The 72,089-nt window shown below is 43.3% G+C and overlaps 3 protein-coding genes across 3 annotated transcripts in view; 1 reads left to right on the top strand and 2 right to left on the bottom strand.

Moving 5' to 3' along the window:
* Window positions 1-37,415: 37,415 nt before the first annotated feature.
* On the bottom strand, window positions 37,416-40,836 carry LOC136539078 (calcium-transporting ATPase 7, plasma membrane-type-like). The gene has a single exon (XM_066531013.1). It carries the CDS (start codon window positions 40,578-40,580, stop codon window positions 37,509-37,511), a length of 3,072 nt encoding a protein of 1,023 aa, XP_066387110.1. The 5' UTR covers window positions 40,581-40,836; the 3' UTR covers window positions 37,416-37,508.
* A 2,403-nt stretch (window positions 40,837-43,239) lies between these two features.
* On the top strand, window positions 43,240-47,466 carry LOC136539077 (uncharacterized). The gene is made up of 5 exons (XM_066531012.1): window positions 43,240-43,667; window positions 43,757-43,858; window positions 44,104-45,792; window positions 45,946-46,179; window positions 46,456-47,466. Exons 1-5 carry the CDS (start codon window positions 43,497-43,499, stop codon window positions 47,464-47,466), a joined length of 3,207 nt encoding a protein of 1,068 aa, XP_066387109.1. The 5' UTR covers window positions 43,240-43,496.
* A 22,571-nt stretch (window positions 47,467-70,037) lies between these two features.
* The window catches only part of LOC136536692 (uncharacterized), a 2,838-nt gene continuing 786 nt past the window's right edge, over window positions 70,038-72,089 (bottom strand). The window contains exon 1 of the mRNA XM_066528899.1: window positions 70,038-72,089. This exon is cut by the window's right edge and continues 786 nt beyond it. Coding sequence (XP_066384996.1) covers window positions 70,038-72,089 — 2,052 coding nt within the window.

Genomic DNA, 72,089 nt, shown 5'->3' with positions numbered 1-72,089 from the left:
ATCTAGAATAAAACAACGGTAATAACCCGCCATTCCTAGAAAACTCTGAACCTAATGAACAGTGGATGGTGGTTTCCAATCTAGTACATCCTTAACTTTGCTTGGATCTACTGCAACTCCTTCAGCTGACAAGACATGTCCTAAAAACTGTACTTCCTTTAGCCAAAAGTCACACTTACTGAACTTGACATATAACTGATGTTCTCTTAGGTGGGTCAGAACAACTCTGAGATGTTCGCTTGTTCTTTCTTGTTCTTGGAATATACTAAGATGTCATCAATAAACACCACTACAAACTTGTCTAGCTCAGGCATGAACACTGAATTCATCAGATACATGAAATGAGCTAGGGCATTCGTCAAACCAAAAGACATTACCAGGTATTCATATAATCCATATCTGGTGGTAAATGCCGTTTTGGGAATATCTTTAGGCTTAATTTTGATTTGATGGTAACCTGACCTCAAATCAATCTTGGAGAAAACCTTAGCTCCAGCTAGTTGATCAAAAAGTAAATCTATCCGAGGTAAGGGATATTTATTTTTAATTATCACTTCATTTAATGGACAATAGTCAACACACAATCTCAGGGTCTCATCTTTCTTTTTCACAAAAATTGCAGGACATCCCCAAGGTGATGAACTAGGTTGGATAAACCCTTTATCAATCAACTCTTGCAATTGAGTCTTCAACTCAGCTAATTCCTTGGGAGGCATCCTATAAGCTCTCTGAGAGATCGGAGCTATTCTAGGTTTTAGATCTATTCCAAACTAGACATCCCTATCAGGTGGTAGACCGGGTAAATCTTCAGGAAAAACATCTAGAAATTCACAAACTATAGGGATATCTCTAATCTCCTTGATGGAAGTTGCACAAACCTTTTCCACTGATCTCTTTAAGATTGGAAGTTGGATAAGAAGCTGAGAATTACTATCTGGCAAACTCACCCTTATTGTCCTACTCAAAGTATCTATAACAGCTTTATGCTGATACATCTAATTCATTCCTAAGATCACATCTATATCCTGATCTTTTAGAATAATCATGGTGGTGGGAAAAATGTGCCCACCTAGGTTTATGGGTACCTGGTATACCATTTCCTTAGTACACAGACATCCCCCGGGCGATTGTATAAAGAAATTTTCCTTTGTTGCCCCAATTGGAATTTCATGCTTTATGACAAAGGTTCTATTGATGAATGTATGAGATGCACCAGAATCAAAAAGCATAACTGCAGGATGATCGGCGATAGGAAACATACCCAGCATCATGGGTTCCCCTTCTAGAATCTCCCCAGCTTGAGTATAGAAAACCCGCCCCGTCTTCTTTTCATTTTTGCCCTTCTGAGCATTTTGGTTATTGTTCTTGTCCTGAGCTTGACCCTATTGTTGATTTCTAGGAGCCTTCTGAAAATTCGGATTATACTACTTAGGATATGGGTATTCCCTAGAGAAATGACCTGACTTCCCACAATTGAAGCATGGGTAATTGTGGCCTTGGGGTGTTGGAGCACGAACACTAGGAGCATTTGTCTGTTGTGAGTTCAGGTAAGTTATAGCAGGATGGACATTTGGTTGTTGACCGGCTTGGAACTGCAGCGGGTGATAAGGAGGACGATAGTGATTCACTGGATGATAGATTATCTTCTGTCTCTTTTGATTGCCACTGAAAGACCCAGAGGGCACACTCTTCTTCTTCTTTATTTCCTTATGCTACCGATATTTCTCCTCTGAAGCAATAGCAATGTTAACTGCCTCATGATACATGACATTGGTGCAGGTAGTCATCATGGTCTAAAGTTTGGTATTAAGGCCACGCATGAACCACTTCTTCTTCTTGGCATCGGTGTTAACATGCTCAGGTGCGTACTATGAAAGGTGATTGAACTTGCCCACATACTGCATGACTGTTTGATCACCTTGCTTCAAAGCAAGAAACTCATCAAGCTTCATGGACATAACTCCATCTAGAATATAATGGGCACGGAAAGCAGTGCAGAACTTGGCCCAAGTTACCCGAGTACCGGCTGGTTGCATGGCCACAAGGTTCGCCCACCAAGCACCTGCTGCACCTCTAAGCTGTTGGACAGCAAAAACAGGCTTCTAAAACTCAGTGCATAGAATGAGGTCAAACTTCTGCTCCATGGTACGAAGTCAATCATCAGCTTCAAGTGGTTCGTCAGCCTTGGTAAATACTGGTGGTCGTGTATTCGTGAAGTCAACATACGTAGCTTCCTGCCTTTGATGATTACGACCACGATTCCCTTGCATCATATTTTGATTGCTTTGAGCTAACTCCCGAAGCAACCGAGCATTATCTATGGTCACATTGACCAGTGCCGCGATAGCATCAGCCAAATTTGGTGGAACTGGTGGGGGATCAGGAATACCATCCTCGTCTTGCGAAAAACCAGGAATAGTCAAACCCCGAGTATGACGCATCTGTTCATGACAAACCAAATTTTTACTCACAAGCATTTATTGAACTATTAAAAGAGCTTACTACAAACACATTACATTGGGTTCGCTTATTTATACACAAGTTCGCACTTAAGCAAGACTGCCCAACTAGACTAGAACTCACTATTTTATAACTCTACTCTTCTCCTCGATCACCTCAAACCTCATGATCGGTATCCATTCCAGAAACATTTCTGCCTTCATTATAACTTTCATTGACCATCACTACTTCTGGATCTTCTTCTTCCTCCTCTTTCGGTTCATCATCATCTGCTATGATGACACCTGGGTCCATTGCATCTGCCTGAGGCTCATGATTTGGATCCAAGAGATTGTTCAGCCTATGGACTTCTTCATGCAGATTAGTATAATATTCTTCTAAGTCTTCTACACAGAACTCTAACTCATGAGCTCGGGCTCTAGCTACATCTTCTCTATGCCAAGCCTCATTTCTTCCTTCCACCATACGAACTAACATATGCTTGCAGTTCTTATGAGCGGTTGTCGGACACCTCAATTGATCCTATAACTTGCCCACCTGGATGGCATCCAAGGCCCTATCTCTAGTAGCATGTGCTAATTCTACTAAAAGCCTCTGTATCTCAGCCTGGGGATCAGGCCTAAAGCTGCTACTGCTAGCACCATCACTCCTAGGGGCAAGCTGGTGATGAGGAATTCCTTTGGGTCCAATTGACTTATGGGGTGTTACCTTGGTACGAGCCATACTGTAGAAAGCAAGATTTCAAAACAGTAAGACGATCTGATAAAAGTCTAAAGAGCAGCAAGGATGGATTACACTACTCAACCCAAACTAAGAGGCAAAGTAAGTAACAAGTGGATTAATTATGATGCATGAATCGTCCGTACAAAACTTAAACATCAAAGCTCCTATGGTACATAAACAATAGTTCCTGTTATATAGGGCATAATAAGATTACTACTCCACCATACAAAGCCTTTTTAAGCAAATAAGGAATGGCAAGAATGAATTTAGATAAGTCAGAAGCAATTTGGACCAAATTAACATGTTAAATTTATTTGTCCCAAATCGTTTTGAAGTTTTGTAAAACAATACTACAAAAACCTTTGTAATGGCAACTCTGATACCATTCTGTGGCAGAACCTCCTAAATTATAGGGCCCACATGCACCTGTCACTGTCCAATGACCTCTGACGACTATGCATATGTTTCCGGTAACTTAAGAAGACTATCGGGTGTCCTCGGAGAACCCAAAACATCCACGATTTTCCGAGCAGGATCCATTACAGAGTCATTGTAGTATTACAATAGTTTATTCATTAATTTACATCAGAGTGAAATAGCAGAAGTCTTACAATAACTTAGTTTACAAAATAGTTGTTTCAAACCTTACAAACTAAGTATGATTATTATTACAAACCATAGTAGTGGAGTGACATTAGTAACATAAACATAACACACAAAGAAAGTACCCTGCCCAAAGGTCACACATTTACTTATCATCATCGATTTGAACAATAGTCATGCAACATGGTCCAAAGCAGACCTGCTCATGAGACTCACTTGCAACAAGGGTTAACGAACTCTGAGTACAAAAGTACTCAACAAGACTTAACCGAAATAAAAACTAATAAGACTTAGGAATGCAGGCTCAGGGATTCAAGGTAAGGCTTTAGCATTAAACAAGGTTCTTTTGCGTAAAAGCTCTTTAAAAAGATTCTTTCTTTCAACATTGAATCCTTATCAAAATCATATATGAATCTGCCATGATCCGTATTGAGATCATGACCTTCATATCAAACTTTTTCTCAAAACTTCCTCAAGTTTCATTTATTAACTATGATGATGAACAGTGAGTTGAGTCTCCATAATCGAGGAGCAACAACGATTCAAACCGATTATAACCCAGCTAGGGATTCCCAACCACACAACATATGCAGGTCCTTGACCTACATATACCAACCCACCCTCAGATCCTCTAAAACAAGAACGGGTCCACGCCACCTGAGAGCACAGTACTCCACCAATCCAGCCCATTGCCATGTGGGTACATGCTACTCCTGCCATCTCTCCACTCCCAGTGCATGAGTAGCCATTCTTGTAATAGAATAGCCGAGTTAAGGCTTACCGGAGCATGTGGTCAGTACTATAAGGTCTCACCTCATGCAATTCAACAATGGATGGTTCTTAATCGACATAGGCGGAAAGAACCCGCTCACAAGACATCCATGTCTTGTGGCTCTCATACACCGAGTCCGTCCGGTCTAGATTTATTACTCCACATGCTCATATCTCATGATAACATAAATAACCAATCGTATTAAAAAAACCATTTATATCTCGCAGGTGACTGGTAATCACCCGACTTTTATCGTTCTAAGCATGGCTAAGCATAATTAGGTATTCTCGGATTAAAACTGGTAACAAGGTTGATATGGAAAAACAAGGTTGGTAATGCATCAATTAGGTTTCCACTCAACTCCTAATCACTTAATGCAGTACTAAAAAGCAAAAGCGATATAAATTTTTAAAACACAAGGAAGGTTTAAATGCATCCGGGGCTTGCCTTGATTGTCGGAAAAGTTAGGTTCCAGAGATGTTCCACAGATATCAAACTTGACCTCAACAGGTAGGTTAACTTCCTCAACAACTTGGTTGAGTACCACGTTCTCACTTTTGTTCACTACATGTAGTAACAATGCCATGTTTAATATGATGCGCGATATAAAACATGATGCTTGATGATGGATGCAAAAGTTAGTAACTTGAATACAACTTTCCTTCGTGGTACAGTTGCAAACCAACAACTGAATAAACCTTTTCATAAACTCAAACACTTACTTTAATTACCAAGGATCATTATATGCTAATGACCCAAGGTCATCACTCAATCCCAAATTCAAACAAAACCTAAATCATTAGGGTTTACTATTTGTTTTTATTAATTAAAACTAATTAATAATTATGAAATAAATCAACTTTCTCCAAATGAGCTCAACATTTTTGTGAAGACTCATCACATGATAACTAAGTGGCAAAACAATTTTCATAATTTTTGGATAATTATTTAAGCCTAGAAAAATCATGGAAACCCATTTATTAATTAATTTAAGAAAATTTTATCACATTCAAAATATACTAAAAAAATAACATTTAATATTTTTCCTAAATAGTTTACATCTCAAAGAGGTCACACAAAAATTTTCATAATTTTTGGAGCTATATTTAATTCTATACAAAATAAACAAATCATAGCACTATTTAATCAATTCTACAAAATAGAAAAATCCATTTTCACTTCAACGGTCACTGACAGGGTGACCCCACTGTCAGCCCGCGCTAACCACGGCGGTGAGCCCTCTGACTGGCGATTTCTCGCCGATGGTGAGGTCTCCGGCCACGACCGAGGCACTACCATGTTCCCCATCTCACGACGGTTCAGTTAGTGGTACTAGCTAAGCCAATTACAGCTTGGTTCGAGCTCGACGCCGGCCATGGCGGCCACGGCGGTGCGACTGTGTTACGCCAGCGAAGTGAGGCTGGTAGCGGTTAAACAAAATGCTTGGGAAGACTCAGCAGCTCACCCCAAACACGCTCGAGCTGATGGCTGAACCGGAGGAGCAACAGAAAGGCTTGTCGTCGATCACCGCAGACACGGCGGCGCAAGCTATCATCGATTACAGCGTTCTGGTGTCTGTATTGGAGGAATGGATCAATCAAAGGGCCACAGAGCACCAGAGCAACATGGTAAAGATGAATCCAGGCTTGAGAGATCGTGAAAGCTACCGGAGCTCGATGGCCACGAAGAAACGAGCTCAGCGGAGTTGCGGCCGGCCGCGAGGAAGAACGATGGCGTGCAGCGTTTCTCGGCAAAAACAAATGCCTAGGACTGGTCGGCTGGGTTCGCAAGGAGTAGGTGGAGCTATGGTATGCTTTACTGAGACCAGGAGGGCGCTACGGTGATGGTGCGAGTTCGTTGGAGTTGGGCGGTGACAACAGGAAAAACAAAGGGAGAAAGCGGAGGAGAACGGCGACGGCGCAGGCTTTATAGCGCGACCATGAAGCATGGAGAAGCCACGCAGCAGCCTTCCCATGCCATCACGAAGCTAGAGATGGCCACGGGCACGCCTGGAAGATGTCAGAAGCTCACCGACGGTGAGGTGTCGGTCTACTGGCACTATTCCCAATATTTACCGAATTGCCACTCGATCCATTTCTCAAATTACTCCCAAATTTGTATGGTAACTAAAAATCTCCAAAAATAAAAGTTGTTCCAAAATAAAAGTTCTACAACTTTGCTTTAATAACCATACCCAAATTATGCCTACATTTTGACCTGCAAGTTTAAAATCAAAAGGGGACACTTTAAGAATTTATCCCTTTTCAAATTACTTCAAATTTTATATAACAACTTTGAAAACTCCAAAAATCAGCTTTGTACACATTGACAAGCTCTACACTTTTGCTTTTAGGCTCAACACCAAACTGTGCTTAGATTTTGAATTAGGTTTTCCAGGGTAGAATTAAATGCTAGAAATTAGGGTTTTTGAAAACCCAATTCAATACAAAGGTTTTGAACTTGATTCATTGTCGATGTTTCACCTCCGATAGCCTACCACGGGGGTACCCGAGGCAGTTTGTTCAGGCTTTAGCATATGCAGAACTCGACGGTAAACACAAGAGATAGTCGATTTATCCAGGTTCGGGCCCTCGACCGTGATCGAGTAATAGCCTTACGTCTAGTTTGGCGTTAGCCTTTGCGTTGGATTGATTGTAAAGTGTTGTGTTGTGTTGTGTGCTCGTATCCAGGAACTCCGCCCACCTTTATATAGTTAGGAGGCTAGAGTCCTAGTCGGTTTACAATGAGGTTCCTAGTAGGATTATAGAATAATACTACTACTAAGTTTATAGGGAAAGAAATCCTAGTTAGACTAGATCTTTTCCTTTCTTTGTGGGGTATCCCATGGGTCCCGTTTCAATAAGCCCCCGAGCACTTCATGGTTGAGCTCTAGAAGCCTCATCTTGTTCCTTCAGGTCTTGCCAAGCAGGAACAAGCGTCGTCCGAGTGCTTTCCTGAGTGAAAACATGTAGCGCTTTTTGGGATCTTCGAATGGTATGTGCTTTTTTGAAGAAAAAATATATCCGTCTAGGTGTAGCCCCCGAGACTCTTGCTATTTGGAACAAGGAGCTGGAGAGTCTTGTCTTGAAATTATTCTGATTCCTTGTCGAAGTGCTCCCAAGCATATACCCAGGTTTTTTATCAAAAAGAACTCAGATATTGCTCGGTCCGGGTTCTTTTTAACATGAATCCTTGAAGTGGTTTGTCTTGAAGAAATCTTCTTGGTGACATGCGCTTTTTTTCAAGGGAAAAAGTGCACTCACTAAGTGTAGCCCCCGAGCCTCTTGCTATTTGGAACAAGGAGCTGGAGGGTCTTGAATCTTATGTTGTTCAAAAGAGCTGACAAACCTCTCCTATTGCAGCCCCCGAGCGTATATCCGGGTTCTTTTACTAAAAAAGAACTCAGGTGTAGGGTCTTGGCATATTCTCTGGTAGTCTGCTATTGTCAGATGTGGTTGTATGGTAGTGGTTGAGTGTAAATGCTGTTTGCTCATGAGTTGTATAGTGTTGGTATATCCTTTTGAATATGCTCGTCCTTGAGTACTGTTCCTTCATGCCTGAGTCTTCTTTCATTGAATTATGTCTTTTCACTGTGTCCTTTGTTAGGTTTGCTCCGTTGGTGCTCCTGGTCCATGTGCACCGCTTCTTTGGTCTATAAATACCCTCCTGGTGTGCTGTTTTGATTCATCGAGTATTTTGTTACGTGGTCTGAAATCTCTGTAGTCATGAGTATGATAGTTTCTGAAGTAGAGTCGCCCTCGGGCGTATCTTGTAGTTCTTGTATATCTTATCGTAGCTAGGGGGAGTCTTGTGATAGAGATTAGAGGTAGACTAATCTCGCAGCGGCATTGTACCAGTAGGTACGTTGCGGTAGTTGGAGGAAGTCTTGTGTTGCGGGATATGTTCCTTCATCCAGCTATTCTAGGTAGATCCCCCTTGCCTGCCCTATGACTGTCTGGTGCAGATCAACACCTAATCTGGTGTCACATCAGACTTGGGTAGACAGATGCCTACTAGGCTTCCCTATTCCATGTTGTCCCGCCATGTTGCTGACTTCCGCCTCGAATGTTCTATGCCCGTCCTTTGAAGAAAATAGTGTAGCCGAGTGCGGTTTGTTCTATCGAGTAGCAATTTGGAACACGTAGTCGTTCTAGAGCCTAGTTGTATCTGGGTTCCTTTTTGCCACCTTGCTCATCGTAGTACCGAATTCATTGGGTCTTGTATGATGTGTAATCTCGTATTTTTTGAAGCCATTTATAATGGAAAGAATCTTGTCTTCTAAGTTGTTATTCTTTTTTCTGCTGATGCCCTGATTGTTTATGAGATACCCGAGTTCTTTCTATAAGAACCAAGTTCTTGTGTCAAGCCATTTATAATGGAAAGAATCTTGTCTTCTAAGTTGTTATTCTTTTTTCTGCTGATGCCCTGATTGTTTATGAGATACCCGAGTTCTTTCTATAAGAACCAAGTTCTTGTGTTCCTTGTGTGGCAGCCCTTCATTGTTTATGAGTTCTTTTTGTAGCAATATGTTAACTCTGCCTTGGTGCTGGATGGATAAGTCTGAAATCTACCCGTTGAACTGTACTATTGTGTAGAAGTGTGCCATCCATCATTTTAGCTTTGTCAGTTGTGTTTGGAAATGAACCGTTGTGTTCTCATACCATTTTTAAATAGGCCTAGTGGGCCACATTTTTATCGCTGTAAAAATCTATTTAAAGGCCTTCTTTCTTCTTTTCTTTGCTACCCTGCTTTTGCCTTGAAACCCTAGTCCTCACTCCGTCGTCGCCATTGTTGCCGTCATCTGAGCGTCGCCAACTGACCGTCATCGATTCTTAGTGCCTTATTGCTTTCGCTAGTATATGGGTAGGAAGAAATCAGCGAGCAAGTCCTAGGCAACCTTTGTAGACAAGGCGGCATCACTTTCTGTGATTGAAAATTAGGAATTCATGGCCATGAGGGCTGCTCGGAAGGTCTGGCCGGCTCTGACTATGATTGAGGATCAGTTGTGTGAGCTGGTCAGTGATTGCCTGATCCAGGACAAGGAGATTGCTGAGTGGAGAGCTCTAGGCCAGCATCAGGTCCCAACTCTAGGCTCTGGTGAGATTGTTCTTTTTGTCTCCTTTATCCGTGCTGGTCTTTGCCTTCCTACCTCTGCTTTTGTTCATCGCTTTCTCAATTATTTTGGGATTAGCTTGAACCATCTTACTCCTAATGTTGTCCTTCATCTTTCTGTTTTTGTTCATCTTTGTGAAACTTTTCCTGGAATTCCTCCTTCTCTTTCTCTCTTTCGTTACTTCTTCCGTCTGAAGCCCCAACCCCGCAGCGATGACACCCATGTTCTTGGTGGCTGCGGGATTCAGTTTCATCAGGGCTATAAGGGTAGATTCTTTGATTATGACTTGGTTGATTCTGTGAGGGATTGGCGTGCCGACTGATTTTATGCTGCCAATATGATCCCTCCTCTTGCTTTCCATTCTTCTTCTGGTCCCGTGGTTAATGACTGATGGGAGAAGAATCCCATGACGGTGGATGAGCTCCAGGCGATCAAGCCATTTTTGGAGAGGATATGTGCTCTAAAATAGCAAGGCTTGACCGGCTTTGGTATCGTTTCCAGTTTTCTTCACCGCCATGTTCGACCTCTGAAGGAGCGAGAGAACTACGGTTTTGAATACTCTGGAGCGGAGGACCCTTCTCGTATGGTCCCTACCCTCGAGTTGACTGGTGAGGAGGTGCTCGAGCGCCTTCAGAAGATGTTGAAGGGAGTAAGCGTCGTCCCGCATACTGTTCCTGTGTATTGTGCTAACAACCCACCTCCTGCTGTGAGTTGTTTTTTCTTATGCTGGTACTTTTCATATTTCCTTTACTGTCTCCACTTTTCGCTTAATATTTCTCGTTTGGTTGTTTTACTCTTTTACATGAATTGGGGTGTAACTTTGTTGACCCGATCCCCCTTGAAGACTGCCCTGCCATTGTGGAGCTTGGGGAGAATCTTGCTGGGGCATCTTTAACTAGTAAGTTTCAAACCACCACGATGTTTTCTGGTGTTTCTTCTGTGTTTCTTGACACATATGTAGAGTATGTTCCTCGTCTAGTTCCTCAAGCTCCCCGTAGTGTCGGAAAAAGGGGACGGGCGGATTGTTCTTCTTCTGGTTTGTCTGCCGCCAAGAAGTCTCATCAATCGAGTACTCGTCTAGGTACTCAAGTTATAGGTAGCGTGCTCCTAGGTGAGCATATTGATATGTTTTGTCTTTTTGTTGTTTGCTTTTGCCTCTAACCGAGTACTTTTCTTCTTTTTCAGATGGCGCTGTGGTTGCCATGTTTGAGAGTGAGGAAGAGGAGGATGATGATGCTGCCCATGTTACGCGTTGGTGAGTTGTTTTCTTGTTTTTCTAGTATTGAAAACTTCTTTTGGTTCTGACTTTGTCCTTGTTGTCCTGTAGTAAGCGGTCGTCGACCTTGAGTTCTTCTAGAGCTCTGGTACCAACCACACCACTCCTGTTGCAAGGTGCTGGTGATGTTTTTGCTGTTGTAGTACCCCCTGTAAGGTCTTCTGTTGGTCTTAGGGGTTTTATGAAGAAGAAGATAGCCAAGTGAGTGAATCCTGGTTATGTTTCTCTACTTCTGTTTTGCTCTTTTCTGATTCATATTCTTATCATCAATTTTTCTTATCATCTTGCAGGCCTTCGCCTTCCCTCAACCCTCAGTCAACTTCTTGTCAATCCTTTGGTGCGCCCCTACGTTCTGAGTCTCGGGACTCGAAATGTGCGGTCGGTGAGGTGGCTATGAGGGGGACAGGGTTCTTTGGCAATCTCGCAGCTACTGATTTGCTGGCTCTGGAGGTGACCGTGGTCTTGGTGGTGGGGCCATCTAAGGAGGTAGCCGGGGCTTCCTAGGGTACGGCCCTGGTCTTGTCTTCTTTGCCTTGGCCGACTTCTCCCTCTGCTCCTCTTCCAAGTGGCGTTCAGCGTTTTGATGATGATGTGGTGCAACAATTCGATGCCACTCATCGGTTGTCAGAGCTGACCGCTGCTTGGGGAACCTTCACGACTTCTTTTGGGGAAAACTCTAGGTAAGTTTTTTCTGAAGTTCTTTCTTTAGATGTTCGTCTTTCTTCTATTCTTCTGTTTTGTTTTTCTCTTTCTCTTTTGCTCAGTCTTTTTCTTGGGATCATACAGGCTTCTTTTTTTCATCTAAAACCCAGAAAAAGTTATCTTCTGAGGTTAGTGCCCTGAAAATAAAGCTTGACCTCTGTCGGGCTAAGATGGAGACCGAGCGTCAAACGCACCAAAAGGAGGAAAAAAACTCTCTGTGCCCAGGTGGTTGAGGCAGAAAAGCAGAGGGATGCAGCTATGGAGGCCATGAAGAATGAGTGCAATGGTATTGCGAGTTCTTTTTGTTTCCTCTTGTATTCGAATTTTCCTTTCTGCTGACTTGTTTTTTTGGTGCCCGGTTTAGCTCTCCGAGTTGAAAAGCAGAAGCTCTCGGAGGGTATTGAGGAAATGAAGACACATGCTCGCAATAGTCACAACAGGGCTGAAGAGGTCATTACTCATGCTGAGGAAGAACTCGCGCTTGCCAAGTTGATTAGGTGTGGAGCTAACAGGGATCTTGTGCAGGTCCAAAAAACAGTTGAAGTCTTGACTGGTAAGTTGGCGACGGCTATTGTGAACTGGAATGCTTTGTGGAAATTATTTCGGTCAGTAGCCGATCTTCTCCGGACTCCATCGGATAATGGTCAATCTTGGGCTCAGTTTATTCCCCAAGTTCTGACCCGTTTCCAGGAGTTTGTGAAGAGGTGCGCCCAACTATGTACCAGAAATGTTCTTGCCTAGGTCTGGGTTCTTGCTCCAGAGATGGCCCTATCCAAGATTGCAGAGGAAGCCGAGAGTCAAGAATATCTTGATGCTGTTGAAAAGATGGAGCCTGTAACACCCTAAAATTTGCACTCTTTTAAAATAGCTAAATTGATTTATTTACGCAATTATGTGTGCATACAAATGTAGGAAAATAATAATTTTATAAAACTAAAATCAAATATAAGATTAGCTACAAGTGATGCATGCATGCTGCTGCATATTATTTTGTGAATGTTTGGAATTTATTAAAGATTTCAAAGAGAATTGAAATTTGAATTTAAAAATAGATTTGGAAAATTGTTGAAAAAAAAAGAATCATTTTCCTCTCCCTCCCTTCTTGATTTTCGGCCCGCAGGCCTTTCCTTCTGCTGGCCCAGCTCCCTCCCGCGGCCCAGCTCGCGCGATGCACCCCGCAGCCCAGCTTGGCCTCCCCCTTGCGCACCGCGCGGCCCAGCACCTGCGCCGGACCAGCCGAGCGGCCTTCCGCGGGCAACTATCGCCGCGCCTCCCTTCCCCAGCCGCTAACGCCCGGGCCCCGCCTGTCGGCGCCGTCCCCTTCCTCCCGCGCGACTCGGAACCGCCCGCGCCTGGCGCAGCCGCAACCGCAGCCCACGCCTCCGATCGTGGGAGCGTCACCAGCGCCCCTACCTCTACAAAACGGAGCTAAACCCCCCCCCCCCCCCGCGAGTCCCTCTACTGTTCCCCGCTCCGTTTTTGCCTCGCTCTCGCCTCGAAAGCCCCAGCAACCGCTGCACGGAGAAGCTCCACCGACCGCCGTCCGCCGTCCGCGATGCCCGTCTTCCCCGAGCCGTCTCTAACCCCGGGTTCCCCACCGTGAGCCCCCCATGTTCCCCTCTTTCTCCCTGACCTTTTCCCTTAGCATTTGGCGGCCTGTATGGCCATTATTGCATGCGCCCGCGAGCTTCGGCCGCCGGCCATGGCGGCCACTGCGCCACCCGCGTCCTCCGGCCGCCGTATTGGCATGTCCGAGGTCCCCTTCACCCCCTCGCTCTCCCGGTGTCCTCGGTTGCGCAAACCGAGACCTCCATGGCCTCGTTTCCCATGCGCCAGCGAGGTTCTTGCCGTCGGCCATGGCGCCTGGCCGCCTAAAGCTACTGTTCCGGCCGCCATCATTTTCTCTCTCCCTCGGATCCATTTCTGGCCGCTCATTTCTAATCCGACGGCTACCAGTGGAAGATACCCCTTCACGGGTAAACTTGCTAAAGAGACTCTGTACTTTTCTAAGTCCTAACCTACAGTCCAAAGCGTATTTCCCCGAGTACGCATTCCCGTTTTGAAAGCGTAAAGTTCACTGCTTTAGTCTAAAATACGTTTTCAGTATTTACAGAAATGTCATTTGAACTGTTTTGCTTATAAAATTGTCGTTTTAGCTCCGAATTGATCCGTTCAAAATGCGTTAGCTTTGTAATTTCATAATCTACATGTTAGAATCACTGTTAGTCAAGTTTGGAACTTTTTAATTTCATGGTTAGATTTAATTAAATATATTGCTATAGGAAATCCCGTTTAAATCATAACTTTCGCATTTTAGCTCCGTTTTTTGTGAACTTCGCGTTGACATGATCGTAGCGAGACGTAGATTATTTTCACAAACATTTTATCTTGTTTTATATATTGTTGGTGTACTGTTCTAATGATAGGAATGTTTACTTTGCATGAATGCTTTTGGAATGTTGTATGTTGCCGTGTTGGTCGCGTTCAGACGGTGAGGAGAACGTTGGAGACCAAGAATTCTTCGACGACCAGCAAGACCAGCAAGAGTTTGTGAACCAAGGCAAGTATAGCATGGGTCTACCTTGATGTCCTATTTCACTTTAATCAATTACTCATTTGTATGTGTCTAATTTTGATACCCGTAAGGACATCCTAGTGATTGATTATCCTGTTCCTTGTCTCCTATGGGTTATTTGCATATGGGTAGATTGCTAGTGCTCTAACTGAACATGATCTATAAGATGATGAATGATTCTATGGAACTAAAGGTATAACATGAGTATAACAACTGATACATAGGGTGAAGGGGCAAATGACTGTTGATCATATTGCTCCTGGCCCTCCATAAGGACTTATCTGTCGGCAAAAGCTAGGATTGACAGTGCAACCGGGAGAGTCATATGCCTCTAACTTTAGCTCAATAATAGGACCTTTTCTAGCTAGTTAGAGGTTACCTTTTTGGCGCTAATGGGGCTTGCCACGTTGGGTATAGGGTTGCCTCTGTTCCTATGTGTATAGCCGCGATGGATATGTGCCATAGGAAAGGGGGGTTCCTATATTTGCCTGCCAAGGAAACCTAGCGGCCCTAACTTGTTAGGGAAACCTATAAAATGGCTTCATAGTGTACCCTGCCCGCTCACCTTGGTAGTGACATGGGAGTAATTAACCCGGGCATATGAGAATCACGACTCGCGGTGAATGTGCACCACCTCTATAGAGGGTAACAAACTGTTATAACAGCCGTGCTCACGGTCACGAGCGGCCCAAAAAACTCACAGAATAACTGGCTACTTGTTGTTGATCATTTAAGTTGTTCTATGATGATATATGATACACTTGACCCTGATATCTATTCATATGGGATTAAATGGGAGCTTAAGCATAATTTGATAATATCTGAGAGTAAAAGCTTGACTTACTAAAAACGCTAACTGCAGTAAACCAGAGTCAACCTTTTTGAGCTTCATAATCCCCATGTTAACTTGTTAAGTATGGGATGTACTTACGCTTGTTTATTTTCTTTATTTGGATAAAAATCTCGGATAGGTAACAGATGATAACGGGTATGAGGAATTCCCGAAGGATTTTTAGACTTGTGGTCAACTAGTTGACCTTTCCTGTGATGAAGCCCACGAGAGTTTTATTATCTTTTTATTTTCCGCTGTGTGATGTAAGACTAAGTTGTATTATGGATCTGATGTAAGGACACCGTGAAGATACTTTATGTAATTTGTTAGCTTGTGTGTGTGATGGATCCCTGGGCACACACGAGTTTTGTGCATTCAATTTTATCCTTAAAATTGGGTGTGACAAATTGGTATCAGAGCCGTGTTGACTGTAGGACGCAAGCCTAGTTAGAAAACGGTCATTTTAGCATCTTTGCTCCTCTGGTTTCTTGCTTACTGTCTTATTCTTGTTATTTTATTAAAACATTTATGCTTTTCATACCTTAATCTATTATATAAAATTGTTGATTCTAATTCTATCTCACTTTAAATCTATAGATGTCTCATAACCCGAAGACTGCTCGCCTCAGCACTGCTGGCTACCGTGCCCTATTCACCCCACGTGCTCCATAGGCAAAGAAGGAGATTGTGATCATCTCCGACGACGAGGAGATGGCTACCCCGATGCCTGCACCTGCTCCTACTCTAGTTGTCGCGCTGGTCTATCCTGTCGTAGCTACACCTGAGGAGTCGACGGCTACTTCCCCTACACCTGCACCATCCCTAGTTGTCCCCGTGGTGGATGGGGAGATTGGCTGGAAGTGCAAGTACTACTTCAAGCCAGCTCCAGAGACGGCCTACTACCACACCCTCCTCACTCACGTGCTGGACGACTACTACCCCGACTTGCACGCCTCCATCAGCTACCACTGTGCCGAGTACCAGCATCCATTGGAGGCTACCTTCTAGAAGGTAGAGCTGGTGGTCACCGCCTAGAACGACATCAAAAATGGACATGAGGTGGAGATTGTCCACCGTGCCCCTACCAGGAGAGCCTATGCCTTGGATGGCATGGAGGATGCAGCACAGAACGCCTACATCCACTACCATGGTCGTCGCTTTGAGGCCATGAGGGAGGATCGCTTTAGGTTCCTTCCTCGCAATGATCATGAGGGTGTTTGGCAGGTTTTGGCTCCACCAGAGAGCAACCCAACTCTAGAAGCAATGGTGCAGCATGTCCACGCTATGCAGGGAGTGGATGAGGAAGTCAAAGGAGAACTATGTGCATCTCAGAGGGCTCAGAGACGCCTCCAGAAGCAAGTGGATGAATTTCGAGCTCAACTTGGACAGTCTTCGATCTACAAGAAGAAGCGCTGGTCCTTCACCATGATTGACACCGCTCCATAGGTGTTAGGTGCCTTGATCTAGATTACCACGTCGTTAGTTCATGTTTCATATTTAGTTTTGTTTGGTCTTGTGAACTTGGATGATTAGATGTTTAATTTGTGAACTTGGTTGATTTGGAATTTGTTTGATTGCTGGAAGTTTGTGGGCATGTCCACAACTTCCTTAGATTGGAACCTTAAGTTTAGAATGAAATCTTAATGCCGATGTTTCGCTTTATCTTATCTCTGCTGTGCTGATTTCTGGAGCAGCCTGTGTTCTTTATCTGGTATCTCGAAATCTGGGCTGTCAAAAATTCTTAAAATTTTGTGGAGACAACTAGACCTCTGTATCTTTCAAATGTCTCTAGAATCACGTCAATAGCTGTTCAGGTTTGTGAGATCTAGCTGACAAAAGTTGATGTTCCTGCGCTGTCTGGAACCCAGAATAGTTTCGATTTAGCTCTACTTTTCACCATGTGTGTGTCAGAATTTGTAAAAGTGATCTAAACAAAAGTTGTAGCTGATCTCCTAAGATTTCTAACAAATCTTGGTGCACCCCTGTTGGATCTCTGAAACTCGAGTTATAACAGTTTTACTAAACTGCTGAATTTGAATCTTGTCCAGAAAATTCTCAGCATTGTTTCTTATCTTTTGTAAGCTCTCTATAATTTGGAAAATCTCTAAATTTTGCACATTTGTTGGAAAATAGATGGCCGCTAGAGGAGGAATAGGCAGAGGCCATGGTCGTGGGTGTGATGCTCTCATAAATCCACCACCACCGCCACCGGTGACCATGGAACAAATATTGGGAATGCAAGCGCAGCTGATGCAAGCTATGATGCAGCGCTTGGACAATGAACCTGCAAGAGGACCACCGCCTATTCAGGTCAGAGATAAGCGTGGAGAGTTTATGAAAGGTCGTCCCCTAGTATTCACCCATGCCTCAGACCCTATGGAGGCAGATGATTGGTTGCGTGCTGTGGAAAAACAACTGAACATAGCACAATGCAACGACCTTGAGAAGGTGTTGTACGCTTCTGGGCAACTCCAAGGAGCTGCTTAGGATTGGTGGGAATCATTCTAGTTTGGATGTCCCAACAATGCTCCTGCTATCACCTAGCAGGAATTCAAGGATAATTTCCGGTCATACCATATTCCTGATGGACTAGTGGAACTGAAGCAAGAAGAATTTAGGTCCCTCAAGCAAGGATCCATGACGGTGGCGGAGTATCGAGACAAGTTCGCACAACTATCACGCTATACTCCAAATGATGTAGCGGACGACAAGGATAAGCAACGCCATTTCCTCAAGGGACTCTATGATGGACTGCAGCTCCAGCTAATGTCTAATACCTACCCTAACTTCCAGTCTTTGGTGAATCGCGCTATCGTGATTGACGATAAGCGCAAGGAGATGGAAGCTAAGAAGAGAAGGCTCCAAGGGCAAGCTTCTGGAAGCAACACTCGCCCACATGCTTATCCCCAGCAAGGTTTCTAGCAGAGGAATCAAGGACCAACTCACTAGGGAAACCGTGGTCAGTATCCTCAGCGGAACCAGTTCCAGCAACGCCCTCAGTACCAGCAACAGTTTGGAAATCAACGTCCCCCGCAACAGACCAGCAATCCTGCAACACGCCAAGGAGTGCCCAACAATGCTCTTGTGAAGAGTGGTGCACCCAACAATCCCAACGCCTGCTATCGCTATGGAGAAGTAGGTCACTATGCTCATCAGTGTCCTAAGAAGTAGAACCAACAAGCACCTTAGAACCAGACCGGCAATCAGAAGTTCAACGCCCGACCACCTCACACTGCAAAGGTGAACTATGTGTCATCTGATGTAGCTCAAGAGATGCCTGAGGTCATGTTGGGTACGTTCAGCGTCAACTCTATCTCTGCTACCGTACTTTTTGATTCTGGTGCTTCACATTCTTTTATCTCCCAAGCTTTTGTTAGAATGCATAGCATACCTTTGTGTGCCATGAAAAACCCCATACTAGTAAATTCCCCAGGAGGTAGTATGCTAGCTTCTTATTGGAGCCCCTCAACTAGCATTTCCTTAAGGGGGGTAGACTTCAAAATGAAGCCTATTGTGTTGAGAACAGCGGGAATTGATCTTATTCTGGGAATGGATTGGATGAAACAACACCGGGCAGTGATTCAGTGTCAGAAGAAATCTGTGGTTGTGACATCACTTAATGGAGATAGAATCTATGTAGAAGTGGTAGTGCAAGCTCAGCCTATAGCCACAGTGAACCAGCTAGATGGTGAAGTCAATGAACAAGATCGTGTCGTGGAGGAGTTCCCGGATGTCTTCCCCGATGACTTGCCAAGTATGCCACCTGACCGAGACAATGAATTCATTATTGAATTATTACCAGGAACTGCACCAATAGCTAAACGTCCATATAGAATGGGAGTTAATGAATTAGAAGAGCTTAAGAAACAACTAAAAGAGTTGCAAGAAAAAGGTTTCATACGCCCCAGTTCTTCCCCATGGGGGGCACCTGTGATCTTTGTGGATAAGAAGGATGGTAGTCAACGGATGTGTGTGGATTACCGCTCACTTAATGAGGTTACAATCAAGAATAAATACCCTTTGCCTAGGATTGATGATTTGTTTGACCAGTTGAGAGGAGCCCATGTGTTCTCCAAGATTGATCTTCGCTCAGGGTATCATCAGCTTAAGATTCGGAACTCAGACATACCTAAGACAACATTCACTACACGGTATGGATTATATGAGTACACCATTATGTCTTTTGGATTGACCAATGCACCTGCATACTTCATGTATCTAATGAATAAGGTGTTCATGGAATTTCTAGATAAATTTATGGTGGTATTCATAGATGACATACTAATATTCTCCAAGACTGAAGAAGAACATGCTGAACATATAAGGTTAGTCTTGCAAAAGCTTAGAGAGCATGAGTTGTACGCTAAGTGGAGCAAGTGTGAGTTTTGGTTGAAGGAAGTCTCTTTTCTGGGTCATATAGTCTCCAATGGTGGAATAGCAGTGGATCCAGGCAAAGTGCAAGATGTATTGAATTGGAAACCACCAACTACTGTAAGTGAGATTCGTAGCTTTTTGGGATTGGCTGGATACTACAGAAGGTTCATTGAAGGTTTTTCCAAGCTAGCCAAGCCTATGACAGCTCTGTTGGAAAAGAATGCTAAGTATGTATGGTCGGATAAATGCCAGGCAAATTTTGATGAGCTAAAGAAGAGATTGACTACAGCTCCAGTATTAATCTTGCCCAATTTAAGCAAGAATTTCTCTATATATTGTGATGCATCCCGTTTGGGCCTTGGATGTGTGCTTATGCAAGAAGGAAGAGTGGTGGCATATGCATCTAGACAACTAAGGAAGCATGAGTTGAATTATCCTACTCATGACTTGGAATTGGCAGCTGTGGTTCATGCTTTGAAGATCTAGAGACATTATCTAATTGGACATAAGAGTGATATCTATACTGATCATAAGAGTTTGAAGTATATCTTTACCCAATCAGATCTGAATCTGAGACAACATCGTTGGTTGGAATTGATCAAAGACTATGATTTGGAAGTGCATTATCACCCGGAAATGGGAAACATCGTAGCTGATGCACTTAGCAGAAAGAGCTATGCCAATGGACTTCAGATGACATCCATGTCAGTAGAGTTGTGTGCTGAAATGGAGTATCTCAACTTGAGCCTTGTCACTAATGCAATGGAATTGGTGATAGAGCCTACATTGGAGCAAGAGATACGCAAAGGTCAATTGGAGGATGAAAAACTTAAGGAGATAGCAGAGAATGTAGTGCTTGGAAAGGCACCCGGATTCAGAATGGATGAGAATGGCACTCTTTGGTTCAGAAAAAGGATATGTGTACCTGAAGTGAAGGCTATCCATGATGCAATTCTACAAGAGGCCCATGAGTCTGCTTATTCTATACATCCCGAAAGTACTAAGATGTATTTGGATCTCAAGGAGAAGTATTGGTGGTATGGTTTGAAGAGAGATGTGGCAGAGTATGTGGCTTTATGTGACACTTGTCAAAGAGTGAAAGCTGAGCATCAAAGACCTACAGGGTTACTATAACCAATGAAGATTCCTGAATGGAAATGGGAAGAAGTTGGTATGGATTTTATAGTAGGATTGCCCCGCACTCAAAGAAGCTATGATTCAATATGGGTAATAGTGGATCAACTCACCAAGGTTGCCCACTTTTTACCAGTCAAGACTACCTATACGGGTGCAAGACTAGCAGAGTTGTACATGGAAAGAATAGTGTGCTTACATGGTGTTCCCAAGAAAATTGTGTCGGATAGAGGCACTCAGTTTACATCGCAATTCTGGCATAAAGTACATAGATCTTTGGGGACAAAGTTGAATTTCAGTTCTGCTTACCACCCGCAAACTGATCGACAGACTGAAAGGATCAACCAGATTTTGGAAGATATGTTGAGAGCTTGTGCATTACAGTATGGTGATAGTTGGGATAAGAGTCTGCCATACGCAGAGTTCTCGTACAACAACAGTTATCAGAAGAGTCTCAAGATGGCACCTTTTGAGACGTTGTATGGACATAAGTGTAGAACGCCTTTGTTCTGGAATCAGACTGGAGAAACTCAAGTGTTTGGACCCGATGTCCTTAGAGACGTGGAAGAACAAGTGAAAATGATTAGAGACAATTTGAGAGTAGCTCAGTCCCGACAGAAGAGTTACGCTGATACTCGCAGAAGAGAGCTGACTTTCGAAGTTGGTGACTATGTGTATCTGAAGGTGTCGCCAATGAGAAGTGTGAGAAGATTCAATATGAAGGGAAAGTTAGCACCAAGGTATATAGGACCTTTTAAGATCCTAGAGAGACGTGGAGAAGTAGCTTATCAGTTGGAACTGCCTGAGAGTTTGTTAGGTGTGCACGATGTGTTCCATGTTTCCCAATTGAAGAAGTGTTTGAGGGTACCAGAAGAGCAAATTCCTTTAGAAGAACTTGCTGTTAAGGAAGATCTTACTTATAAAGAGTATCCGATAAGGATCTTGGAAACTGCCGAAAGAGTTATGAGAAGCCGAACCATAAAGATGTGCAAGGTGCAGTGGAATCGGTATACAGAGGATGAGGCTACTTGGGAAAGAGAAGAGGATCTGAGAAAGACTTATCCCCAATTGTTTGAGTAAGCAATCACCTGAATCTCAAGGACGAGATTCATCTTAAGGGGGGTAGAATTGTAACACCCTAAAATTTGCACTCTTTTAAAATAGCTAAATTGATTTATTTACGCAATTATGTGTGCATACAAATGTAGGAAAATAATAATTTTATAAAACTAAAATGAAATATAAGATTAGCTACAAGTGATGCATGCATGCTGCTGCATATTATTTTGTGAATGTTTGGAATTTATTAAAGATTTCAAAGAGAATTGAAATTTGAATTTAAAAATGGATTTGGAAAATTGTTGAAAAAAAAGAATCATTTTCCTCTCCCTCCCTTCTTGATTTTTGGCCCGCAGGCCTTTCCTTCTGCTGGCCTAGCTCCCTCCCGCGGCCCAGCTCGCGCGATGCACCCCGCAGCCCAGCTTGGCCTCCCCCTTGCGCACCACGCAGCCCAGCACCTGCGCTGGCCCAGCCGAGCGGCCTTTCGCGGGCAACCATCACCGCGCCTCCCTTCCCCAGCCGCTGACGCCCGGGCCCCGCCTATCGGCGCCGTCCTCTTCCTCCCGCGCGACTCGGAACCGCCCGCGCCTAGCGCAGCCGCAACCGCAGCCCACGCCTCCGATCATGGGAGCGTCACCAGCGCCCCTGCCTCTACAAAACAGAGCCGAACCCCCCCCCCCCCCCCCGCGAGTCCCTCTATTGTTCCCCGCTCCATTTTTGCCTTGCTCTCGCCTCGGAAGCCCCAGCAACCGCTGCACGGAGAAGCTCCGCCGTCCGCCGTCCGCGATGCCCGTCTTCCCCGAGCCGTCTCTAACCCCGGGTTCCCCGCCGTGAGCCCCCCATGTTCCCCTCTTTCTCCCTGACCTTTTCCCTTAGCATTTGGCGGCCTGTATGGCCATTATTGCATGCGCCCGCGAGCTTCGGCCGCCGGCCATGGCGGCCACTGCGCCACCCGCGTCCTCCGGCCGCCGTATTGGCATGTCCGAGGTCCCCTTCACCCCCTCGCTCTCCCGGTGTCCTTGGTTGCGCAAACCGAGACCTCCATGGCCTCGTTTCCCATGCGCCAGCGAGGTTCTTGCCGTCGGCCATGGCGCCTGGCCGCCTAAAGCTACTGTTCCGGCCGCCATCATTTTCTCTCTCCCTCGGATCCATTTCTGGCCGCTCATTTCTAATCCGACGGCTACCAGTGGAAGATACCCCTTCATGGGTAAACTTGCTAAAGAGACTCTGTACTTTTTTAAGTCCTAACCTACAGTCCAAAGCGTATTTCCCCGAGTACGCATTCCCGTTTTGAAAGCGTAAAGTTCACTGCTTTAGTCTAAAATACGTTTTCAGTATTTACAGAAATGTCATTTGAACTGTTTTGCTTATAAAATTGTCGTTTTAGCTCCGAATTGATCCGTTCAAAACTTGTTAGCTTTGTAATTTCATAATCTACATGTTAGAATCACTGTTAGTCAAGTTTGGAACTTTTTAATTTCATTGTTAGATTTAATTAAATATATTGCTATAGGAAATCCCGTTTAAATCATAACTTTCGCATTTTAGCTCCGTTTTTCGTGAACTTCGCGTTGACGTGATCGTAGCGAGACGTAGATTATTTTCACAAACATTTTATCTTGTTTTATATATTGTTGGTGTACTGTTCTAATGATAGGAATGTTTGCTTTGCATGAATGCTTTTGGAATGTTGTATGTTGCCGTGTTGGTCGCGTTCAGACAGTGAGGAGAACGTTGGAGACCAAGAATTCTTCGACGACCAGCAAGACCAGCAAGAGTTTGTGAACCAAGGCAAGTATAGCATGGGTCTACCTTGATGTCCTATTTCACTTTAATCAATTACTCATTTGCATGTGTCTAATTTTGATACCCGTAAGGACATCCTAGTGATTGATTATCCTGTTCCTTGTCTCCTATGGGTTATTTGCATATGGGTAGATTGCTAGTGCTCTAACTGAACATGATCTATAAGATGATGAATGATTCTATGGAACTAAAGGTATAACATGAGTATAACAACTGATACATAGGGCGAAGGGGCAAATGACTGTTGATCATATTGCTCCTGGCCCTCCATAAGGACTTATCTGTCGGCAAAAGCTGGGATTGACAGTGCAACCGGGAGAGTCATATGGCTCTGACTTTAGCTCAGTAATAGGACCTTTTCTAGCTAGTTAGAGGTTACCTTTTTGGCGCTAATGGGGCTTGCCACATTGGGTATAGGGCTGCCTCTATTCCTATGTGTATAGCCGCGATGGATATGTGCCATAGGAAAGGGGGGTTCCTACATCTGCCTACCTAGGAAACCTAGCGGCCCTAACTTGTCAGGGAAACCTATAAAATGGCTTCATAGTGTACCCTGCCCGCTCACCTTGGCAGTGACATGGGAGTAATTAACACGGACATATGGGAATCAGGACTCGCAATGAATGTGCACCACCTCTGCAGAGGGTAACAAACTGTTATAACAGCTGTGCTCACGGTCACGAGTGGCCCGGAAAACTCTGGCTACTTGTTGTTGATCATTTAAGTTGTTCTATGATGATATATGATACACTTGACACTGATATCTATTCATATGGGATTAAATGGGAGCTTAAGCATAATTTGATAATATCTGAGAGTAAAAGCTTGACTTACTAAAAACGCTAACTGCAGTAAACCGGAGTCAACCTTTTTGAGCTTCATAATCCCCATGTTAACTTGTTAAGTACGGGATGTACTTACGCTTGTTTATTTTCTTTATTTGGATAAAAATCCTGGATGGGTAACAGATGATAACGGGTATGAGGAATTCCCGGAGGATTTTTAGGCTTGTGGTCAACCAGTTGACCTTCCCTGTGATGAAGCCCACGAGAGTTTTATTATCTTTTTATTTTCCACTGTGTGATGTAAGACTAAGTTGTATTATGGATCTGATGTAAGGACACTGTGAAGATACTTTATGTAATTTGTCAGCTTATGTGTGTGATGGATCCCTAGGCACACACGAGTTTTGTACATTCAATTTTATCCTTAAAATTGGGTGTGACAGAGCCTGAGGTCAAAGATTTGTCTAGGAGGATTGTAGATAATCTTGATATTGATATTTCTTCTCCTGATGATGATGCTTGATGTATTTTGACTTTAGTACTCCAGCCTCTGTAATAAGGATATTATACTTCTTTTTGAATGAAGATCCTTTATTTTTCGTTGATGTCTTCTTTGCCTAGATGTCTTTGATTTTGTCAAGTGCTTGTCATGCTTTTGTCTGCGCTGTGTAAACAACTTGGTATTTGTAGATCGTTGTCTTGACAAACTTTCTTGATTTGTCGAGTGCTTGTCTAGCTTTCATCTACGCCATGTAAATAACTCGGTTTTTGTGATCATTGTCTTGATAAACTTTCTTGATTTGTCGAGTGCCTGTCTAGCTTTCATCTGCGCCATGTAAACAACTCAGTTTTTGTAGATCGTTGTCTTGACAAACTTTCTTGATTTGTCGAGTGCTTGTCTAGCTTTCATCTGCGCCATGTAAATAACTCAGTTTTTGTGATCGTTGTCTTGACAAATTTTCTTGATTTGTCGAGTGCCTATCTAGCTTTCATCTGCGCCATGTAAACAACTCGGTTTTTGTAGATCATTGTCTTGACAAACTTTCTTGATTTATCGAGTGCCTGTCTGGCTTTCATCTGCGCTGTGTAAACAACTTGGTTTTTGTAGATCGTTGTCTTGACAAACTTTCTTGATTTGTCGAGTGCTTGTCTGGCTTTCATCTACGCCGTGTAAACAACTCAGTATTTGTAGATCGTTGTCTTGACAAACTTTCTTGATTTGTCGAGTGCTTGTCTGGCTTTCATCTGCGCCGTGTAAACAACTTGGTATTTGTAGATCGTTGTCTTGACAAACTTTCTTGATTTGTCGAGTGCTTGTCTGGCTTTCATCTGTGCTGTGTAAACAACTCAGTATTTGTAGATCATTGTCTTGACAAACTTTCTTGATTTGTCGAGTGCTTGTCTAGCTTTTGTCTGGTTGTAGAAACATCTTAGGATTGTTTCGGGTGTTAACTTATTAGCTACCCTCATCGGCGGGCTCAAGCATCTTTTCAGCTCTTTTGCTCTCAGCCGGTATGCTCAGGCGTAATTTTAGCCATTTTGCTTTTTTGGATTAGGTGTTAGCTTATTAGCTACCCTCATCGGTGGGCTCAAGCATTTTTTAGCTCTTTTGATCTCTGCCAGTATGCTCAGGCGTGATTTCAGCCATTTTACTTTTTGGATAGGGTGTTAGCTTATTAGCTACCCTTATCGGTGGGCTCAAGCATCTTTTCAGCTCTTTTGCTCTCAGCCAGTATGCTCAGGCGTGATTTTAGCCATTTTGCTTTTTGGATCGGGTGTTAGCTTATTAGCTACCCTCATCGGCGGGCTCAAGCATCTTTTCAGCTCTTTTGCTCTTAGCCGGTATGCTCAGTCGTGATTTCAGCCATTTTGCTTTTTAGATCGGGTGTTAGCTTATTAGCTACCCTCATCGGCGGGCTCAAGCATCTTTTCAACTCTTTTGCTCTCAGCCGGTATGCTCAGGCGTGATTTCAGCCATTTTGCTTTTTGGATCGGGTGTTAGCTTATTAGCTACCCTCATCGGTGGGCTCAAGCATCTTTTTAGCTCTTTTGCTCTCAGCCGGTATGCTCAGGCGTGATTTTAGTCATTTTGCTTTTTGGATCGGGTGTTAGCTTATTAGCTACCCTCATCGGTAGGCTCAAGCATCTTTTTGGCTCTTTTGCTCTCAGCTGGTATGCTTAGTGAAAACAACTCGGGAAAATTCATGATAAGACATCTGTTGTTGAGGAACACCATCTTTATTGATCATGAACGTTTACATACTTAGTGAAAACAACTGGGTGAAAGCCATAATAAGACATATGTTGTCGAGGAACGCTATCTTTATTGATCATGAACGTTGATCTCTTGTGGCTTGTATATATGTTCTTCCTTGTGTTGTTTTCATGCGTAGAATCTTCTTAGTTGGCTGATGTGCCATGTATTGTTGACTTCTTTTCCATCTTCAGTTATCAACATGTACGTGTCTGGTCCGGTGACTTTTGTGACAATAAAAGGACCTTCCCATGGACTGAGTAGTTTATGGCATCCGTTAGTTTTTTGTATTCTTCTTAGTACTAGATCTCTGATTTGGAGTGATCGGGGTTGGGTATTCTTGTTGTAGTGGCGTCTTAAACCTTGGAGGTATCTGGCTGATTGAAGGGTAGCATTTACTCTGACTTCTTCCGTACTGTCGAGTTCTAATCTCCGGGTGTGTTCTGCTTCTTCTTCATCATATTGTTCTATCCTTGATGACGTCTAGATTAAGTCGGCAGGTAGTACTGCTTCTGATCCATAAACTAGGAAGAAAGGTGAGTATCCGGTGGCTCTACTTATTTGAGTCCATAGCCCCCATACTACTTTGGGTAATTCTTCAATCCATTTGGATCCATAGTCCACTAGTTCTTCGTATAATCTTGGTTTTAATCCGACTAATATGAGTCCATTAGCCCTTTCTACCTGTCTGTTGGCTTCTGGATGTGCGACTGATGCGTAATCTATGCTGAAACTGCAATCCTGTGCCCAACTTTGGAATTCTGTAGCTGTAAAGGGAGAACCTAAATCTGTGATGATTCGATTAGGCATGCCGAAGCGGTGCATAATGTCTTGGTTGAACTCGACTGCTTTGGCTACGCTGTATGTTGCGAGTGGTTTGTATTCAATCCACTTGGTGAACTTGTCAATTGCTACAAAGATGTACTCGAAACCGCCCTTTGCTTTCTTGAGAGGTCCTACTTGATCCAGCCCCCAGCAGGAGAAAGGCCAAGCGGGAGGGATGCAGATCAGATTGTGAGCTGGTACATGAGCTTTCTTGTGAACATTTGACAACCTTTGCATTTTCTAATGAGTTCTTCCGCGTCTTTCAAAGCGGTTGGCCAGTAGAATCCGGTTCAGAATGCTTTGCCAACTAGTGTTCTTGAAGCGGCATGATTTCCACAGCAACCCAAGTGTATTTCTTCTAAGATCTCTTTGCCTTTTTTGAACGAGACACATTTTAGGAGTACTCCTGATGATGCGACTCTTCTGTATAGCTTGTCTCCTACTAGGACATAGTTCTTGCTTCTGCGAATTACTCGGGTAGCCTCCACTTTTTCTGCTGCCAACTTATTCTCTTTGATGTAATTGATAAAAACCTGGGTCCATGAGGTGGTGATTACTAAAATCTGGGTGCCTTTAGCTGGGAGTTCAGGGGTTATTTCACCGGGTTGTTTGATAGAGGGAGCTGATAACTCTTCTATGAATACACCGGGTGGTACCTTCGCCCTATCAGACCCAAGCTTGGCAAGGACGTCTACCACAATATTAGAGTCACGCAGGACATGTAGAATTTCCAATCCTTAAAAATGTTTTTTGAGTTTTCGTATTTCAGCATAGTAGGCGCCCATATTTTCTTTGGTGCAGTCCCAATCTTTGTTGACTTGGTTGACGATTACCGCCGAATCGCCATATACGAGTAATCGCTTGATTTCGAGGGTAATTGCCACTTGGAGTCCGTGGATGAGGGCTTCGTATTCTGCTTCATTGTTTGTAGCTTGCCATAATATCTGAAGGACATACTTGAGTTGCTTTCCATCTGGAGTGATGAAGAGAACGCCTGCACCGGCTCCGCCTAGCTTGAGTGATCCATCAAAGTACATCTTCCAATGGTCAAGGATGGTATTTGACATAGGTTGTTGAATTTCTATCCACTAGGCAACAAAATCAGCAAGGGCTTGAGATTTGATTGCCTTCCGTGGGGTGAAATCGATATTGAGAGCACCAAGTTCAACTGCCCACTTAGATATGTGCCCTGTTGCATCTCTATTGTGTAAGTCTGTCACCACGGTAATCTTGTGGCTTTCAAAATAGTGACGAAGCTTGCGTGAAGTGATCAGGAGGGCGTAGAATAGTTTTTGCACATGCAGGTATCGGATTTTTGATTCTGATAGTACTTCGCTGATGTAGTATACAGGGCATTGTACTTTATATATGCGCCCTTCTTCTTCTCTTTCTATGACTATTGTCGTGCTGATCACAGTAGAAGTTGCCGCAATGTACATCATCATGTCTTCGTTTCTCTTTGGAGGTGTGAGAATGGGTGAGGAGGTGAGGTATGCTTTAAGTCTTTTAAAAGCTTCATTGGCTTCTTCTGTCCACTTGAACTTGTATGCCTTCTTTAGTAGTTTAAAGAAGGGTAACCCTTTTTCGCTGAGTTTTGATATGAAATGATTGAGGGCCGCCATGCAGCCTGTTAGTTTCTATACATCCTTGACGCTTCACGGAGGGCCCATTTCTATTATGGCTCAAATTTGCTTAGCGTTGGCTTCGATTCCACGATGACTGACCAAGAATCCGAGTAGTTGTCCTGAAGGAACTCCGAATACACACTTATTTGGGTTCAATTTCCACCTCCACCTTTTCAGGTTTTCGAAGGTTTGCTTTAAGTCTTCAATTAGTGTGTCCGAGTTCTTTGTTTTTACTACTACATCATCCACGTACGCTTCTACGATTTCACCGATCTGATCACCAAGGCATGTTTGGATAGCTCTTTGGTATGTGGCCCCAGCGTTCTTGAGTCCAAATGACATGGTCTTGTAGAAATAGGCACCGAACGGAGTGATGAAAGATGTCTTGCTCCTTTAATGCGATCTGATGATATCCTAAATAGCAATCAAGAAAGGATAATAGGGCAGATCCTGCTGTTGAATCAACTATTTGATCAATGCGTGGTAGCCCAAAAGGATCTTTCAGGCAGTGTTTATTGAGATCTGTGTAGTCGACGCACATGCGCCACTCATTCGTATTCTTTTTTTGTACTAGAACTAGATTTGCTAGCCAATCTGGATGAAGGATTTCTCTGATGAATTCGGCTACCATTAACTTTGTGATTTCTTTTTTAATTGCTGCCTTTTTGTCGGGTGAGAATCGTCGTAGCCATTGCTTCATAGGCTTGGAGCCTTCATTGATATCAATTCTGTGCTCAGCCAACTCTCTTGGGACACCTGGCATGTCGGCTGGCTTCCAAGCGAAGATATCTTTGTTGTCCGAAGAAAGCTGGTGAGCATGAGTTCCTATTTTGCCGAGAGGTGGGCGCTGATGGTTGCCGTCTTGGAGGGATCCCCGGTACCCAGGTCGATTTGCTTGACGTCGGCTTCTTTTGGTGGTGCGATTTTTTAGCCGATATGCCTAGTTCTTCTGGGTTCATTTCTGCGGCAATAGTAGCTATTTCTTTTCTGCCATTGGTGGTTTGTGCTTTTGCTGCAATTTGAATTGCCTGAACATCGCAGTCAAAAGCGTGCTTCAAATCACTTCGAAGGGAATGTACACCATTAGGCCCTAGCATCTTAAGCAATAGGTACGAGTAATGTGGTATCGCCATGAATTTTGCTAGGGCTGGGCGCCCAAGGATTGCGTGATATGATGAGTCGAAGTCTGCAACTTCAAACTTGATGAACTCTGTTCGGTAGTTTGAGGGAGTTCCAAAAGTAATCGGTAGAGTAATTTGTCCAAGTGGCATGGCTGCCTTGCCAGGTACTATCCCATAAAAAGGGGTACTCGTTGGTGTAATCATCCCGACGAGTTGTAGTCCCATCTTCCTTAGCGTTTCTGAAAAAAATGATGTTGAGTCCGGCTCCCCCATCGATTAATACTTTTGTGACAGTCATACCGGTGATAGTTGGATCTAGAACAAGTGGATAATGGCTTGTGTTTCCTACGCTAGTCCATTGGTCTTCTCTTGAAAACTAGATTGGATATTGTGACCAATTGAGATATCTTGGAGTAGCCGGCTCTGCTGCCATGATGGTTCGTAGAGCTAGCTTTTCTTGATGTTTGCTTCTAGAATATGAGGCCCTAGCGAAGATCACTGCTACTGTCCCCCTGGATTTTTGGAATCCCTTGTCTTCGTGGTTGTCTTCATCTTTTTCTGATTGTCTTCTTTAGTGCTTACCTTATTATCTTTTTTTGTGCATCGCTCGTTGAAGGTGTAGCAATTTCCGGTGGTGTGATTTCCTTTAGGATGCAAAATGCAACGCATGTTTTCAATGTTGTCATACCCTCTGGGTTTGGAAAACTTCCTTGATTTATCAGCCATCGCCACGGTGTTGTCTGGTCCACGTTTTCTTTTCTGATGTCTGATGTTTCGATGATTTCGTTTGTCCGGGTTGTCTTGGTTGTTTTTATCCGGGAACCTTTCTCGTGTCTTCTCCTCTACAGTAATCATCTTTTCTACTGTGTGTCTGAATTCTTCATTGTTTCTCGGGTTTTCTTTGCAGAAGTCTTGAAATGCCACCTGGCCATAATTCCGTGAGAGAAAGCTTCGATTACTTCTCGTTCTGTGATGTCATGTACTTAAGCACGTAGCTCACCAAATCGTCGATAGTAATTTCTGAGAGTTTCGCCTCCTTTCTGCTAGAGTCCTTTTAATTCTGCATGGGTGATGGGATGCGTAATGATGCCTGTGAAATTTCCACAGAAAACTCTTTGCAAGTCCTCCCAATTTCTGATTGACCCTGGATTTAATTTGTCGAACCATTGGAGGGGCATGGTTTCTAGTGCCATGGGAAAAAATAAGGTCTTGATATCGTCGTCTCCTCCGGCTAGTTCAATCAACTGCGAGTAAATCCTGAGCCACTGCCTTGGTTCGGTCTTGCCATCATATTTAGAGTGGTTGGATGGCTTGAACTTGTGAGATAGTCGTACTGAAGCAAGTCTGTTTGCAAAACAGGGGAATCTATCGTGCGTTCTGGCTTCTTTGTATTTCGATTCGTCACTTCCTTCCTGCCAACTGTCGTTTTGGTGAGAGTAGTTCTGCGGGGATGTCTACATAGGTGCTTTGCTTTTGATCTTCCTTGGTTGTTCGATTCGGTAGTTTTGACTATGGTCCCTTCTACTTTCTCTGTTGTGACTTCCGCTTGGTCCAAGTCTCTCGAAAGCGGATTTCTTTTGATTTTGATCTTCCTTCCTATGAGATGTTGACCTGGCAGGTAGTCTTGAGCAGGCCCTTCCGTCGTTCGTCCTTAGGGCTGCTGACTGGAGGAGGTCTCGGATCTGTTCCTATTTTTCACTGGGAAGTGATGTCGCTCCGAGTTCTTCTAGTGCTTCTCGGATCTTATTATAGGGTGTATTCGTCGCACGTCTTTCTTCGACTTCTTGTTTTGATTTTCTCCTGTCGTACTCAGCCAGATCTGACTCATATTTGATCCAAGCTTCCTTGCGCTGCCTAGCACGGCGTTGGCGTCCTTGTTTCAATTTGTTTCTTCTTTCTCTGGCTTGCCTCTGACTCTCGGTCTCACCATCATGCCCCTAGATAAAGGATGATATGTTGGACTCAGATTCATCCGATGACCTGATGTCGGGTGCTTCTGGGGGACCAGAGGTGATCGAGGACGGCGAACCATGAATATTTCTCGTGTGTGAATTGTTCTGTTATTGGTGTTGGTTTCCACACTGTCGGAGTTGTTGATGATTTTAGTAGAGGCTTCAAGGTCGCAGATCGAGTCTCCCTCTTGGTAGGGTAGAATTGCTGTCGTCGTGCCGATTAGTTGGGTACCGTTGTCCTTAGGAACTAAATCTGGCCAATGGACGATGCAGTCTTGAGATGTTATAGTTAGTACGAGACCTTCCTGAGCTCCTTTCAGTGGCATTCTAAGTATCGGGTCGAGGGATCCTTCAGGCCGTGCCTGATAAGATTTTGCCATGTTGTGGAGTCCGAACGGAAAATGACCTGACTTTTTGAAAAAACTCTGAGTGTACTCCGAGTTGTTTTCTTGATAGGCCAAGGCCACGTTCTGGAGCCCCGTCTGAAAAGAACTTGGTTTCTCAAAAGAACTCGGTAAAGACTCCATCTCGGATGCGGAGCCTGAGTTTGAGTCGGATGCGCGAAGCCACGAAATCTGAGTCGGGTCGGACATCACGAGCTACGCGAATCTTTCGGTAAGTTGTTCTGTCGTAGTCGCCGAGATAGAAAGGTCTTCGTGGTGATCCAAATCTTCGAGGAGGCGGCTTTGGAGCTTGCCATCGTTGCCTGCCTCGCAGATCCATGAACCGAAGATGAAGGTTGATCCCATCGAGAAGATCATGTTGTCGAGGTCTGTCGAGCTCTTGGATGCAAATTCGCCGAAAGCCTCTACCTGGCGCGCCAGCTGTCGATGTTTCACCACCGATAGCCTACCACGAGGGTACCCGGGGCAGTTTGTTCGGGCTTCAGCGTATGCAGAACTCGACGGCAAACGCAAGAGACAGTCGATTTATCTTGGTTCGGGCCCTCGGCCGTGATCGAGTAATAGCCTTACGTCTAGTTCGGCGTTAGCCTTTGCGTTGGATTGATTGTAAAGTGTTGTGTTGTGTTGTGTTGTGTTGTGTTCTCGTATCCAGGAACTCCGCCCTCCTTTATATAGTTAGGAGGCTAGAGTCCTAATCGGTTTACAATGAGGTTTCTAGTAGGATTACAGAATAATACTACTACTAAGTTTACAGGGAAAGAAATCCTAGGTAGACTAGATCTTTTCCCTTCTTTGTGGGGTATCCTGTGGGTCCCGTATCGACATTCATCCATACAAGTCAACACATATAATCATAAAAACAAACTTGTTTTAGTGAATGCATATCAAAGTTTTCACTAACACCAAAATGATGTGCAATGCATATGATGACATGGAATATTTTAGGGTTTAAAACACCAGAGGTGTTACACCGACGGCCGCATGCGGCAAGAGGAGGTAGGGCCGTAGGGGCACGCCGGCGGCGGCGCTTCCAGGGTGCGGGTGCGGCCGGGTGGTGTGCCGTGCGCGACAGAGAGGAGGGGTGTGGGTGCGGCCGCGTGACGACTTGGGGGAGCGGAGGGGTGCGGTCGTGCGGGCGTGGGGGAGAGGAGGACTGCGCGGGGCGGCGGGGTGGGGGAGGGGAAGGGAGTTAGGGTTCGGGCTGGGGGTGGGAGCATGGGGGCGTGGGGCTGCGCGAGGGAGAGCCGGCCCACGGCCGCGGCGTTTGGCTCCGCTTATATATGAGGACTAAGGAGGGGGGGAGGCGGGGACGGTGGGCTAGGCCGGCCGCGCTGGGCCACGGGGAGGGGAGGTGGAGTGAGGAGGAGGGGGGTGGCCGGGCCGTTGCTGGGCTGGCTGACGCTGGCCGAGCCGTGCTGTGCCAGCCCACGGGCCTGAGCAGCGGCCCAGGCACAACCTGCTCCCTCGGGCCGGGCCAGCCCGGGCCCGCATGTCACTGGGCCGTGCCGTGCTCGTGTCGGGCTAAAAAAACGGGCTGCGTGCCGTGCCGGCGTGCCTCGGGCTGCATGGCCAGCTATACCTGAATCCTCTCCTCTTGACATGGTACATCGTGCTGTTGCTAAGAGGCCTAACATCGTGCGGTCCTGCCTGAACTTTATGAACTTTACAAGGGAATTCCACTCTAAACATACTCCTATATATAGCATCCGGACTCAGCCTTATCGTGTTGGATACGAGCTATAAAAAGGACATTTATTTAATAATAAACTAAATGAAGTATTTAACTGAATATTAGACATAACATAAACAAGACATATTTTTGAGGACTTGTGAAACGCCAGATGCCAGACCAGCGACTTGAAAATGTGCGTAATAGATAGAAAGGATCTGATGCGTTGCAAGATTGTCAAAAGTTGAACTGCTGAACCGAAGCATAATGTAAGCATGTTCATATTCCAGGATCCACAAAGTTACCGGCGATTCAGACCGTAGAAGCAGACATACTGAAAGAAACATTTAGCTAGGAGCATTTTCTAAGCTTCTTTCCGGCCATTCTGACCTTAATTAGCCCAGATCCTTGTGCCAAACTTCTGGAACTGAAGGAGCAATTTCTTGCAAACCCCCTACGGCACTTCAGCTGAAATACTGAGTTAGGCTGGTTAGGCTTTTTATTCTGAGAAACGTGTCTTCAACAGCGTAATGGTCTTGGTCTTTCTGCCCAACAACTGAAACAAGCTGCTGTATCTTGTGACTGACAGAGCCAAAAGAGCTTCAACCAAGGTTTCCAGCGGTATGAATGAGGATTACGCGTCAAGCTGAAATTTACGTAGTGTTTGGTTCACGTCAATGTAACGTGATTCGATTACTGCCGGTAACTGATTCCATTAATTAATGTTTGTTTCCGGCCTCGTGGAATCGAATACCGCCGTTATCAGATACCACACTGTACAAAGCTGATACAACTCCAGCCCCCGTGTAATCAGACTACGGACTCGTCGTCTTCCCGCGTAATCATATTCCCTTTGCGTTTACAATACCATTTCAGCAACAAAACATGTCGTTAGGTCACATACAGCTCAAGTATACGCGCATTCTGTTCGTCAAACAACTGTCCACATTCCCTTGCTCAATTCATTCTTAAGCATATTTTCCGGGTTCAGGAAATACTAGGTTCATTTCCTACGCAGACCGTGGACCGATCTGATTATTTCCTAGTGTTGCCATGCCATGATCCCCACATGAGAGCTCGCCTTGTTCTCTCCGTCAGAAAGCCAACACTTCTGAAGATCACTTTATCAGGTTCCTGCCCATCGGGACAGTTAATCTTTTATACATATAAAAAATGCCCAATACAGTTGTGTAACTATTTATCACATCTTTCCGAGCAATCCTCATTCAGTATCGTAAAATATGACAATTGTTGCAAATTGCTGCGTGCTGCCCAACTAGCCTGATGAAACTAGGGATGGTCGTGGATGTTAAAACATCCGAAATATCTAATATTCCGTATATATTTTAGTGTCAATATATGGATATCCGTATTTGTATTCGATACTTTTTTTTATATCCCTATTCTTATTCGATTCTAATATAGATACTAAAAATATATTTAAGAGTTTTTCTAAAGCTCACTCTCTAAATCATTATTCGGAGAGCTATTTACGTAAAAATCTTTTTCTATACATTTTCATTCTCCAACAAATTTTCTATCTTTTGTGTGCACTCTAAAGAGCCATTCTCGTTTCTATTTTTGGCTAGCGAGAAATCCAAAATATAACATAAATATTTGGGTAATCAATTAAAGAAGCTATTGAAGGGTATTTTTTCACCAAAGTCTCTATTCCTAACAATTAGGAAGGATCTAGAGAATCTCTTGGATTTGCTCTAAGTGGATGTATCTATATTCGTTTTCTATGATTTTCTCTATCCGATTCCACATTCGTATTCGAAAAAATATGTGACCATATCCGCAAATAACAAAGTACCCTGTAGCCATCTAAAACTTATATCTATGACTAATTAGAAAAATAAATGATATCAACTTTAATATAACAAATAATATGCATCATTGAAACTATTTAAGACTTATCGCTGTGGCTAATAACATTATATATTTTATTATTAATAATGATATAGAAAGACTAGTTTTAATATGGCTAATCATATTAATTTGAGTACTTTAATTATTCATATATTGGTGACATTATTTTTATGTTTTAAACTATTTATTGATAAATATTATCTATAATTTTATTAGTTTTTATATATTTAGTTATTGAAATATTTATTATATATGTTATTTTATGAGTTGTCGTTATCTACATCTATAGACATAATTGTTTTGTTTATCTAAAACTATCTACAAACAAATTGACACAAATTATCATCGAAATATAGTACATATCCTAATGCGAATGCAAATTCGAGACATTTGTTTTGCAATTGTATCCGATAATATCCGTATTCGTATGCGAATTCGAATTTAAATGTGGTAAATAGTGTTATCCATATTCAATTTCATGATGATCCGATCTGAATCCATCCCTACATGAAACCCTAATGCGTCAATATGCTTCAATTATCATATAACTAGCAAAGTGACCGGCCAATTGCACAACTAGTATATTCTTTGCCTTTATTCCATTTGTCCTGTAATATAGTGTATTATAGAGCTTTTAATATAATTAAGAGAGAACATAAAAGACACGCATTCTCACTTTGTTTTCCTAGTCCGACGTTATCGTCAACATGATTAACGGTGATTAGTTAATAAATGGCAAGTAACAATACAGTACCTACCAAATTTATGCACTATTTAATACAAAACTGCTTTTTTGTCCCAAGAATCCCTTATACTTTAGTATATTTTTAAATGCTTGTATGCACCATAAGCTTAACTAAACTCTTCTCGTCGGTTTTTCCTCTATCATCCTGCTCTTAAGTAAATGGTTTTCTAGCGGTTGTTGTCACAATAAGTAATTGTTTCACCACGAGCGATCTACAAAATGTCTCAGTTTATCTTAAATTTTAGAGTTATTATAAAGTCATGACCTCAACCTATATAAATAGGTGTAAGGATGTGTTTGGTATGAGTCCTTCACCGACACTCTGTGGTTGCCGGAGCCAGAGCTCTTGGGACAAAGCCACTTTTCGTGGCTACATTATTGTACGTGAAAACGGTTCCGGCTCCATGTCTATGTGGCCAAAGACGCTCCTCCCTGCAAAGCCGTTTGGTGCTGCTCCGTCTCCTCCATTGCCGGAGCCGGTACCAGACTCTAAATTTAGTACAATAAATGATGGACAAATAACTTGGACATTCTAGTTTGCATACCATTGCATCGTCGACATCTCTTTTCGTAGCCGGGCATCAAAATTTTCCCATTAGCATAATAGCACTGGGAAATTTATTAGCATGTAGGAGGGTACTTTAATTTAATTTCCTCCAATTAACGTAATATGCTTCAGGCTTTGAGAATTAACGTTGGCCAAATACCAATACAGTAGATGAACATATAACAAATCCAATAACTCAATAAACTGTCTTTACAATAAAAAAATAAATGAATGAATTCAAATTAAAAAAACATTATTGTGTCATCATACTAGCTAATGCTTAGAATAATTGCCTCCTGGTTGCTAAGATCTCACGTAGCGGCCGGTCAGGCACGGGGATGAACTTGACGGCCCATCCAATGGGCCACGACATCGCGGCAATGGCGACACAGACACCCCACTGGGCCAAGCCAAGCCTCTGGGTGCCGGCAAACCTCGTGAGCAGCTCCACCAAGAGTACCTGCATGGCGATCGTCACGGCGATGATGCCCAGGAACATCTTGTTGCGGAGCACGCCGGCGAAGACGTTCCTCCGCTCGATCTCCCGCGCGTTGAACTCGTTGAACACCTGGCAGAGCACGAAGGCGTTGAAGATCATGGTGCCGTTCACCTTCTCGCTGACGCCGAAGATCTCCCGGCCGCGGTACTGCAGCGCCAGGAGGACGGTGACCTGGAACGCCGCCTGCGCGGCGAGGTTGCGCCACATGGTGTTGCTGATAAGCGGCGCCGTGCGGCCAATGGGGGGGCGGCGCATGAGCGCCTTGGTGGGCGTGTCCGTCGCCAGCGCCAGCGCGCCCATGGTGTCCATGATCAGGTTCACCCACAGCAGCTGCACGGTCGTCAGCGGCATCTTGCCAGAGGTCACCGCCGACACGAAGTTGATGATGAGCGCGGCCACGTTGACGGTGAGCTGGAACTGGATGAACTTCTGGATGTTGTTGAAGACGCAGCGGCCCCACCGGGTGGCCGTCACCACCGTGTCGAAGTTGTCGTTCATGATGACGATGTCGGAGCTCTCCTTGGCGACCTCGGTGCCCTGGATGCCCATGGACAGGCCCACGTCGGCCTCCTTGAGCGCCGGCGCGTCGTTGGTCCCGTCGCCGGTGACCGCGACCACGTGGCCCCTCTGCTTCAGGCGCTGCACCAGCACCAGCTTGTCCATGGGCAGAGACCGCGCCATGACGCGGATGCGGTCCACGATGTCCAGCTGCTCCTGAGGCGACATGGCGCGGAACTCTTGCCCCTCCATCACAATGGCGTCACGGTCGTTGTTCGAGATGATTCCGCACTCCATGGCGATGGCACGGGCCGTGTGGACGTTGTCGCCTGTGACCATCTTCACCGCGACGCCCGCCTTAGTGCAGGCCTCAATGGCAGTCCTGACCTCTGGTCGGCAGGGGTCCTTCAGGCCGACGAAGCCGAGCAGTGTCAGCCCTTCGTCGTCGATCTTTGAGTGCTCGCTGTCGACATGCTTGTAGGCGAAGGCGATACACCGGATGCTGGAAGCCGCCATCTCACTGATGATTTCTTCCAGCTTCCTCCTCTTCCCCGCGTCGAGTTCGCGTGCCGCGCCGTCTGAACCAACATACGCAGAGCAGCTCGCCAAGACCATCTCCGCGGCGCCTTTCCAGTGCGCGGTCACCGCGCCAGTCGCGTTGTCCCTGATCATCACGCCGCTGCGCTTCTTGTCAGAGTTGAACGCCTCGACGTGCAACACCTTACAGCTCCTCTTCAATGCGTCGGCGTCCATGCCGAGGTCCTCCACGGCCCAGGACAGCAGAGCCTTCTCCGTCGGGCTGCCCGATATCTCCGGCGGCGAGACGTTGTCCGGCTTGTACACGCTTCCGGTGGTGTTGAGCCCTGCTCCCTGGCGCAGCAAGCTGACGACGGCGCCGGTGACCTCCTTGGGTCGGTCGGTGCCGACCCAGAACTCCGTCACATTCATCTGATTAAGCGTGAGAGTGCCCGTCTTATCTGTGCAGATGGCGGTTACCGAGCCCATGGTCTCGCACGCCGAGAGCGTGCGCACCAGCGCGTGCTCCTTGACCATCCGCTTCATGGAGAAGGCGAGCGTCAGCGTCACCGCGAGCGGTAGGCCCTCGGGAATTGCCACCACGATGATGGTGATGGCCTGCTGGAAGATGCCAACGAGCGCGGTGAAGACGCTGTTGAATGTGACGTGCTGCCTGTCGAACGTCGGCTTGCCCTGCTCGTCCCTGGTGCTGCCGGTGAAGTGGCGCGCGGTGAGAACGGCGAAGACGAGCACCGCGACGGCGATCCCGACCTTGCCGATGCTGGAGGTGAGGCACTCGAGGCGCTCCTGGAGCGGCGTCGGTTCGGTCTTCTCCCTGGTGATGCTGCCCATCATCTCGCCCCAGGCGGTGTCCGTGCCGACGGCGGTGACGAGCATGTGGCCGTACCCGTCGATGATCTTGACGCCGGAGGCGAGGAAAGGGCTCTTCTCGGCGTCGACGTCAACAGGGTGCGGCTCGCCGGTCATGCTGGACTCGTCCACCTGCAGCGCGTGGCCCTGCAAGAAGACGCCGTCCGCGGGAACCGCGTCGCCGATGTTGAGCACGACAACGTCCCCCACGACGACGTCGAAGATGGAGACCTCCTGCCTCCTGCCGCCGCGGACGACGTTGACAGCGATGTTGTCTGACTCGTTGGCGAGCCTGTCGAAGCGCCTGGCCTGGCCGTGGTTGCTGACCGCGGACACGGCGGCGACGAGGAAGACGGCGAGGAAGATGCTGACGCCGTCGTACCAACCGTCCTTGAGGCCGTGCTCCTTGATGCCAAAGCCCAGCGAGACGGCGGCGCAGACGAGCAGCACGAGGAGGAAGACGTCGCTGAGCGCGTCCCACACGTGGGTCCAGAACCCCTTGGGCTTCAGCCGTGGGTACGTGTTCCCGCCGAAGGCCTCCCGGCGTCGCCGCACGTCGACGTCGTCGCCGGGGATGCCGGCCTCCGCGCCGCCGGACGCCAGCGCGGACGCGATCCCGGCGGCGCCGCCGAGGCGGCGGAAGCAGTCGTGGCGCTTGTCCTTGACCAGGCGCCTGAAGCCCTCGTCGTCCGCGGCGACAGAGAACTCCGCCGGCGCGGCGTCGGCGGACCGCGACGTGCTGGTAGCGGCGGCGGCGCCGGTGTTGCAGTCGCCGTCGGTTTCGTCGTGGATCTTGATTTCCACGTAGGAGCCGGTCCGTCGCAGGATGGCCCGGGAGAGAGTGAGGCGGGCCAGCCTGTGGCACGTCCGGATGACGTTGGTGGCCTTCCTCCACTGCTTCGTCCACCGCAGCGGGTCCGCCGCCGTCGCCATTCTACCCACCTCGATCAGGTAGTCGGCGCACTCCATTTTTGCAGAGGAATGAAGAGGAGCCTCCACCGATTGAGACAGGGCAAACTCCGATTTGGATTTGTGCAGAAACCCGATTGAAAAAAAAATGGAAGGAGGCGATGACGCGAGGAATCGATCCAACCCTGGTGAATTCAGAGCGTGTGCAGGTATATGAAGCTCGAAGAGACAATGGGACGCCTGTGAATTGTGATGGTTTGTTGATCCAACAAGTGCTCAAAGTTTATACGGAAACAGCTGCTGGTAATCTGGAAGAGGAAGAAGGCATAACTCGTGTATATATATAAACTCTAACTATGAGGCGGTCGCGGAAGCCGCCAGGAAAACCTGCGCAGTTATTTGAGGCGAACTGTGTTTCCTTCTGCGCCTCTCATCTAGGTAGTATCTGAGTTTATTAGCTGTTCCATCGAAATAACGTAACCGCGAGGATGTTGGTTCAAGGAAGCTGCAAGGAAAGTTCAAAAGCTTTGTGAATTTGTTTTAGATAATATAGAGCTTTGTGAATTGTGAAGGAGCGAGATAATTCCAGCTGAACTTTGCCGAAATTTGTATGCACTTATGTAGATGATGCAGAGGTCACGTTGGCCTCGAGGATGCCAACGGATCCGGATTGGATGGAGCAAGTACCTACGTACGGCATGTTTGCTGGCTGATAAACTCAGCGGGTGCTGATTTATCGTGAGAGAAAAATACTGTTGACTAACTAATAAGCCTTGATTGGAACCAACAAGCGAACAGGCTGATACTCGATTACCAAAGCCGCTGGTTGGTCTTGCTAACCTCCGGGGGTTGCGCCGCCGTTCGACATAGACAGCGGCGGAGCGGCTCGGTCGGCTAACTTGCAAGGCCTAGGCGCCTAGGCCTGCACGCGCGCTGTTGCCAGGCTGCTGGCTACGTACGTACGTGGCTACGTGCGCGCCAGTGTCGTTTGCGTTGCGTGGTCATCGGTGTCCGGCCGGCCGGCGACGGCGAGCCTCCAGCGTAAGCGGATACGATGACGTGCGTACCGTCACCATGTGCTTGTGGCGAGCACGTCCATGGCCGGCAACCGGCCAACGAGCTGTAATTTGCTAATTTTGCCGTCGCGAGACCTATTCGCCGATGATGTTTGTTGACACCAAAGTGTCTACACTACCGTGCAACTTCAAAGTCCAATCCAACACGAAAATATGCGAAATGACATTGTTCGCCGGACTTTAAATTCCTTTGGTTTAAAAATTAAGTCCAACACGTTATCCATAAATTAAAAACTGGACATAGGTCGTCATAATTAGAAAAAAAAAATTGCTTCAGTTCAAAGTATAGCCTGCGCAAGCATCTACTTACGCGGTTACCGAGCGAGATATATGATGACTAAGTAGCTTTGTTTGAAATGAATAGGACATTTTCAATCTTGTTTTAAGTGCCTTGTCGCTCTTCGCATGCACAAAATTATAGTAAGTTTTAAAATGTTTATTACTATAAGTATTAGCATACAGTAGAAATTCCTGAGGTATCTCTGTGATTTACGACAAATAAGGCCGCGGATTGAGGGCGCGTTTGGTTTGCTCCCGCACCACGCCACATATTTCGCACCACAGTTTCGGTAGCCGTTTGGTTGGATGCCACACTTATGGCGTGCTGCGTCGTGACCAGAGACCGATAGTTCATTTTCCACGCCCCACCTTGCCAAAAGCGCGGTGAGCAAAACGGCCACCGCAGTCGTGGCGTCGCCCCTGCTGCGGCACGGCGAGCTCAGGCGCAGGCCAAACAGGCCCTATAAACTCTCGAGGTAGTAGTGCTGTACTAGCATGGCTATTGGCTAGTAGTAGGCAATTCCACGGGCATGGACCCGAAGGACTCCTGTATCACTACTAGAGAACAGACTTTAGAACGATGTCCCAATTTAGCATTAGCCTCGGCATTTTTTGCCCCCGGGACTAAAGGACCCTTTAGTCCCGGTTGGTAATACCAACCGGGACTAAAGGTCCCTGCCCAACGGTCGTCCGCGGGGCAGGGATCTTTAGTCCCGGCTGGTATTAACAACCGGGACTAAAGGTTTACCTTTAGTCCCGGTTGGTAATACCAGCCGGGACTAAAGCTTTTAGTCCCGGTTTGGGTTATGCCCCGGGAATAAAGATTAATATTTAGTCCCGGTTTGGACCCCTAACCGGGACTAATTATCCCGGCCTATAATTCTGCTCAATTCTTCCTCCCCGAGCCCGAGCCATTCCATTATTCAAACTCACTGCCTCTGTTCTTCAGCTTGCTGTTGTTCTTGCACTCTCCCCCTCCATTGGTGTTGCTCTTCGATTTTGGAGGTAACAAACTTAATCCTCTTATGTTTTATCAGTAGCTTATCTCATTTTGCGACGTAGATGCATGTGTAACTTTATATGTTGGACTTTATTATGATTTTATATGTCATTTTTAGCTCAAAATCACATGATGATTTGCATATATGTTTGGATAAACAAAAGTTAAATTAGTTCATCAAAATCACGCCTCGCTCGTCCTCGCTGGAGCACGCGCCATTCTCGTCCCCGGTGGCTTACGTGATCTTAGAATTAATTTTTCCATGAAATGAAAAACTTAGAAAATTGTAGAAAATCCGCACTAGTTGAACTTGCGGACCGTGTTCATGTCGGCGAGCATGTTCTCTGCCGAGCGGTAACGGACGTCAAGGAGGAGCTTTGATTCTACGAGGGAGAGCGGCAACGGTCGTGGAAGACCGTGTTCCCTTTCTCGTAGAATCGGAGCTCTTCCTTGGCCAAGTACGGTGCCGTCCGGTGGAGAAATGCTCGTCGAGATGATCACGTAAGCAAGGTCAACTAGTACGGATGGTTATTTATTGAAACATGTTTTTGAGCTATAATTTGATGAATATTTGAAAATATGAAATTTACACTAGTTTGCAAAAATAAGTATAGAAAGTAGATGACAACTGTTACTGGATCCTCGGCCTCTCGTTCGGTTGCGAAACGACTGAGGCCAGAACTCCCTCTCATTATCTGCGGCAAGTGTAAGCAGAAGATTGTGATGGAGTACCGAGTCAAGAGACAGGGACCCAACAAGGGTCGTGTTTTCTACAAGTGCCCGGATCGCGATGTGAGTTTCTTAAGCATTTTATAATTATGGCTAATTGACCTACTTTTCTTGAATATTTTTGACTAAATATTTTTTGGCTTTAATTTCAGTGGGAGGGCAATGGATGCGATGGTTGGTACTGGGAGGAAGATTATGCTACATACGTGCAGAATTTGGGTGCGCTTGAGGTAGCGGATGCTGCTGATGAGGCAGTGAGCCAGCAGGAGAAGCTTATTGATATTCAACAGAAGAATGATTTGTCTGTTTTAGTTGCGTACGATCACAAAATAATTATGTTACTGAAGTGCATTGTAGTTTTAGTTTGTTTAGTGATAGTTGGGATTGCTTACGTTGTAGCCAGGCTTAGTTAATTAATCAACCGTGTGTATGTCATTTATGTTGTGTAATAAAATACTTAATTATGTTCAAGGTTTTCATAATTTGTCGTGTAATACAGATTATGTCACGCCATTGGATGTACAATGCCGATCGTCGCTCCCAAGACTTTATAGAGGGCTTGCACTATTTCTTAGGTGTGGCCGAGGCAAATAAGCGGGATGGTTTCATATGCTGTCCATGTGCCCTATGTAAGAATTTAAAGGAATATTCAAGCTCAATGAGTCTTCATTCACATTTGCTTAAGTCAGGTTTCATGTCAAACTATATATGTTGGACTAAGCATGGAGAAAGCGGGGTCATGATGGAAGAAGGTGAAGGAGAAGATTTAGACATTGATGACATTATTGCTCAGTATGGTGCCTTTGATGATACTACAATGGGGGGAGATGAAGAAGAGGTAGCGGTAGAAGATGATCTCGGTGATGCTCTTGGCGATGCCATTCGTGATGCACAACAAGAATGGGAAAGTGAAAAAGAGAAAGTTAAGTTGGAGCGCATGCTTGAGGATCATAGGAAGTTGCTATACCCGATGGCCGAAGAGGGGCAAAAAAAGCTGGGTACAACACTGGAATTGCTACAGTGGAAGGCAAAGAATGGTGTATCCGATAAGGCATTTGGGAATTTATTAAACCTCATAAAGAAGATGCTTCCGAAGCCAAATGAATTGCCCACCACTACGTACGAAGCAAAAAAGGTTGTCTGCCCTTTGGGATTAAAAATCCAGAAGATACATGCATGTCCTAATGACTGTATCCTCTACCATGGCAATGAATACGAGAATTTGGATGAATGCCCGGTATGTAAAGCATCGCGGTATAAGATCAGGCGCGATGATCCTGGTGACGTCGAGGGTGAACAACGTCCTAGAAAGAAAATCCCTGCCAAGGTTATGTGGTATGCTCCTATAATACCACGCTTAAAACGTTTGTTCAGAAATAAAGACCACGCAAAGTTGTTGCGGTGGTATAAAGAAGACCGTAAGGTAGACAATATGCTGAGACACCCAGCTGATGGGTCCCAGTGGAGAGCGATAGATAGAGAATTTTCAGAGTTTGCAAATGAGGTTAGAAACTTAAGGTTCGCCTTAAGTACAGATGGTATGAATCCTTTTGGACAGCAGAGCACTAGTCATAGCACTTGGCCAGTTACTCTATGTATCTACAACCTTCCTCCATGGTTATGCATGAAGCGGAAGTTCATTATGATGCCGATCCTCATCCAAGGTCCGAGGCAACCTGGCAACGATATTGATGTATATCTGAAGCCATTAGTTGAAGAACTTCTAGTTTTATGGAACAAACCAGGTGTACGTGTCTGGGATGAGTACAAACAAGAACACTTTGACCTACGAGCAATGTTGTTCGTAACCATCAATGATTGGCCTGCTTTAAGTAATCTTTCAGGTCAGACAAACAAAGGATATAATGCATGCACACATTGTTTTGATGACCTTGACAGTATATATTTGAAAAGATGTCGAAAGGTCGTGTACCTTGGCCATCGTCGATTCCTTCCTTTGAACCACCAAGTAAGAAAGAAAGGGAAGCATTTTAAAGGTAAGCCAGACCACCGAAAGAAGCCTCATAACCGAACCGGGGAAGATGTACTCGCAATGGTCAAGGATGTGAAAGTAGTATTTGGAAAGGGACAAGGCAGTGAATCTGTTCCCAAAGATGCTAATGGACATGCACCCATGTGGAAGAAGAAGTCCATCTTTTGGGAGCTACCCTATTGGCAAGTCCTAGAGGTCCGCAACGCAATCGACATGATGCACCTGACAAAGAATCTTTGTGTGAACCTGTTAGGATTCATGGGTGTGTACGGGAAGCCAAAGGATTCACTTGAAGCACGCCAGGACTTGCAGTGCATGAAAGAACGAGACAACCTTCATCCAGAGAAGACAGGTGATGGACGTCATTACTTAAGTCCTGCTAGCTACACGCTTAGCAAAGAAGAGAGGGACAGCATGTTCGAATGTCTAAGCAGCATCAAGGTCCCATCGGGATTCTCCTCCAATATAAAGGGTATAATAAATGTGCCAGATAAAAAATTCCTAAACTTAAAGTCCCACGACTGCCACGTGCTTATGACGCAATTGCTTCCAGTTGCTTTAAGAGGAATTCTACCTCCACATGTACGTCTAGCCACCGTGAAGCTATGTGCATTTCTCAATGCAATTTCTCAGAAGGCAATCAATCCAGTGGAACTAGCTACTCTACAGAACGATGTGGTTCAATGTCTTGTCAGCTTTGAGTTGGTGTTCCCTCCATCCTTCTTTAATATCATGACACACATCCTAGTTCATTTGGTGAAGGAGATTAGTATTCTTGGACCTGTGTTCTTATATAACATGTTCCCCTTCGAGAGGTTTATGGGAGTCTTGAAGAAATATGTGAAAGTCCGTTCTAAGCCTGAAGGAAGCATCGCCCAGGGCTATGGAACAGAGGAGGTCATTGAGTTCTGTGTTGACTTTATTCCTGACATTGCTCCGATTGGCGTTCCCGAATCACGACATGAGGGGAGACTCAATGGTAAAGGAACTTTAGGGAAGAAAACATATATTGGCATGGAAGACGATTATTTCAATAAAGCACACTACACAGTTCTTCAGAACTCGTCATTGGTGCATCCGTACATCGAGATACATAAGGAGTTCTTACGATCCAAGTTTCCAGGGAAGACTGAAGCTTGGATTAGGCGTCAGCACATGAAAAGTTTCAGTGGTTGGTTGCGAAAAGAATGTCAAGGCGATGACAATATTGATGAGCAACTGTATTTGTTGGCTAGGCAGCCATCGTGGCATATCCTCACGTACCAAGGGTACGAGATAAATGGGAATACATTTTACACAGTTGCCCAAGATAAAAGGAGCACCAATCAAAATAGTGGTGTTCGCATAGATGGCACAGATCCAAATGGGAATATACAAACATATTATGGCCGCATAGAAGAGATATGGGAACTAGACTACGCACCTAATTTTAAAGTCCCTTTGTTCCGGTGCCAATGGGTGAAGCTGACCGGAGGAGGGGTAACAGTCGACAAAGAGTATGGAATGACAACAGTGGACCTCAACAATATTGGATACAAAGAGGAACCATTCGTCCTTGCTGCCGATGTGAGTCAGGTGTTCTATGTGAAAGACATGTCTACAAAATCAAAGAGAGGAAAAAACGAAGACATCAACTCAATGATCAATGAGCCAAAGCGCCACATAATTCTTTCTGGGAAAATAAATATAGTAGGAATTGAAGACAAGTCAGACATGTCCGAAGATTACGAAAGAAATGTCCGAATTCCACCCTTCATAGTGAAGAAAGATCCAAGCATCATGTTAAATGATGAAGACACTCCATGGTTACGACAAGATCATAACCAAGGGTCATACGTCAAGAAGAAATTCACTGTTGTGCCCGCATGATACAACGATGCATGTTTAATATATTATGTTTTAGAGACGGATATTATGTAATATGTTTTCGGAACCCTAGATTGTCTAAAATTGAAAAGTTTTGAATACCAAGTTTGTTCATATCATCAATATCTACAATCCTTATATAGACCATTTTTTCATTTGAGAAAGCTTGAATAAAATGTAGTTCAATTTTCACAAGTGTGTGACATAGTTTTAGAAAGTCTATAAGAGATAAGGAAAATTGTGACTAGTGTTTGATAAAAATTTCTCAAATGGGAAAATGATCTATGTAACAATTGTAGATCTTGCTGAGATGATCAAACTTGGTATTCAGAGTTTTTTCGTCTGAGGTCATTTAGTGTCTCATTTGAGCAAGTTTGACCAAGTCAAATTTGGTCAAATGAAAAAACAACACTTTGACCCTAGTATTATGGACTCTAAATGACTTCGAATTGAAAAGTTTTGAATACCAAGTTTGTTAAACTCAAAAAGATCTACAATTGTTGTTTTGGTCAACTTTCCATTTGAGAAAGTTTGGACGGTTCAAATTTATGATTTTTAAATTTTGACGCCTACAAACTAGTTTTCGGAACCCTAGATTGTCTAAAATTGAAAAGTTTTGAATACCAAGTTTGTTCATATCATCAATATCTACAATCCTTATATAGACCATTTTTTCATTTGAGAAAGCTTGAACAAAATGTAGTTCAATTTTCACAAGTGTGTGACATAGTTTTAGAAGTCTATAAGAGATAAGGAAAATTGTGACTAGTGTTTGATAAAAATTTCTCAAATGGGAAAATGATCTATGTAACAATTGTAGATCTTGCTGAGATGATCAAACTTGGTATTCAGAGTTTTTTCATCTGAGGTCATTTAGTGTCTCATTTGAGCAAGTTTGACCAAGTCAAATTTGGTCAAATGAAAAAACAACACTTTGACCCTAGTATTATGGACTCTAAATGACTTCGAATTGAAAAGTTTTGAATACCAAGTTTGTTAAACTCAAAAAGATCTACAATTGTTGTTTTGGTCAACTTTCCATTTGAGAAAGTTTGGACGGTTCAAATTTATGATTTTTAAATTTTGACGCCTACAAACTAGTTTTCGGAATCCTAGATTGTCTAAAATTGAAAAGTTTTGAATACCAAGTTTGTTCATATCATCAATATCTACAATCCTTATATAGACCATTTTTTCATTTGAGAAAGTTTAAACAAAATGTAGTTCAATTTTCACAAGTGTGTGACATAGTTTTAGAAGTCTATAAGAGATAAGGAAAATTGTGACTAGTGTTTGATAAAAATTTCTCAAATGGGAAAATGATCTATGTAACAATTGTAGATCTTGCTGAGATGATCAAACTTGGTATTCAGAGTTTTTTCATCTGAGGTCATTTAGTGTCTCATTTGAGCAAGTTTGACCAAGTCAAATTTGGTCAAATGAAAAAACAACACTTTGTCCCTAGTATTATGGACTCTAAATGACTTCGAATTGAAAAGTTTTGAATACCAAGTTTGTTAAACTCAAAAAGATCTACAATTGTTGTTTTGGTCAACTTTCCATTTGAGAAAGTTTGGACGGTTCAAATTTATGATTTTTAAATTTTGACGCCTACAAACTAGTTTTCGGAACCCTAGATTGTCTAAAATTGAAAAGTTTTGAATACCAAGTTTGTTCATATCATCAATATCTACAATCCTTATATAGACCATTTTTTCATTTGAGAAAGCTTGAACAAAATGTAGTTCAATTTTCACAAGTGTGTGACATAGTTTTAGAAGTCTATAAGAGATAAGGAAAATTGTGACTAGTGTTTGATAAAAATTTCTCAAATGGGAAAATGATCTATGTAACAATTGTAGATCTTGCTGAGATGATCAAACTTGGTATTCAGAGTTTTTTCATCTGAGGTCATTTAGTGTCTTATTTGAGCAAGTTTGACCAAGTCAAATTTGGTCAAATGAAAAAACAACACTTTGTCCCTAGTATTATGGACTCTAAATGACTTCGAATTGAAAAGTTTTGAATACCAAGTTTGTTAAACTCAAAAAGATCTACAATTGTTGTTTTGGTCAACTTTCCATTTGAGAAAGTTTGGACGGTTCAAATTTATGATTTTTAAATTTTGACGGCTACAAACTAGTTTTCGGAACCCTAGATTGTCTAAAATTGAAAAGTTTTGAATACCAAGTTTGTTCATATCATCAATATCTACAATCCTTATATAGACCATTTTTTCATTTGAGAAAGCTTGAACAAAATGTAGTTCAATTTTCACAAGTGTGTGACATAGTTTTAGAAGTCTATAAGAGATAAGGAAAATTGTGACTAGTGTTTGATAAAAATTTCTCAAATGGGAAAATGATCTATGTAACAATTGTAGATCTTGCTGAGATGATCAAACTTGGTATTCAGAGTTTTTTCATCTGAGGTCATTTAGTGTCTCATTTGAGCAAGTTTGACCAAGTCAAATTTGGTCAAATGAAAAAACAACACTTTGTCCCTAGTATTATGGACTCTAAATGACTTCGAATTGAAAAGTTTTGAATACCAAGTTTGTTAATTTTGGTCGAATTGAAAAAACAACAATCCTTATATAGGCCATTTTTTCATTTGAAAAAGTTGTACAACAAAAAATACTATATTTTCTTTATTTTTATAGGTTTAACAAAAATTTCCTGTCAATTTTGGTCAAAAACCGAAAAAAATTGAAACATTGACGTTACAATAATGTGATAATAAATTTCCTATCGAATAATATTAGTTTTATTAATTTTAAGTTACAAATATATTTTTGCATTAACAAAATACTTAGTATTAGTAACATTTATATTCTATATTCATAAAAGAAATTAAAAACTTTAGGTTACAAAATTTTCCTATTTACAATAAATAATTAGTTAATCAATAGTATTTTTTAAAATAAATATTGCAAAGTATTGAAGTTGATATGGAATTAATTGTTTAACCTAGTATTAAACAAAATCAAAACCCTAGGCCAATTACGCTGGCGGGTTGCCAAAACTTTTAGGCCTTCAGTCCCGGCCCAGACTAAGAACCGGGACTAAAGGGTGGGCGGCAATTTCGTTGCACGCCCAAAAATACCTTTAGTCCCGGCTGGTCAAACCAACCGGGACTAAAAGCCTTTAGTCCCGGCTTGTAAGGCGAGCCGGGACTAAAGGGTTGGGCCTTTAGTCCCGGCTGGTAATACCAGCCGGGACTAAAGGGTTTTTAGTCCCGGTTGGTGTTACTAGCCGGGACTAAAGGGTCCCGGCCTATATATATCGAACGTCTGTTCTGTTCATCTTCGATCTCGTCTCGGCCGCGCCATCCGCCGTCGTCGAGCTCGTCCTGCCGCGCCGCCGTCGTCGTCTACCCCCACCCGGCCGCGCCATTCTCCCGGCCCGCATCGCGCCGCATCCCGTCTCCGCCGCTGCACCCGATCCCACCCTCCGTCGCCGAGGCTTCCCGCGCGCCCACCGCCGTCGAACTCGATCTCTACTGCGCTCTCGATCGGCTGCCGTCGTCGAGCCTCGCCCGCCCGGCCTCGTCTACCGTCGTCGAGCCCCGCCCGCCCGGCCTCGTCGTCGAACTCGCCCGCCCGCCCGGCCTCACTGCCGTCGTCGATCGATTATAATGTTGGATTTTTCATTGTTTTTTTAGATAATACTAATAAACAATATTTAGTAGTTATTTAGTTTTTTAGTTAGTTTTTTAGATAGTTTTTGATATATGTTAGTTAGATTTTTTAGTTAGTTAGATTTATTAGATAATTGATATATGTTAGTTAGATTTTTAGTTAGTTAGATTTATTAGATAATTGATATATGTTAGTTAGATTGTTAGGTGATATATGTTAGTTTTTTAGGTAATTTTTTAGTTAGTTAGATTTTTTAAAATGTATTATCTATTACTAGTTTATCTAATTTCATGTTGGATTTATTTAATTGGATTTAGTAATTATATATTCTATCTCTTATATATATCTAGAGAGAGATTCTATATGGTATACATATGTACTTAATTATTTCTATATGTATATATACATGTACTTATTTTCATGTGTTGAGAGAGAGAGAAAATTGTATCTAGAGAGACATTCAATGTGTTATCACATGCATATCTAGAGATATAGACATATGCACTTATTTCTATGTGTTGAGAGAGAGAGAAAATATATTGTATCATTCTATGTGTATATATATATACATGTACTTATTTCCATGTTTTTGGATCGAAAGTGTTTTTGATTCGATTCCAAAGCCTATACCTTATTATTGTTTATCCTTATGAAATATTATGTGTTATTATATTTAATTGGATTTAGTAATTCTATATGTGTTATCACATGTACTTATGTTATGTACCATAATAATTCTATCTATGTGTTATCTTGAAGATACAAATGGCTGCTCCGGATGATAACTTGAGTGATGACATAATGGCGGATATTATCAACGCCGGCACCAATGTGGATGTAGATGACACGAGTCAGTACTTTGCTGATTATGAGGATATCCTGAATATGCCGGTGGTTGAAGATCAACAAATTGTCGCGCAAGAAAATACTGGCGAGGTATATTCGATTATCTATCATCTCTTATAGATGCATGCGTACGTATATTTGTTGTTAATCGTTGTGTTTCTACTCATGTAGCCGGTCTCTGGATCTACATCAACCACCGACAAAAGTAGGAAAGTCCGAGGGCCAAAAAAGCCATTAGAGGGCCGTTTCATAATATCAGAATTCGACACCGACACCGGCAAACCATTGGGACCACATGCTCAGACATATGTCAATCAATGTGGGTTCATTGTAAGGGATAGGATCCCAGTTAGTGCTCGTGAATGGAAGCAGAAGATATCCGCTCCTAATGTTAGTTTTGTATCTGATCGTGATAAGAACCTAGCTTGGAGAGATATCACTCAGCATTTCACATTACAAGCAGATGATGCTTTGAAGGAGCTAGTGAGGGATTGGACAATGAAGAAGATGGCAACATTGTTCCAGAGTTGGAAGAAGACATTGTATAAAAAGTTTATCTTGAAGAATGCTACGCCGAATTTCAATGCTAAGGCGTTTGTCAAGTTGGAGTCCCATTGGGATGCCTTCGTAGAATACAAGACATCTCAAGACAGTGAGGAACGTGTGATGAGGAATCGGCAGAATGCCCGACAGAAGCAATACCATCATCGCATGGGATCAGGTGGTTATAGGAGTGCTATTCCCAAGTGGCAGAACCTAGAAGCAGAGATTACTGCCAAGGGAATCATACCTGAAACAATAGAAAAGAACTGGCCTCAACGCGCGAAGAATTGGTTCTACGCTCATGGGGGAAGCCTAGACCCAGACACTGGCAAGCTAATTTTCGGCCAAAAAATTGAGAGAGCAACACAGAGACTAGCTCGTGCTAGGGAAGAAGCTGATAGTGGTGTTTTCAAGCCCAACAGAGAGAAGGATGAATTGACATATGCCCTAGAGAATCCCGAACACGGTGGTCGAACAAGAGGCTATGGGGCGGTTCCGTGGCTACACGCATTCCCAGCAGACAAGGATACCTACAGAAGCCGCCAGAGAAAGAAGGATGAGGAGGCAGAACGAATTCGTGCATTGGAGCAATTTGTTGATGAGTCACGACAAGCATTGCTTGAATCACGTGAACGAGAAAAATCTCTTGAGGCAAGAATGCAGGAGGAGATCAAGAGGCAAGTGCAGCTAGCAATGAGTCAAATGCAATCGCAATCAACGCCGGGAGTCACCATTAGCCCCGTTGGTCAGATGAAAAGCAGTTGTGCTTCTACGGAGCTGCCAGTTATTCAAGACGACGCTGGGTTGCGCTTCCCTGTTGATGACATTACCGAGCCTCTAACAAAATGTGAGCTGCACATTCCAGATGGTAATGCATCAATCATGGTGGCTGTCGGGGTTGTATCTCCAATAGACCGAACGAAGACACCAAGAATCCATGGATCAGTTATTCAACCTGGATATGCTAGCGTCTCGGTCGATAGAGTGCTCAAAGGTTACAGCAATGTTCCTCTTGACATTGAAGGTGGTGATGGGGAGAAGACACTAGGAGAAACAGAGAAGACATTTATTCAATGGCGCAAACGCTTCATCATCATTCCTGGGGCGCCACCGCTTCCCCTACCTCACCCTAGGTACGAATGAAAGTGAATGAAATATTATTTTCCATTAATTTTCTATTGGCTTCAAAAATAATTGACACACAAATTGTTTTTATAGCAGGGTCTCTCCCCAGCCTAGCCTAATCATTCATTCCCCATCTCATCACAGCGTCGCGGGGGGCGAGACGACTTCATCCCCACGGCGATCGCCAACTCCTACACCGGCCCCATCGCCTCCACAACGATCTCCAACTCCTACACCGGCCCCATCGCCTCCACAACGATCTCCAACTCCTACACCGGCCCCACCGCCTCCACAACGATCTCCAACGTCTCCACGCCGGTCTCCACCAACACTGGCCTCATCGCCTCCACGCCGATCTCCAACACCGCCCCCACCCCCTCCACAGCGACGCACTACAAAGACGTCTAAGGTCCCGGCGGCAAAGAAGACCCCAAGAAAAAGAGTTATTTCTCAAGAAATACTTCCTGAAAAGACTGATGAGCAAATAGCAGCTGAAGAAGACAAAAAAGTAAAAGATTTTTTTATAGATATCAAAAACAAGAGTCAAGCAAAGCTTAAGGAGAAGCCGTACTTTTACATACCACGAGATGTGCTGAGGCAGAAGGTCGATGCTCACAAGAAAAAGATGATTGAACTTCGTAAGCCTTCGCCACTATCAGACTATGACCGCTCCCTCGTGAAGTCACATGATGCAGATAAGAAAAGGAAAAGAGCATCAGGGAAGGATGTCCCACAGCTCGGACAACAGAAGCAACCAATGCAAAATCTTGTTGTTGCTAATGAATATGGTTCCAACATAGAAGTCTATCGACCAGACAACTCTGGAGAAGTGTCGGTTCAAGCCCTTAATGCTTTTTTTAAAGATACTGGTTTAACCTTGGATCAATTGACGGGCAAAGCTCCAATCCAGAACCTGGAAGTTGATACCTGGAAGACTTATAAATATGGCAAAAGTCTGTACAACCCTGCGGCTCTGAATGAATTGGGTACGCAAATGTACTTGCTCAACAAGTGGTACATGCAGGCGTGTGGCAGGGGTGAGCAGTGGATCTTTGTCAGATTTAGAGACCATCATTACTTCCGTGGCGATGACATCTTACATATTAGTTTCGAAGAATTGCATCAACTATTCCACTTGGACGCTCTGGACAAATCAATCATGAGCTCCTTTTGTTTGTAAGTGATTCTTACTTTTATTTAATAAACTCACTTCCATGCGTACGTGTATATAATTATCCTCACATGTAACTTATATTTATATATAGATTCCAGATGTCAGAGCTCCAAAGAATACAAGACACCAGTGTTGGCTTCATTGATCCTTATATCGTATTCAAAACCGATATTATTGTCAAGGACCACTGGGTATCTGAAGCACAGAGGAATATCATGAAGTTCTTCGTGAAGCAGCACGACAAGACAACAATACTTTTCCCGTACAACTTTGAGTAAGTGTTAATAATAATGTAGTCTACATATTTTATGTAATATCAATACAACTTATATGCATGTACGTGTGTGTATAAATCAATGCAGTTTTCACTGGATACTCATTGTCATTGAGTTAAACTCAAGTCGGTTACTAATCTTTGACTCGTTGAGAAAAGAACGGGCACTATACCAAGATATGATAGATATTATCCAGGGGTAATTTCGATCTCTCGCGCACAACTATTATTGAATAGACTTTGCCATAATTTATTAACGATCGTACATTATTGGTCGCACAGGGTTTGGAAAGAGTTTATTCGGCAACATCGCAAGGATTGCAAGGCACCACTTAATGTAGTTGAAATACCAGTAAGTTGTACTATATACACTTCCCCACGTGTTTAATTACTATATCGTACTTCAATTTACGTGTGAGATGATGAGAATAATCTTCTTCTCGTACAGTGGTGTTTGCGGCAGGAACCAGGTAATAACTTGTGTGGATACTACGTTTGTGAATTTATCACTGCGCACATAAGAAGAACTCCTGAAGATGTCCTCAGAGTACGTATATATCAATATTTATTTATTTTTAAAAGAATATATATACATATATGTGTATTAATACTTTTCCTTTTATTTCAAATGCAAGACTGAATGGTTGAAACGAAGGGTCATGCAAAAAGACCATCTGAAAGCAGTTCAAGAGTCAATAGCAGGATATCTTCTAGAAAAAGTGCTAAATCCCAACGGCGAGTTCTACTTTGATCTTAAGGAATAAATGATGTAAATTAAATGTTTATTGATATCGTTATTTTCGAGAACAAGATTATGAAAGTGTTGTATATACACATATATATATATATATATATCTATAATATATATAGTTTCATACTTTATTCGAATATAATAATGCTCAAGATGAGAATTAGATGTAATTATATGCATGCGTGTATTTATATTAGCAACGTAGAATACGTACATAAAAACATATTATATATTAAACAAATACGTGTAACTGAACTGAAAACAAATTAAACAAAAAAAAAAAGAAAAAGAAAAGGAACCGTTAGTCCCGGTTGGGGTTACCAACCGGGACTAAAGGGTGAACCATTAGTCCCGGTTGGTAACCCCAACCGGGACTAAAGGGTGCGCCAGGTTCGCTCGGCTGGAGGTCCTTTAGTCCCGATTGGTGTTACCAACCGGGACTAAAGGTCCCTCTTTAATCCCGGCTCGATGACCCGGGACTAAAGGTTCCACCTTTAGTCCCGGGATCGTTGTCCCGGCGCGGTAACCGGGACTAAAGGCTGTTACCGCCCGGGACAACAGGTCCATTCTGTAGTAGTGTATGTTCCCCCAAAGACTGAATGTGCTGCTTGCAACAGGTGAGAGAGACCTGGATACACGACATTGACCCTGGCGTGAACATCTCGCGCACGCCCACGTGGACGTGGCCATCTATTTACGACGGCTCCTTGGCCACCGCCAGCGAGCAGCGTCGACATGCGACACGCACCCGCGGCAAAACTCCGCCGCAGCGCGCGTGGGATTCGACGTCGCAGCCGTATGCGTACACATTATATACTCCATCCATATCCGTAATTCAACTCGTTTTGTACAGTAACACGATCTTCAAGATATAACTTTGACTCCTTGTTTTTATAAAAATAATTTTTGGAAAGTGCTATATGTATATTTTTATAAAAGTACTTTTCAAGACAAATCTATTTATATGGTTTTCACATTTTCAAACTCAACAACTTAAAAGTTATTCATGATTTATATTCTCAATGTTTGACTCAAATTTTGTCCAAAACGACTTGAATTACCAGTGTGGAGGGAGTATTACTTTTATATATACATATACACACACACACACACACACACACACACACACACACTAGAGCGAGTTAGGTCGACGGCGGCGCAACGGCGCATCTCCACGGCGGCGCGCGTGTCTTCGGCTTGCCGAACGTTGTACGGCGGTGCTAATGCTTTGCTTCGGCTTTTAAGGAAGAGTTATAAATTTTGTTTTCTTGTCGGTTAAATTTCGTAGAACATCACATGTATACTACCGAAACATCACAAAATGCATCACTGAATATTTTAAAATACATCACAGAACATCATATGTATTTTAGCATCTACCTGAGAACATCATAGAACATTAAAATACACCACCTAACACAACGGAACATCACATGTGTATCACTTGAACATCGTAAAAAACAACATAGAACATCACATGTATACTACGTGAACATCACGACATTATAGAACATTACATATATATTACATGAACATCATAAAATACATCACAGAACATGACTGATGGTTAAGCAAACCATCCATCACCTGCTACAAAGACACCCTTTAAGGAATCCAACTGTACATATGCTGCCCAAGAAAGCCACATACTATACTACCCTGCAGGGAAAGATCACAGTCTGTCCGTAACCGCTGTGACATGCTGCTGCGTCATGACACGGTTTATTGTCATTGACGTGTTTCCCCAATCCCCCGAGCTTTTGGGACGCGGCCGTAACACCCCAGGTGTTTGTCACCAGTTAAGCAATGGGTTTGAGCTCAAACATGGCATATTAAGTAATGATGAAGATGTCAAGGTCAACCCTATGGAAACGAGCCCCAACCTAAACTTGGAGATTGCTCCTTTGCTCGCCTATAGACCCCTTTTCAAGATATATGCTTGGGTGGTGTGATTGGGATATCTTCATGTGTCTCACATCAATACCCATCTATATTGGACACTCGGAAAGTTTCATGAAGTTTGGAATCAAAAAGTCACATGAAATGATAAGTTATATGCTTGTTGGAATGATTTTACTAAGTGCTTGAATTTCACTATTAAGTGAATGAGAACATGAGATGTCAACCAAACCTTGCAACCTTGCCAAAATGACTCTAGATTAACTCTACAACAAAAGTCATGAAAGGTTCATGTTGGGCAAATGCCAAGAAAATGCTCCAATGGATCAAAAAGGATAATTTAAGCTTCATCGTGATCCTACTTTGGTCAAAGTAGAACAGCAGGTTCTATACCAGTTTTGAGGTTGGACCTTAAATGAAAGTTGTAGTCCATATCATGTAGAACAAACTTTGTTTTTGGACCAAGAGCTAGATCAACTTGGAAATAAGTCAAACAGAGGCTCGAAGTTGGAACCTGCTGCTGATTTCAGCACTTAGAAATATTCTAAGTCTGAAATTCATCGACATCGGCATTGACGTCTCGCGTTCTCCAAATTTCGTTAAGTAACTTGACTTGACCCCAAAATAAAAGTTGGAGCATATATCGAGAAGAAGACCATGCAAAAGGATGGCACTCGTTGGACCTTTTTATGACCCTCAATTTTGGAGTTTGCTAATTGCCATCAATGCATTGACAATGCCACTTTGGAGATTAATTACCCACTGTTATGTTGCTCAAATGACTAGAGTGCCTTAATGAAAAACATAGAGCTTCGTGCGGGCTTCGATCTTCGTATTCGGCCCAGGTCCTGATTCGGCCTGGAAATAGCCCAAAATCGCGTCCCACGCTGATCCCGTCGTCGCCCGCCACCTGTTCGCGAAAACGCCCCAACGGACGACACGCGCCCTGTACGTGGCCGCCATGCGCCTCCGCCGCTGCCGCGCGTCCTACCTTTGGCCACGCGCCCTGCGCCCTGCTGCCGATGAGGAGGGGCACCAGCACGCCCTCTCCACCCCCCCTCTCCACTCCCTGCTCGCTCCCTCTCGCTCTCCAGAGCCTGCGCGCGAGTGCCAGAGCGCGGCCACCATGGGCGTCGCCGCTGAGCTTGCCGCCGTCGCGTCCTCGCTGCCTCCGAGCTTCCCCGCGTGCGCCACCATCTCCGCCTCGCCTCTCCTTCTCCCTCGCGTGCGCTTGTCGCGACTGAATTCCGTCGGAGAGCAGCAGCCGCCGGCGCGGTCACCTTGACGCCGTGACCTCACGTGGCTGGGCCGCCACGAGCCCTCTCCCGGCCGCCTCCAACCACCAGTGGGTGCGCAAGGGCCCCCTGGTGCTCCCCCGCCCCTCAGCCACCGACGACGTACCTTCTCCGGCCGCAACAGCAAGCTCCGGCCATCCTCTGCTCTGTTTTTCCGACCAGGGACCTCGCGCAGCAATTCGACTAAAGGGAGGGGTGTAACTGCAATGTCATAGACTCAGGTGAATAGTGCCATAAGGACTGGTTTGTAATTATTTTGCAGGAACTTTGGAAATTCATAGTAAATCGTAGAAAATTCGTAAAATAGTAAATGAGGACTTTTTGGAATCCTTGTGAAATTGTCTATGCAGTGGATCTATAATATGGCATGTTTTAGTTTAAATATTTTGCGGTAAAAATAGATTTGTGCAGTAAGGTTGTAATGCTAGTTGAATTTGTTATTTTTCATAACTGTAGATCTAGGGCTCCAAATGAAATGAAATTTTTGTGGCATGCTAATAATGTGATAGTTGATGTGTGGTAAAAATTTCATGAGTATTGGATGAAGTATGAGTGAGTTATTGGTTTATCTTGCTCTCACATGAATTCTTGCTTTAGCAACTTGTCTTTTTCATAGAGGTTGCTATACATATCCAAATGGAGTGAAATTTGTACAGTAGACTATTGAGAGGATATGTGAGCCACTGTAATTTTTGTAGAAGTTATTGTGCACTTTTGGTATATGTTCATTAAGTCACCTTATTATCTAAAATAAATTAAGAAATGCATTAAAAGAATTTATTTGGTCATGGACACTAGGTTTTCTGGTGTTCTTTAGTCATGTGTGACATGTTGGTAAAGTTGGTTTTGCCTAATTATGTATTTGCAACATAAGTTAATAATTATTTTCTTGCCGATGTGGTTTATGGACAGATCTGGGAACTTAGCAAAGTTCTTCATGATAATGTGCTTTGTTGTGAAACTTGTTTATACAAAAGTTGTAGATAATTCATGTATCTAGCTTCTATTAAAAATTGGTGTCATTTGGCCAAGTAGTTTAAGAGTTATAGATGTTTAAAGTTGGGTTTCAGAAATGGCTGCTTTCTGTCAATTGTAGACCAGTTTCTGTAAATGAATATATTTGACTTAGTTAACTTGAGAATCATGCTAAGATGATTAAAGATGAATTGTAGAAAATTTCATAAGCTTTCCATAATGTCTTCTTGCAAGTCATTTGGATTTGTGTAACTTCAGTTATAGCTAAATCTTGTAGCTGCTGTTTGCATGTCCAGAGATTGGCAGATTCCAATTATAGTGCTTTCTTGTATATTGTTAAGTGTGACTTATGCCTTGAATGATGACTGAGTTAGAGCACTTGAGATCTTGGGAAACTTGTGTCATGCTTGGTGTTGTTGTCTTCTTTGCCATCTTAGCATGATAGATTGTGTGATGTTTAAGTTAAGCATCGCAAAGTACTTAAGTGTGTTAGTGTAAACTATGCTTGTCTTCCTTGCTATTTTGTGATGTGTCTCATGGTACTATTCTTTATATTTATGTACTTGCATATTGCATCTCATCTAGGTACGCTAGATGAACCACGTGAAGGACGTGATGTTGGAGCCAAACCCAAAGACGGTGTTTGATGAATCTGTCCCGAAGATGGAAGGACTAAGCGAGTGCTAGGATCTGAGATGTCACCAGGATGGTGCAAGTTAACTGAACTGACTTGTGTCGGATCCCAGGCAAGCCCCGGAGCATTATAAGTCTCCTAATTTATAAAATCAATTCTTTCTATATATGAATTATATATTGTTGCATTAAGTTGTAGGAGTTGATTGAAACCGTTGATGCATTTATTACTATCCTTGCCTACCTTATTACCTTTTTACCCTGTTAGGTCAGGATCGAATAACTGCTTAGCCTTGCTTAGACCGGTAGCGATCGGTGATATCCGGTCACCTACATTATAGGTGGTTACTGGAAGAATTTAGCTATGGAAAGAATGATATCCTGGAATTAACCATGTGTGATGGATAATTGGAGACCGGACGGAAAAAGTTGGAGGCAACCAGACAGGGTTCTGGGGTGCTGTTAGTTTCCGTCTGTGTCGATTAAGGACCGATCGTTGTTGGCCCTCGAGTCATGTTGAACGCATGCCTTACATTTAGCTGGCCGGATAAAGTACCTTCCGACCGCGAAGCTGGGAGATTTTTCGGGCCGAGTAGATTGCCCGCAGCGCACTGTGCCGGAGCAGGTGTGGTAGGACACGGGGGCGAGATGATAAGACCAAAGTGCAGTCGGTCGGCCCCCGGGTACATGTGGTTCCTGGCAAACTCGAGATTCCTGGAAAGTTGACTCGGTGATCAATATTTCACTTTAGCGGGTGAGTGAGGTTTGTGTAAGGAATAAATCACCAGCTGGTTAGGAATCGATTTGAATCGCCATCGCTCCTGGATAGTGAGCACTTGACTCGAGTTACTGCATCGTAGTAATTATTATGGAACAATGATGGTTATCTGGATGGTATGGGATATGCTAAATCTAAATTGGTAACTGGATGTTATTGGTTAATCAAGTGATTGCTATAGTACAGGTGCTTACCTAGATGGATAGGTCATAATAAAGATGATGCAAAGTACTTAAAATGGTTTCTTCATGATAGCTTATGCTTTTCGCAAACAAGTCAGCTAGCCCACTAAAGAAAGCCTTGCATAATCCTTGGTGTCGCTTTATTTTGGTTTAAGACGGGTAAGTCTGGCTGAGTACATTCGAGTACTCAGGGTTTATCCCACCTTGTTGCAGGTGATGTTCTCGACCTGTTGATGATGGTGGCTAACCGCCGGTGGGCTCGGTGATTCTATACTTACTTCTCATCTATATGCTTTTGTCGGATGATGTCACTATGCTAGCAATATATTTGGAACTTATATTAATGTAATCATTTGAAAGCTATGTTGTTTTCACTAAGCGGTTTTGAAACCCCAAACTTGTACTACTAATTGTTAACTCCTTTGTAATATTATTTCCGCTGCAACCCGATGTATGTGATGTGTATTTGCTTAATCACGCGATCTTGGTTGTGATGTTGATTTACCGAGGTCTTTCGGGACACTCGGCGGACTACCGGGTTTATATGAGTGAAAGTATGGGTGTGTCAACGTGTTAGCGGGGACAACCGTACTTGATCTTGTATAAATTGGGCGGTTCTGTCACAGCGGCCCCGCGACGTGACAGCCAAATAGCGCCACCTGAGTCGAAAAACACAACGGGCCTGTTTGTTTATTTGCACTGAGCAGCCTGAACCCTAAACGGACGAGCAGAGCCTAGGTATTCTCAGATAGCCTAGATTGGTGCAGCTCCTCTCTCTTTGGTGGACTTGTATCTGTTGGGCCTGGTCTGCACATATGTTTGTTTGCCTGCGCTGTGCTCGAGGGCCCACACATGAGCCACACTCACTAACCACCTGCGCCTGCATCAAAGCCCGAGCGAGCCGTGCTCGGGAGAAACGAGCTTCACTTTCGTTTCCTCCCGGCCTGGCCTAAGGGCGATTTGGGTTCTGTGCTGCACAGGCTCTAACAAAGTCTAGATAAACAAACAAGTGATGTTGCACCTCTAGAGCTTGTCCCTGGCTGCTGTCTATGCAAACAAACACGCCCAACATGTTTACTTGCCCGATTTTCTTTCTTTCTTTCTTTCCTTTTATTAGCACAAAATGTTACTTCTAAATTACACTAGCACACTCTGCGCTCAAGTGATCAACCTATAACAGAGGAAGTCGATCTGCTTCACAACTGAAGCACTTCATACCAATGGTTTTGCTAATACTTATGTATTTCCTTGGCATAATATTCCTGTATCGATGATTCGTATTGCAAATGTTTTTTTACCTTCAATGTTCTTTTAATCAACCTTATATTTTCGATTTGTCTTAAGTCGTTTTAGGCCTGTCTTGAAATAAACTTCACTAAATTTGGCCAAATTTATAAAAATAGCACACATCCACAACATCAAACTAAATGCATTAGATACACCACTATATGATATATTTTGATAGTATATTTATTTAGTACTGGAAATTTTGAATATTTTCCTGTAAAACTTGGTTAAAATTAGACAAGTTTAACCATTTAAGAAAACAACTAAGATGAACTCGATTTGGATGGAGGAAATGCGTGTTATTAATTCATGGTATACTTTTAGGAACTAGATGGTTCTAAGATTACTTGTTGCATTATATAGTATCTTCTATCTTAATACTTAATTTTGCTTCAAGATCAAAAGTATCTTGCGAAAAGTTCTAGTATTTCTATAGATCATTACTTTTTCATGACAATCCATTCTTTGAAAATGATGAGGCGGTGCCGCGTGTGTTTCGATGGCTCGAGCGTATGACGAGGTGACGTGTGTGTGACATTGTGACCCGGCTGTGAGCGAGTGGCCGGTTGGCCGCGGCGGCGGGTCAAGCGAAGGAAACCGAACAGCTGCTCTATCGGATTCGGGTTGCCGCGTCCGAATGCGCTTTTTGGTCATCAGCCTACTCTTTGCCTTTCTGGGAAGCGTGACGTGACAACCACGCACGAACCATCTGATAAGCCCAACGTAACCAGCAATTCATCAGTAGACTAATGATACATTTCACGGTATCCTCCCTGCAGGAAAGAATGATCCACAACAATCCCGTTCGACTTACCTTATATCTGGCTTGTTCGGCTTCTTTTTTCAGTCAGAACAATGTTTTTCTCTCATAACATTTTAGCCAAATGTTTTTCTCTCATAACATTTTAGCCAGAACAGTGTTTTCAGCTACTTTCAGCCAAGTTTCAGCAAACCGAACAGGCCAATAGCGGATCGGTACTTAAAAAAAAATGTTTCACAGGTATGTACGGAGTATTTTCTTAGAGTAAGACTTTATTAATAATAGTGTGGGGTATGTATATATAGCGATGGTCCATGCCAAATCGTGAGGAATTTCTTCCGTCCAAGAGTCTACATCATTTTAGCCTCATGCACAAAGATCAAGGAGGGCTAGAAGGCATGCGTTGTCTCTCGCAAGCCACTGCCGCCTGCTCCTCGACACCGTCGTCGCCACCGCGGCGCCAAGGGCCCCTCTTCGGCGCGTCCGCCGGGAATAAGAAAGTGAAGGAACCTATCTTCTTTAATTTCACACAGCAATACGTAACTATGTATTGCTAATTAATGCAATGATTAATTAGAGGAGTTATAAGTACTCTTATTCTCTTATTTTTATGCTAAAATTGGAATTTTGTGAAAATCAGTGTTGTCAGAAAAAGGTATTCCCTCCGTTCCTTAATATAAGTCATATAGATTTCTAAAGAAAATTCCAAAATATAGCATACGCCCCAACCAATCCCTTAGATTTAGGAATTTTTTTTTCTTAACAGAACGATTGATACTCCGTAGCTTTGTTTCTATGTACATATGCATTCCATCTGAGTCTGGCACGCGCAGTAGCTTTGTTTCTCTCCATCTCTTTCACGCCAGACTCCATGGAACGAAGACTGGTGCCATGTGTGATGTGTCTTCAATTGCCCGGAACGAAGACTGACTTCTCGCATTGGTTCAGAGAGATGGCAAAGTATGAGTGTTCCGGGTGCCATTTTGATTCCCTCCTTTGCTGGAATTTTTGGATGAGCCAAAAACTTCCATCGCTTTTCAACTTGCCGAGGCTTTTCCCTCTGCATGCCGCGTGGGAGAGAGAGTAAAGTACTCACATTCAAAATGATGCTCGTCGGTGTCGCTGAGTCCACTGCATGTCCTGCGCTTCCCTCTGCATGCCGCGTCATCGCTCGCGGGAAAGGTAGGCGGTGGGTCCAGCGATGAGGGGAAACCAATTGGTGCGTGTGATTTTCCTTTTTTCTCTCGGTCCCACATACTTCCTCAAGCCGTGCGTTAATATTCGTGCTAAAAACTATATGGCTTATATTAAGGAACGGAGGGAGTATATAGTACCCCTCCCCCGTCTCAGAAAGAATGCAATTCTAGCACAATGTTATGTTTTAGTATCCTAAGTTTGACCAATTACAGATAAAAAAATATCATATTGATGATATCAAATAAATACCACTAGATTAATTACGAAATGTATTTTTATAATAAATTAACTTAAAGTCATAAATGTGAATATCATTCACTAAAAATTTAGTCAAACGTGAACCATTTTAACTAGCACGTAACTCATTGTTGCATTATTTTTTGGAGCAGAGGGAATATTATATTGCAGTGTCCATCTTAATAATGATTTGAAATTAAATATTATTGACGATGACAAGATGAACTAACACAGCGACGCATGCACTAACATTTTCTCGACAAATGAAGAAGCAGTTGCGCCGTTCTAGCTAGTAAAATTGCATTTGCCTTTGAAGAGGAAGTAATGTACTGACCTGCTGCCCAAAATGAACTTGAATTTGGTGATGTTTCTAACTTAATGCCGTGGCAGAGCTTTGATCAAACTAAATATTATGTGTTGACGTTGTGAACTTTTGAAAGGAGACCGGCCGGATCGTTGACCAGTGGTTTCGCAGGTCGTGCTTATATATACGCATCATGATTGAGCACGCACATGCATGCATGGTTGAGCAGCGAACGAAGTTGCATATATACATACGAGTACGACGACGACGCGGCGGCGGCGGTCAATTTTAGTTAGATAGGCTTCTGATCTTTGTAACTTGTATGTAAGTACTCGGTCGTTGTACGTCCACCAGCTGACCAGAAATTATGTACGTACGTGCACGTGGACTGAGGACTGTGTTTTAGTGCATGCATGGTAGCTCAGTGAGTCGTCATGCATCGATCGTCACTGGCATATACATGGGCATCTCGTCATCACTGAATGACGAAGGCGGCATCATGTCACGCACAGTACTAGTGCTTTTGTTTGTCCATCGAAGTCTATTTGGAACTAAAATGTGTGCCATGCTCTGTACTTTTGTGAATCCATCTTCAGTCAGACACGTTGATCAAACAAATCAATATATATAATTGGTCCTATGCCAGTACGCCATTGGATGAACCATATGCCAGTGGAAATCTGGAGACCCCAACATTTCTTGAAGGGTTGAAGTGATGTCTTATGGAGGTAAAAAACCGCTTCTCTTAACTTTACAATAGGTCAATAGTAATAATATAATATTATACTTTAGGAGGATAATTGGTTAAGAAGCTTTACTTGCTCCCAAAAAACAATGGCCCTGTTCGCTTGTCTTATGAGCCGTACAATTTCAGCGAGCGAGCAGTGTTTTTCTCTCACAATAAATCAGTGAACAGTACTTTCAGCCATGGCTTTTCAGCAAAGCGAATAAGGCCAATACCCATCTCTTCATTACCGCTTAATCTTACGTTTCACATTGCCCTTATTTGTGATAAGCTAGTAAAAATGGAATGAGGGGGGTGTGAAAGCTTTTGTGCAACTAGATGACCAACGAGATTTGATTAAATAAAATCTCAATAAAAAGGTTATTTTACAGTGTAGTCAATGTATAAACATTTGGTAAAACAAACTGCACAGCCTCTTCGTAAGGCCACTTGGAAGTTGATATTGCGCCTTAAAAGTTTTCATTTGGTTCTTTATGAAGTACGTGATTTTAATTATAGATAATCTTATTAAGTAGAATTAGAAAGGTAGAAAGGTGCTGAAACATATTACATTGTTTTTGCAGCAATAAAGAAACTATTCAACACCTGTTTTTTCGTTTGTCATGTGGCACATTTTGTTTGGAGAGAGTGGTTCAGGTTGCTTTTGGTTTACAACCACACTAAGAAACAAAATAGATTCTTTTGGGCATTGGCAAAAACAAGTAGGCTCTAAATTGCGATCCCAAGTTTGTGTGTGAGTAAGCACAATCATTTGGTCTATTTGGTTGAGCCAAAATTATGTGTGTTTTTTTTTAAAAAAAAGAGAGGATTTATTCATACTTGCATGTTACTTTTAGCATGTACTGGACATGCTTTTGGTTCAGTCTTCTGAAGAACCATATGACAACTCTAAGGTGGGCATGCGTATGTTAGAGACCTTATCCATATTAATAGAGATCTTCACCAAGCATATATGGTTGTCTTCTAATAGGCTGAGATTAGTTTGATGCATGAATGTTCTTTTTCTATTTTCTTTGTTTGCTTTTTGAGTTTTCATTGTTGTCGGCCGGAGGCTGAACTTGTAATAAGGGATGATTAAGTGCCATGACTTATGGAGAAATCGTAATAAAAAAATTCCTTTCTTTCTAAGAAATACCAGGCCAGTTAGCTAACTAGGGTTTTTCCAAGTCGAGATGGAGGTAGGGAGCTGTGCCAACTTTGGTCTGACAGGTGGGCACCACTAAATGTTAGACCCAAATTGGGCCAAGGCCGCGCACACAAGCCCAATCCAATGTTCCTAACCCGAATAAAACAAGATTTATTGACCGACCGTCCAACGGAAAACCGGAATAAGAATACCGACCGGATGAGAAAACAAGAAGTAGATAACCGTCATTTAGTAAGTTATACTGACCGACAATCCAACAGTATTTTGATACTTTTATCGACCCAATATCCGACGCTATGTTCGGCTGTGGTATAGTGTGTAGACGCAGGTGGTATATGTATCATCAGAGATTGTTCGGTATTTTTTACATGGCGAATAATAAGACCCCGATGAAACCATGGCAGCATGAACCTATTTTCTCATACCCTTTTCACATAGTGCTTTGGCTAATAATTGGCTCCTATAAGTAGTGAACTGAGCCTAGCTCCGGAGGTTATATATGTTCCTTACAGTGGAACATGTTCCTTGTACTAGAAGTAATTATTTATTTCCGGATTAACGTGAAATTTTCTCCGGGATCGCATTTTCGGTGCGCGACCTGGTAACACGTTCTGTGTGCTAGCTAGTAGATGCAAATGGCACGACGTAGTGTAGGAGTAATTAATTATTTTAGCTTCTGTGACGTACCGTGTACCGCTAGCTTTTTGTAAATAGCTAGCGTGTAGTGTTTTACGAACGGTGCGGTGACAAAGTTGTGGGGGAACTTGGATATGATGGAGCTTACCGTGACATTCCATTTACACGGCCAGGTCGATCTACAGAGTAAATTAAGAAACGTGCGTACGGCATGGTCAACCATGCAGTATATGCATTGACTGAAACTGAGCACTGACTTTTCTTGGTTCTTTTCTTGTTTGTATCCCGGAAACCACGCACAAACTTCCTGCTGCAACGCGCCAACACCATAAAATCATCATCCGTTGTTCATTTTGTGCTTACCGATCTATCGGATCGAGATATACGGTGATGTCTTAACTTACTCCCCAACGCGTACGTAGGATCGGAGGTCTTGTGGCCAACTCCTAACTTATTAAGGTCGTCAAGGCCTCCTCTACTCCAATCTGGCACGTTCACATCGAATACACATCTCTACTCTCTACCTAATATTAAAGAGCCAAGATGAATCAGAATGCATGACAAGACCATTAAGTTAAATTTCAAAGTTACAAGTAGTCCAGAATTCTAGATACCACACAATAATAAGCTATATTTGCCGTGGTAACATATATATGGACATGTTTAATATATATATATAAACGGACTCGGATTCGAAATTCAAATTTTAAGTTCACGAGTTACTATTCACAGCACTATTCAAATTCAGTGTTCACTATTCAAATTCAGGGCACTATTCAAATTACTCGCTACTATTCAAATTCGGAATATAAACAGTGCTCGAGCACTCACCAGAGAGTGGCTCAGGCACTAGACTTCTTCACTATTCGAGCACTATGCGCGTGACTATTTGGAGCACTTCGTATTTCTTTATGGATGCAGGATGCGTGCGATTAGTGAGTATGAGTGCGATTATTGAATATGCGTGCGATTAGTGAGTATGCTGACTAATATTTCTCAGGATCTTTTGCAGGCTGGCGAGACCAATATTTCAGCCGGTCGTACGACTATGCTTGTGACAGTCCTACTCGGTACTCACCGTATGCATCACTAACTTGCTTCAGAACTAGACTAACCCGGTCTACTCCGTTGCTATCCCCAGCCACGAACACACAGGACTCAGGCTCTATCGTCTCCCCAGGCAGTTCCACCCAAGGGGAACACTTCTCTGCGCACACAGGGTTCTCTACAAACGCCGCTATCTGGGCTAACACGAGAACAACACACGCAAAGGTTTCTCCTCTAGGGTCCCTAGCATAGAGACATCGCCCCATATGAACGAGCTTAAAGGAAAGCAGGGATTCAAACGGAAAAGCTTAATTCATTTCCATAGAGCAAGCTTACATACGGCTTTCCCTTTCGGGAAACCCCAAGCACTTTGCACAAACCTTAGGGATTACCTTACAAGCTCAGGATGATCACGGGGACCTCCTTTATTCTAATTTACAAAGGTGGTGGAGTAATACAACGGTAGTGGAGTATTACTATTCGTAGTGGATGATTCTCAGAGAGCTTCTGAGATCATGTCTTCATGTGTATGTGTGTGGGTGTGGAGTTGGTGGAGTGGGTGGTGGATGAGTGTCTGAGCTTTCTTTGATGATGGTCTGGTGTGGTGGTTTCTTCATCGATCCGTGTCTTTGTCCATGCTGAATGAGTGCGCCCGGCGTCCTGCTTTATAGCATTGAGGGAGCGTCCTTCGCGCTTATCTTCTGACGGAGCGAGCCTTATCGTCTGAAGGAGCCTTCGAGGCGAAGTCATCATCTGAGGAGCCTTCGTGATTAAGGAAGCGGCCGACGTCTTCAATTATCATCCTTTACTGTTGCCTGGACAGCTGGACTGAGAATAATTGTCCTGGCTACAGTAGTGTGTCACAGTAGTGTGACTGTATCCTTCTGGATATTCTTTGGTATGGTCTTCCACGCCTGAATGATTGATGTTGCAAACATCAAATCAAGGATAGGCATGCGGTATTATCTCCATGGCGTATTATCTCCATTATTATCTCCATGGCATGTATTATTATCTCCTTCCCCGGACAAATTGTTGATAAACCTTATCAACATAAGGGGTATATTTCTTGTATGAATATATTGATATTGAACTGAGTCTATATTGACTCTTCAATATTTTCTTCATTGTCCACTTCTTCAGGTTGCCATATTTCAAACCAGGACAACAATTCACGATATTCTTTTCGTAATTGGCATTCTTTGCCATAACTTGGCTTTATTAGTCTACCAACTTCTCTTTGTATTATGCTATATCTTCCATAGTATTCTCTCAGGAATACTTTTATTATTTTATTTTGGTACATCATATAATATTCAGGAGCAAATTTGGTATTCCCTTCTAATTCTTTTGCTTCACTGAAAATTCTCCAATTATCATGGTTCGTGTCTTTTATGAACAACTCTTCATAATTTTGCCATGAGTCTGAATTCCATGTAGTAGGAAATTTGTATGATCCCTTTGTAATATATATATCATGGCATGCTGGTCTTATTGGTTGTGTAAACTTTGGTGGATTGGAACAGAACTTAATTTTGTATCTACCTTGAATGCATGCTAATTTCTTAGCAGCTTCTTTGATAGCTATTCCAAGGTCTGATTGGAGTATCTCTTCAAGTGTACCATATATATCATGAACTAATCCATGATCAATAATAGTCTGTAAAGATATATCATCTCCAATATTTCTTTGTATACTTCTGAAATATTTTAAATTTATATCAGCCTTTAATATTAAGAATCTTTGATGAGGCTTAACAATTAACTTATCATCAAGATGAAGTAAAGGAAAAGTATTTGCATTCACAATTATTCCTAGATGTCTTTCTTTACCTTGGTATAATTTCATAAAGTATTTTTGTATATCATGAAAGGTTTTGTACTGCCTTTCAGCATATTTCTTCCAAATTAGATCTATAATATCACTAGTAAAGTTTGACAAAGTTTGTTCAGTTTTAAAACTTAATCGAGGAATGAGGAATTCTTGTGGAATATTGGTTAAATATTTGTTTCCTTTTTCCTCTAGAATTACTTCTTTTTCTGATTGCACTTTATTCTCATCATAAAGTATTTTTGCTTCAGAGTCTTTTTTCATATCTCTTTGCTGTTTTAAACATGACATGCATGCTTGTCTTAAGCATAGTCTACATGTTGCTCTTTCTACTGGATCTTGATAATATATGCAAAATACACATTTTATATTAGAATCACCTTTATTATGATCCCACTTGTGTTCACAGTTTATTTGATCCATCATTTCTATCTTTAATCCTGCTAACTCATCAATTAAGTCTAACTCTTCATCACTTGATTCTTTTTCTTCATCATATTCTATTTCATCTGTCTCTATAATTGAATATATTGATTCATCATCCATTATATCATCATCACAGACTAAGATATTTTCATTCACACTATCTATTATTTGAACCTTTTCTTGTTCTTCTTGCTTATTGGAATACCTTTTCTTATCTTTGTTAGGACATGTTTTGCTTAAGTGATCTGGCGAATTGCAGATAAAGCATCTACATGAACTATCATAATTTTTTCTAGGATTATATCTTCTTACATTTCTCTTATGGAGGAATGGGGCTCTATTATCTGACCTTCTAAGAAAATAACGTCTCTTTGTCTTTACATTTCCTTTCTTATAATTCTTAGGATATTTCTTATTTCTAGATCTCTCTTCTCCATATGTCAAGGGTATTTGAACTATTTTATTACAAAAATTATAATCTGATTGCTTCATTGATCTTTGGGCTTGTATGTTGGTGCATATTTTTCTCAACTGTTTGAAAACAAATGTTATAGCCTGAGAGATATTATATTCTTTACCAATAGTTTCCTTTTTATATTCTTCTAATATCATAGAACCTAAAGGCTCTGGTAATTTATTAAAATATTTTTCTACTATACCTTGGTTATAACCTTGCTTGGCAGTCGTAGCATTATACAAATAGTGTTGAGAAAATTCCTTTATTCCTTTCCAACTTGTTAGTGACAATTTTTCTATTTCTTTTAATCTTTCATTTTGTAATACAGTAAAACCTAATTCAGGATCTTCACCTATTACAATGCTTGATATAATATTTGCAAAATTATATGGATTACTACCAGCCATTTTTAATTGGGCATAATGGTTAGGGAAAGC

Source organism: Miscanthus floridulus, chromosome 2 (assembly GCF_019320115.1).
Source record: "Miscanthus floridulus cultivar M001 chromosome 2, ASM1932011v1, whole genome shotgun sequence".
In the NCBI taxonomy this organism is placed as follows: domain Eukaryota; kingdom Viridiplantae; phylum Streptophyta; class Magnoliopsida; order Poales; family Poaceae; genus Miscanthus; species Miscanthus floridulus.
This window is presented reverse-complemented; position numbering and strand designations above follow the sequence as displayed.

Coding starts and splice junctions, on each gene's coding strand:
- LOC136539077 (XM_066531012.1), top strand. CDS start 43,497: ATGACAACTGTTACTGGATCCTCGGCCTCTCGTTCGGTTGCGAAACGA. Junction 43,668..43,756: donor ACAAGTGCCCGGATCGCGAT/GTGAGTTTCTTA, acceptor CTTTAATTTCAG/TGGGAGGGCAATGGATGCGA. Junction 45,793..45,945: donor CCTATTGGCAAGTCCTAGAG/GTCCGCAACGCA, acceptor CATCCAGAGAAG/ACAGGTGATGGACGTCATTA.
- LOC136539078 (XM_066531013.1), bottom strand. CDS start 40,580: ATGGAGTGCGCCGACTACCTGATCGAGGTGGGTAGAATGGCGACGGCG.